This window comes from Mya arenaria, chromosome 8, assembly GCF_026914265.1.
Source record: "Mya arenaria isolate MELC-2E11 chromosome 8, ASM2691426v1".
In the NCBI taxonomy this organism is placed as follows: Eukaryota; Metazoa; Mollusca; class Bivalvia; order Myida; family Myidae; genus Mya; species Mya arenaria.
Genome location: NC_069129.1, coordinates 52,406,308 through 52,478,396, shown reverse-complemented (window position 1 = coordinate 52,478,396; position 72,089 = coordinate 52,406,308). Strand labels below are relative to the sequence as shown.

At 35.3% G+C, this 72,089-nt stretch overlaps 3 protein-coding genes across 3 annotated transcripts; 2 read left to right on the top strand and 1 right to left on the bottom strand.

The window, feature by feature from the left end:
• Positions 1 to 24,535: 24,535 nt before the first annotated feature.
• Positions 24,536 to 31,526, top strand: LOC128244346 (adipocyte enhancer-binding protein 1-like). The gene is made up of 4 exons (XM_052962361.1): positions 24,536 to 24,680; positions 25,585 to 25,754; positions 30,336 to 30,482; positions 31,337 to 31,526. The coding sequence occupies exons 1-4, from the start codon at positions 24,536 to 24,538 to the stop codon at positions 31,502 to 31,504; spliced, it is 630 nt and encodes a 209-aa protein (XP_052818321.1). The 3' UTR covers positions 31,505 to 31,526.
• Positions 31,527 to 38,139: 6,613 nt separating this feature from the next.
• Positions 38,140 to 47,045, bottom strand: LOC128242314 (uncharacterized). Its single transcript, XM_052959417.1, has 2 exons — positions 46,794 to 47,045; positions 38,140 to 38,695 (listed from the first exon to the last, which is right to left on the bottom strand). Exons 1-2 carry the CDS (start codon positions 47,013 to 47,015, stop codon positions 38,357 to 38,359), a joined length of 561 nt encoding a protein of 186 aa, XP_052815377.1. The 5' UTR covers positions 47,016 to 47,045; the 3' UTR covers positions 38,140 to 38,356.
• An 8,541-nt stretch (positions 47,046 to 55,586) lies between these two features.
• LOC128242274 (receptor-type tyrosine-protein phosphatase alpha-like) lies at positions 55,587 to 66,219 on the top strand. The gene is made up of 18 exons (XM_052959365.1): positions 55,587 to 55,674; positions 55,842 to 56,009; positions 56,160 to 56,317; positions 56,575 to 56,662; positions 56,973 to 57,034; positions 57,475 to 57,511; positions 57,908 to 58,011; positions 58,641 to 58,766; positions 59,538 to 59,686; positions 60,021 to 60,156; positions 60,745 to 60,873; positions 61,622 to 61,724; positions 61,961 to 62,037; positions 63,323 to 63,457; positions 63,712 to 63,846; positions 64,172 to 64,326; positions 64,830 to 64,965; positions 66,109 to 66,219. The coding sequence occupies exons 2-18, from the start codon at positions 55,949 to 55,951 to the stop codon at positions 66,190 to 66,192; spliced, it is 1,875 nt and encodes a 624-aa protein (XP_052815325.1). The 5' UTR covers positions 55,587 to 55,674; positions 55,842 to 55,948; the 3' UTR covers positions 66,193 to 66,219.
• The last annotated feature ends 5,870 nt before the right edge of the window (positions 66,220 to 72,089 follow it).

Here is a 72,089-nt window from a genome sequence, read left to right as displayed (position 1 = left end):
TAGTTCGAACATTTGCTTTCTAAGCTTTGTCAAAGCGATGTGAGAAACGCACGACGTATATAAATGGAACACAGCTTAGTCGACACAAAGTACTCGTACATTTGGGGAAAATAATCATATTAGTAAGAACAGATACATAAATTATTGAAGATAATCAATAAAATATTTTCAAGTTTGCTGTTATACTAAATGTACTTATGTTAAGCTAATATTATATTGCTAGTTTGCTCGTATAATTTTGTCTACATCTTAATAAACAAAACATCAACGATGGCCCCTTTTGTTAAATTTCCCATTAATACCATTTCTTGATATTTCCATGTTCCGTATTGATATGAATGTCACCTTTGTCCCGTTTAACACTAATAATAAATATGTTGGGAATACATTGAAACCAGAACCTTTTGTTTTGTAGAACTTAACAATACATATTGGAAAGGCACAATCAATAGTACAAACGTTCGTACTTTCAATGCAACGAAATAGTTGTTCAAAACTTGACAATTACAACGTAATTATTATTGTTTTTTATTGCTTTACTAAACAATTAATAAGAGTAGCATTTGTTTGTAGATATGGTGTTGAGTGTTCTTCCCATGAGCCAAACAATATAGGATTTAAAATGGAACGGGGATTATGGATCTCTAACCCAAGAAGTATTGTACATGTATTCATAAAAAATGTTGCCTTATTGATTTAACGTATTTGTCAATAAAGTTCGGTGAATTTCGCTTCTTAGAGAATCAGAATTCATTCTCTATAAATGGACTCCGGCGTGCGTATCCTTTAGAATCCATGCTCTATTGGTGGACTCCGGCGTAACTATCCTTAGTATCAGGCTCTAAAAGTTGACACCGGCATACCCATTCTCAGTATCATGCTTTTTAAGTGTCCTTCGGCCTAGTAATTCTCTGAATTTATCATCTATGAGTGGATTCCGGCGTACTTTTCTTCAGTATTAGGCTCTATGAGTGGATTCTCCGGCGCACTTTTCTTCAGTATTAGGCTATATGAGTGGATTCTCTGGCGCACTTTTCCTCAGTATTAGGCCCTATGAGTGGATTCTCCGGCGTACTTTTCCTCAGTATTAGGCTCTATGAGTGGATTCTCCGGCGCACTTTTCCTCAGTATTAGGCTCTATGAGTGGATTCTCCGGCGTACTTTTCTTCAGTATTAGGCTATATGAGTGGATTCTCTGGCGCACTTTTCCTCAGTATTAGGCCCTATGAGTGGATTCTCCGGCGTACTTTTCCTCAGTATTAGGCTCTATGAGTGGATTCTCCGGCACACTTTTCCTCAGTATTAGGCCCTATGAGTGGATTCTCCGGCGCACTTTTCTTCAGTATTAGGCTATATGAGTGGATTCTCTGGCACACTTTTCTTCAGTATTAGGCCCTATGAGTGGATTCTCCGGCGTACTTTTCCTCAGTATTAGGCTCTATGAGTGGATTCTCCGGCGCACTTTTCTTCAGTATTAGGCTATATGAGTGGATTCTCTGGCGCACTTTTCCTCAGTATTAGGCCCTATGAGTGGATTCTCCGGCGCACTTTTCCTCAGTATTAGGCTCTATGAGTGGATTCTCCGGCACACTTTTCCTCAGTATTAGGCCCTATGAGTGGATTCTCCGGCGTACTTTTCCTCAGTATTAGGCTCTATGAGTGGATTCTCCGGCGTACTTTTCCTCAGTATTAGGCTCTATGAGTGGATTCTCCGGCGTACTTTTCCTCAGTATTAGGCTCTATGAGTGGATTCTCCGGCGTACTTTTCCTCAGTATTAGGCCCTATGAGTGGATTCTCCGGCGTACTTTTCCTCAGTATTAGGCTCTATGAGTGGATTCTCCGGCGTACTTTTCCTCAGTATTAGGCTCTATGAGTGGATTCTCCGGCGTACTTTTCCTCAGTATTAGGCCCTATGAGTGGATTCTCCGGCGTACTTTTCCTCAGTATTAGGCTCTATGAGTGGATTCTCCGGCGTACTTTTCCTCAGTATTAGGCTCTATGAGTGGATTCTCCGGCGTACTTTTCCTCAGTATTAGGCTCTATGAGTGGATTCTCCGGCGTACTTTTCCTCAGTATTAGGCTCTATGAGTGGATTCTCCGGCGTACTTTTCCTCAGTATTAGGCTCTATGAGTGGATTCTCCGGCGTATGTTTCCTCAGTATTAGGCTCTATGAGTGGATTCTCTGGCGTGCCCATCCTCAGTATTAGGCCTTATAAGTCGATTTCGCAGTACCCATCTTCAGTATCGTACTCTATGAGTGTACTCCGGCGTACCAAACCTCAGGATCATGCTCTATTTGTGGACTCTGGCGATTCCATCCTCGGTAGTATACTCTATTCTGACGAGTCCATCCTCGGTAGTATACTATATTAGTAGACTCCGGCGAATCAATCCTCAGTATCATAATCTATAAGTGGATTCCAGCTTACCCATCTTCAGGATCATGCTCTGTTAGTGGACTCTGGCAATTCCATCCTCAGTAGTATACTCTATTAGTAGACTAGGCGTAACTTACCTCAATATCCATGCACTATGGATTGACACCGGCGTACCTATCCTGAGGGCAATGCTCTTTTAGTGGAATCCAGCGTACCTTACCTTAGGATCATGATCTGTAAGTGAATTCCGGCCTACCAATCCTCAGAAACCACGCTCTTTTAGTGGACTCCGACGTACCTTTCCTGAGGATCATGTTTTATTAGTTGAAATCGGCTTATCAATCCTAAGAATACATGCTATAGAAGTGGAGTCCGGCGTACCTTTTCTCAGAAACCATGCTCTGTTAGTAGATTTCCGCGTACCTAACCTCAGGATCATGTTCTGTTAGTGGATTTCGGCATACCTATCCGTACAAAGCATGCTCTGTAAGTGGACTTCTGCGTACCTAGCCTCAGGACCATGCTCTATTAATGATCTCCTGCGTACTTAATCTCAGAATCCATGCTTTTTAAGTAAATGCAGCGAGCCTTACCTTAGAATTTATGCTCTATGAGTGGATTCCGGCGCATCTAACCGTACGAACACATGCTATGTTATTGGACTCCATCGTACCTTTTCTCATAATTCTTGCTGTATTTGTTGATTCCGACGTACTTATCCTCAGAATCCATGTTCTTTTAGTGTACTCCGGCGTACTTATCCTCAGAATCCGTATTCTATTAGTGTATTCCGGCGTACCAATCCTCAGAGTATATGTTATACTAGTGAATTCTGGCGTACCAATCCTCAGAATCCATGTTCTATTAGTGGATTCCAGCCTACCTATCTTTAGAATCCGCGTTCTAGTAGTGGATTCCGGCGTATCAATCCGCAGAATTCGGAATACAGCCTAAAATAGTTCATTATCTGGCGTACCAAAGGGGTAGATAATAATCCTCCTAAATGAAACAACCGCCTTTGCGCAAAACTTAAAATGGAAATGCATCAATTATTGATCAACATCTAATACAAAGATAGAACAGTGCTGATTCTTAAATCATCATATAAATTTGTGTTTCGCATAGTATTTTTTTTCAATAGCACATGCATCTTAGTGGTCAAGGATATGTTTTAGATATAAGACCAACAAATAAGTAAGTTTTATTTTACTTTCTGATGGTTTTAAAAGTATAATAACGTTAATAATATTGATATTTCACTGTTATAATCTGTGCAAATGTCAATTCAACATGTTTCATTGTTTTGATATGTTGTCCCGGTCTGACGAACTGAAATTACTTTCGCATACCAACAGTGTGCTAACTGTCAAATAGTACTTTTGGTTAAATTTAACATTACGTTTAAAGGAGATAAAGAATGAGCTTAATGGTGGGTCAGATTCCGTAAAGGTGGTATTAGAGAACAAGCCTATTTGAGAGTCAGATTCCTTAATCAGTATGCGTTATCAGTTCCCATTTTTGTGGGTCATACTCCTTAATGGCGATCTCAAAGAACAATCTTGATTGTGGGTCGATTCCATAATCCGTATTAAAGAGCCAGCTTATTTAGGAGTCAGATTCTTTTACCATAATTGCGGTTTCAGAGCTTCCTTTATGTAGGAAGCAAGCAATTGTTAATTTTTGGGTGACATTCCTTAATGGAGGTATATTTGTTTGTCATATTTCTTGATTGATGTATATTCGAGGGTCGGATTCCTAACTTGAATATATTTGAGGGTCAGCTTCCTAAATGGAGGTATATTCGATGGTCACACTCTTAAATGGAGGTATATTTGTTTTTTCGATTCCTTGATGGAGATTTATTTGAGGGTCGGATTCGGAAATAGTGGGTATATTAGAGGGACAAATTCTTTAATGGACGTATATTCGAGGTTCAGTTATCTGAATGGACGTATATTCGAGGGTCTGATTCCTCAATGGACGTATATTCGATGGTCAGATTCCTCAATGGAGGTATATAACAGGGTAAGATTCCTTAAAGGAGGTATATTATAGGTCCTATTTCTTAATGGAGATATATTCGAAGGTCAGATTCCTTTTTTGATATATATTCGAGGGGCAGACTCCCCAATGGAGGTATATTAGAGGGTTAGATCCCTAAATGGAGGTTTGTTCGAGGGTAAGGTTCCTTACTGGAGGTATATTCGAGGATCTGATTCCTTAATGGACGTATATTCGGGGATCAGATTCCTTAATGGATGTGTTTTTGTGGGTAAAATTCCTTAATGGAGTTATTTTTGTTTGTAAAATACTGGTATTGGTCATATTCCTTAATCGAGTTATGTTGTCAGTTTCATTAATGAAGGAATATATGTGGGTCATATTCCTTCATTGATATATATATTTTCGTCGGGTTCCTTAATCATGAAGGTATCTGACAACTAGCATGTGTGTAAGTCAGATGCTTTGGTTAAGGTTTCCGATAACTAGCAAATGTGGGTTTCAGATCCCTTAATGTCAGTATCATTGAACTAGCTTAATTATAGGTCAGATTCCTATATATTGATATCAAAGAACTAGCTTAATTATGGACGAGATACCTTAATGGATGTACGAGGAACTCTGTTATTCGGTAATGAAAAAAAACGAAACATCTGATGTGTGGGTCTGATTCTCAACGAATATATCAGCAAACTAGCTGAGGTATGGTTCAGATTCCTAACTGGAGATATATTTGTGGGTCGAATTCTTAGGAGGTATATTTCAGTTTCGATTCTTCAATTGAAATATATTTGAGTGTCGAATTATAAAATGGAGGCATATTTGAGTGTCGAATAATGTAGGCATATTTATGTTGCGGCAGGAGGAGATGTCCCCTCCAATACCTGGTATGCTATACCTTTCGATGTGACCTAAATAGGGACGGGGGAAGTATCCCCTCCCACACCTGGTATGTGATACGCAGCTTGGTGACCAATGGACGGGAATACTTGTCAGACTCCTCGGTTATCTGACCAATTTTACACCTTATACACACTCATATAAACACTCCGACCGGACTTCTTGTCCGGCTGCTCGGTGCTGTCCACCAACATCAGAACAGAACAGAACAGATTTTATTTCAACTTATGCATAAAGCATCTCGTTACAGTATTCGTACAAAGAAAAGACAAATGTCATAATATGTGATCAACGTGTAAAAGATGGTACTTTTAGATAATAGAGTAAACAATAAACTGTAGATATCATATTGTTATATGGAGAATGTTAACAATGTATCAATAAGCTAAATTATAGTAATATAAAGTAATTGATTCCACAAAATAATAGCTAAATAGTGGAAATGTAAATGGTGATAAAGGTGGTTACTCATTTATATCATTAATGATTGTATTACGTCTATCGTTAGCAAATAATAAGTATTTACAAAGATTAACAATAGTTGTTTTACAAGAACAGTTGAGTAATTCAATAAACTTATACATATTTGGTCTAATTCTAAAATATCGTTTAATGTACTGTATCCATAGATCGTTATAACGACTACAACTTAAAACAAAATGAAATTCGTCTTCAATGTCCTGTGCATCACACAATAAACATATTCTCTCGTTTCTTTGAAGTCTATTTGCCCCATATATTCCGGTTTCAATACGTAAACAATGGGCTGACACACGTAATTTGGTAAGATATTTTCTATATGTCTTATTATATAGCAAATTTAAATAACTGGCGCTTTCAAACTTATCATGGAGGTGTAAAAATACAGTATTAAGTTTTGTACTGTTAGTAATATCCGCGCGCCACTTCTGTAAAAAAGTATCAGTAAGGCGCTGTTTAAATAGCGGAACAAATGTTTTAACATTATAATTCCATGGGTTGCACCAGACATCATAAAATCCATATCCCTCTAGTAATGTTTTAACATTGTATGCCCAGTTTTTGCGTCCAAGTTCACACGGCTGAAGGGATTTAAGATAAAGGGATGTAAGCAATATATTATTGGAATCTTGTGCCTTGAACCAGTACTTAATTATTTTTAAATATCGGGTAATATATAATGGATAGCGTCCTAATTCGCCATAGACTGCTGCTGTGCACGTTGTTTGCTTGACACCAAGTAGAAGTTTACAATATTTAAGGTGTATTCTTTCCAGGTCCTTGGACTTCGTAAACCCCCATATCGGACATGCATAACTAAGAATAGACCCGACAAAGGAATCAAATAGTTGTAACGCTATTTTAGGTGGGACATCGTATTTACTTATATTTCTGGTTAATACGTTCATCGCCTTTAGTGCTTTACCCACTACATACTGGTCACGCAATATAATATAAACTCGAACCGGAATACTTCATACTCCATACTTCATAAATGCTCCGATCTGAATACTTGTCCGGCTGATTGGTTGTCCGCCCAATATCTCGCAATAAAATATATGATCCGACCGAAATACTTGCCCAGGCGGTTTGCTGTACGGCTAACTTCATAAAATACTTGTCCAGCTTCTCGGCTGTCCAACACACTTCACACTAAGCCTATACTACGGCCTTTACACTTTATTTGAACTAATATTTACCGATCGATTCGGCTATTTATTGCCAAGGTACAAAACTAAAATTATGCGCATCAAAAACATACAACATCAGAGGTATAGAAAGGCATTTTCCATTTCGCCAGGGCGAATTAGTCAATTTTGGTTATCCCCAAAATGGCCACTGCTTCCAACTCCAAAATATTAAATGCTAAATTAAATGTTGTTTCACTGAATGTTGGCGATCAGAACGCTTAAACCGAGGTTCTTCAGATACACAGTGACTGAGGTCCATCAGATTTATAGCGATCGAGGTTATTCATATAGAAAGTAACTGAGGTTATTCGGTTAGAAAGTATCCGAAATCCTTCCGATAAATAGTAAACGTTGTCCCTGAGACAATTACCGAGGCTATTCAGATAGATGTATACCGAGTTCTTTTAAACTATGACTGTAGACATCCAGATAGAGAATGACCGAAAGTAAGTGATAGAATTTCTTCACAAAGAGAGTGACCGAGCTCAAAAGGTTAGATAATGACCAAGGTTTTTTTAAATAGATAAATACAGAAGATCTCTGGAAATATTGTGACCGAGGTCACCGAAGACCTTTAGACAGTTAGATCCTTCACATAGAGAGTGATCGGGGTCACTAGGATAGATAGTGACCGAGTTCCATTTGACACATAGTGACCAAGTTCTTTCACATAGAGAGGGTACGAGATCTTTCAAATAGAAAGTGACCAAAATCCTTCAGATAAAGACGAAAGACGTCCTTCAGATAGTGACCGAAGACCTTCAGAAAGATCATGAATGGCGTCCTTTAAATAAATTTTGAACGAGGAATTATATATATATTGACCGAGGTGCTTCAGGTAGATAGTGACAGAGGTCCTTCAGATAGAAAGTGATAAAACTCCTTCAGATTGATATTGACCTATGTCCTTCCATCAGGTAGTGACCGATCTTTTAGACATAATATATATATTGAGCGAGATCCGTTAAATAGACAGTGACATATTATTTTCAGATTGATGTTGACCAGGGTCCTTCAAATAGGTAGTCACCGCTCTCTTTGAAATAGATAGTGACTGAGGTCCTTCAGTTACAGAATGACCGAGGACCATTAGATACTATACGTGCATATAACTGATAAATATTGACGGAGGACCTTTAGGTAGATTGTGACCGTAGTCTTTTCGATGGATAGTGACCGGGTTCATTCAAATAGAAAGTGACCGAGGTCTTTCAGGTAGATAGTGACATAGTTCATTGGACGCATACTATTTGAAGCACATTATTTTAGAACAGGGGACAGTAGCCTAGATAATCACAACCTTTTTCCATACAAATTACATTTCGATGAAACCAACGATTACTAGTTTACTAGTTTTCTGTTATTCTTTTTTTTCTCAGAAATTTCATTGATTTAAGCGTTCACAGGTATCCGCATTTGTAAAGTTTTACTTACATACCATTGCTTGAAATATCGTTCTCTCCTCAATAATGCATTTGTTGTGATCAAAAGCAAATTCGATCCTTTTGTTGTAATACTTTACAATCCATTTTCACAATCAACAGAACAAAGCATCGGTTATGATATATATTTTCAAATAATTTAAAAATCCTTTTGCGACAGAATTATATTTGTGATATAAATAAATAATGTATTCAGACTCCATAGACTTTGACAGCAAACAAAAAATATAGATTACGTCTTTCAATGTTCGTTTAAACCAAATTGACATGTATTGGTTTTCATATTCAAGCAGTCAATATAAATAGTTTTATTGTTTTAGGACCACGTTCATTCATTTGAAAGAACTTGTCATTTCATAAACGCCATAAATTTCTGTGAAATGCAATTACTTAGGAACAACTGAACCATATATTTTAACTTCATTTCATTCAAGTCAAGTCAATATTTGTTTATTGTGGACTTCCATGTAACAGATACTGACTAGATTTGACTTCACTATCTCTCGAGCACATCGTCGTAATACAGTAATTATGCAAATTGAAATTGCATTTTTTATGCATATTGAACCATTCATTTAAAAGGGCCATCTTGATTTGTATAATGATCCTTTTTAGTCCAGTTTAACATTATTCAAACATTAGTCCTGTATACCCCTTTAAGACAAGGGCAAGTTCAACAAGCGAAACATATATTTCCCTTTTCATTGTTTTGATTTCCCTGTTGGAAATAATGAGCTGATAAACACTTTTGTACTGTTACCCGTTTTCAGTTTACGACAGTCGGCATCTGACTTGAACAAACCGATCTGGGCTCATGGAAGTCGCACAAAAATTACCTTGTTTCCATGTGAGTAATATGAATGACCGCTACACACCTGCTTAAACCCTACAGTTGTACCAGATGATCATGTTACTTTTATGCATTCATATTATAAACCTGGCTTAATCCCTACAATTGTACCTGGTCTTCATGTCAGTTATATGTATTTATATGATAAGCCTGGCTAAACCCCTCAATTGTGCCTGGTCTCCATATCAGTTATAAGCATGCATATTATAAGCCTGGCTAAATCCCTACAAGTGTACCTTGTCTCCATATCAGTTATAAACATGCATATAATAAACCTGGTTAAATCCCTACAATTGTACCTTGTCTCCATATCAGTTATAAGCATGCATATTATAAACCTGGTTAAATCCCTACAAGTGTACCTTGTCTCCATATCAGTTATAAACATGCATATTATAAACCTGGTTAAATCCCTACAATTGTACCTTGTCTCCATATCAGTTATAAGCATGCATATTATAAACCTGGTTAAATCCCTACAAGTGTACCTTGTCTCCATATCAGTTATAAACATGCATATTATAAACCTGGTTAAATCCCTACAAGTGTACCTTGTCTCCATATCAGTTATAAGCATGCATATTATAAACCTGGTTAAATCCCTACAAGTGTACCTTGTCTCCATATCAGTAGTAAGCATGCATATTATAAACCTGGTTAAATCCCTACAAGTGTACCTTGTCTCCATATCAGTTATAAGCATGCATATTATAAACCTGGTTAAATCCCTACAAGTGTACCTTGTCTCCATATCAGTTATAAGCATGCATATTATAAACCTGGTTAAATCCCTACAACTCAATGTTTTCAATTGATGGTTCGAAGGTAATACAAACGTTACGTTGATCCGGTCACAGGTCAGTAACAGATGTAAATGGATACTGCAATCGTTGGGTCTAGTCATAGGTCAGTAACAGTTGTAAACGTACACTGAAATCCTTAAGTCTAGTCACAGGTGGGTAACAGTTGTAAATGTGAAATGTGCTCCTTAGGTCTAGTCAAGGGTCAGTAACAGTTGTTAATGTACACTGTTATCCGAAGGTGTGTTTTTCTAAAGTCTGGTCACAGGTCAGTAACAGTTGTAAATGTAAACTGTAATCCTTAAGTCAAGTCACAGGTCGGTAACAGTTGTAAATGTAAACTGTAATCCTTAGGTGTGTTCACAGAATAGAAACAGTTGTTTATGTAAACTGTAATCTTTAAATCTGGTCACATGCCAGTTACAGTTGTAAATGTATAATGTAATCGTTAGGTGTCACAGTTCAGTAACAGTTGTAAATGTATAATGTAATCGTTAGGTGTCACAGTTCAGTAACAGTTGTAAATGTATAATGTAATCGTTAGGTGTCACAGTTCAGTAACATTTGTAAATGTATTATGTAATCGATAGGTGTCACAGTTCAGTAACAGTTGTAAATGTATTATGTAATCGATAGGTGTCACAGGCCAGTAACAGTTGTAAATGTATAATGTAATCGATAGGTGACACTGTTCAGTAACAGTTGTAAATGTATAATGTAATCGATAGGTGTCACAGTTCAGTAACAGTTGTAAATGTATAATGTAATCGTTAGGTGTCACAGTTCAGTAACAGTTGTAAATGTATAATGTAATCGTTAGGTGTCACAGTTCAGAAACAGTTGTAAATGTATAATGTAATCGATAGGTGTCACAGTTCAGTAACAGTTGTAAGTGTATTATGTAATCGATAGGTGTCACAGTTCAGTAACAGTTGTAAATGTATAATGTAATCGATAGGTGTCACATGTCAGTAACAGTTGTAAATGTATTATGTAATCGATAGGTGTCACCGGCCAGTAACAGTTGTAAATGTAAAATGTAATCGTTAGGTGTCACAGTTCAGTAACAGTTGTAAGTGTATAATGTAATCGATAGGTGTCACAGTTCAGTAACAGTTGTAAGTGTATTATGTAATTGATAGGTGTCACAGTTCAGTAACAGTTGTATGTGTATTATGTAATCGATAGGTGTCACAGTTCAGTAACAGTTGTAAACGTATTATGTAATCGATAGGTGTCACAGTTCAGTTATAGTTGTAAATGTATTATGTAATCGTTAGGTGTCACAGTTCAGTAACAGTTGTAAATGTATTATGTAATCGATAGATGTCACAGTTCAGTAACAGTTGTAAGTGTATAATGTAATCGTTAGGTGTCACAGTTCAGTAACAGTTGTAAGTGTATTATGTAATCGATAGGTGTCACAGTTCAGTAACAGTTGTAAGTGTATTATGTAATCGATAGGTGTCACAGTTCAGTAACAGTTGTAAGTGTATTATGTAATCGATAGGTGTCACAGTTCAGTAACAGTTGTAAGTGTATTATGTAATCGTAAGGTGTCACAGTTCAGTAACAGTTGTAAGTGTATTATGTAATCGATAGGTGTCACAGTTCAGTAACAGTTGTAAATGTAAACCGTTACCATAAGGGATGGTCATAGGTCAGTTACAGATTTAAATTTATAATACTGTTATGCGTCTGCTTGAAAAAGACGTAGTGCGTAGTGTACCTTCATGTCTGTCTTAACTGTATTTAACTGTATTTATCCTGTGCACAATGCACGTGTATTGAACAAAACATTCAAACTATACTTTGAGTACAATTTGTAGTTTCAAATTAGATCCAAGCCGCGATTTGCAATCTTAATAAAAATCAAGTTGTCTGTAAGAAGAAGTAAAATACTGTGATAATAAGCATGGTCAATTAAAAGTTATAGCTTTACTGTTATGGCATCCGCATGTTTACCATGTGCATCATGGCCGCCGTCAACAAATGCATTCCGGAAGTGAATTACTTTGGAAGCACAAACTATATCAGCAATTTTGATTTAATTGAATCAGGGGTCATACTACAAAAACACTTTTTCTCCTTTAATTTGCCTATTTCCTTTATAATTAGTTTTCCTTTTGTTAAAATAGTTACGATAAAAGCATACTTTGAAGTAAAAAAGTTTCACAAAAAAATCAAACGATATTTAGATACTTAGTGTTTTTGTTTACTAAAATCAACATTTGAACAAAAAACAGCTTACGATAAAGATATAAAAATAACTATTAAGTTGCATCTGTAATACGGATTTTCAGACGAGATTAACCAGAAAATATACGGATGAACAGGAAAGAGCGACCAATTGATTGTAACGGGTATTGTAACGGGTATTTGTTAGGATTGTATTGGTTAAATCTGATCATATGTTGTATATTCAACTTTGAGACTCATAAAACGGGAGACGAGTTAACAGAGTTAGTCTGGTACCGTTAAAGAACCTGGAGGAGAATTTGAGAATTTGAAAGCTTTCGTACGCTCCCACCAGGATAACTCAAAAAGCAGCCTATATGAGTTAAACTTGGGTTGAAATCGTGCAACATAGTTGATGGGTTTTTTTATTGTTCCTACCGTTGCCCATGCCCGTTTTGGTAAGGTATTGTTTGCTTAATAGCCCTTTTATTTTTTCAATCTTATCTTCTTACATATCTAACTTTATGTGTTTGTGGTATTAACTTCAAACTTCAAATACGTATTGATTGTGGTGAAGAAAAGTAATATAATATTATTTTGTGCTCTTATTGTTTTACTTCTCTCTGTAACTCCACTTGCTTTTGAGTTATGTTTCTTGCCTGTGTTTTTATGTTCTATATCTTTGGCGTTAACCCAGTGCCATTAAACCGGGTTTATATTTAAACTTTTTTCTACTAAGCTTGTTTCTGTATCTTTTTGCATAAATATTAACTTAAACTGAACAGACATATTGACTGTGTTTAGGAGAAATGCTGTGCACAAGAAACATTATTGTGTGTATGGTATTTTAAGAGTTTTTCCTATTTTCTTATTTTTACAATACTTTGATTTACTTCTCTTCTTATCTTTATAAGTTTTTTGAGGAATTGATTAATATAGTAACGGTCAACCTAACAGTCCACTCAATTAAAATCTGTTCTATGCGTTTGAAAAAAGAAAAGGTCATACCTTATTTCAAAAATGTAAATATAGTCTTTATTTCTATATATTAGCAGAACTTACTTCCATAAACTTAATTGATAATTTCTCTCTGACATAGGGCATTAAAGCTTCACACGTCACTCCCATTAACACCTCTCATTACATGAAGATGGTGTGGTGGTGATCCTTATCACATCCAGTGATAGCTACTACTTTGCAGCTTTTTAGTGTATCAGGTTCGTAATAATGATTTAACCACGAGTATACTTACTAAAAAACAATGTACTGAAATCACCTTTTTTATACGAGATGAATATTTGTTCCTTATAACTAACACGTCAATATATATAGCTATCAAGAATAATCTAAATGCATTGGAAAGGGGAACCACCAAGTAAAAAAGTGCCAAATATGACATAAAAATATATTGATTTTGCCCCTTCGTATAAAATGTTTCACTTCTGTTCCGTGTCGCAATGTATCAGTGAATCGATAATATCGTATATCTCTGGGTGAAACAATGTATGACTAATTTATGGCAGTTCTATTATTTATATATACTAGACTGGGAGTAGACAGATCTTGTCTGGTAGGAAGAGCTGACTCGTAATCCTCATTTCCAGAGAAAACTCTTCGTCATTGTAGGAGCAAATTGGGTCGGGCGGCCATACCTCAAGGAACGACTTATTAAATCAGACAATCGACAATATCCTGCAATCGTTTTTAGTATAAACCAAACTGTTTTTAGCCATTGACGAACTCGAGTTCATGCCGTAGATCAAGTGCCGAGGCCCCCATGATCATACACGAGGAGGGACGAAGAAAAGAGGTGTTCAGATATTGTCTTTAAGCTGGTCTAGGCATTTAACTTTGATCATTATATTATTTCAAAATCGACAGTGACGATCACTTGAACTGGCGCATGGCTATCCGCTCGTCTGGATTATAAAATCACGCTTAAGAATCTTAAATTCCTAGTCAAAGTGTTTACATAAACTTGTTTTCACAAATCGAAAACGCGTTATTGGGATTATTTCAAAAATGTATTCCTTTAAGATGTCCTGGGTACCATGCAGTTATTTTTATAAAATGTATGTGCATAAATGGCTATTTAATTTATTTAGATCGTAAGATTTAAAAAAAACAAAACATGCTTAAATATCTTAATATTTCAATTAACCAAATGTTTGACATTGACCTTGATTTAACGAAAACAAAGTTATTGTGATGATCTTTCTTAAAAGTACCAACAATCTCTTTATATAATATGTCATAAGGGAATTAAGCTTATTTGAAAAATACGGGCATGGCCATCATGGAGTTATTTCTCTTTACAAATATAAATGGCAAGTCAAAAAAAAAATCCGAATTGTCTTGATTTGAAACAATAACGCTTAATACATCAGTCAGAGTCGTCGTATAATTATTGCATGGATCAAATAAGCCATACCGTAGAGCGGTTGCAAGGTCGCAAGGTCGCTGTATGGTCTTCCCTACGGATGCCTTGCGATCGCCTTGTGGCTACCTTGCGTAGGCTTTGGTATTTGTCAAAGTTCAACGGCCGCTGCAAGGATGCCCGAAAGCGACTGTTTGGCAGCACTTCAATTGCCGTACGGCAGCCACATGTCTTCTGTCCCCACAAATTAAAAATACGCCGTGCATTTGTGGTTGTTACAGTATGTTACCATAGGAATGCTAGGGCGGCCGTTTAGATTCTTAAGGCCGTTGATATTTCAGACCACCATGACAAATGTGACCGAGGTATAAATATCATTATATTTCAAATAGCCGAAGGTTTTACACAAACTTGAATTTTCCACAAAAAAAGATAAAGATTGTTGTGATTATTTAAGAAAACACTTCCATTAGAGGTATCAAAAACCTCTTAAAGGATTAAACAAAACAAAACACACAAAAATTGTGATGAATAAAAAAATACTCGTTTAAAAAGTATCAACAATCTCTGAATATTAAATAATCCTTTTAATAAATATAAGGGACTTAAGATTACGTCTGAAATTAAGGCATTGCAATCATGTTGTTATTTCTCTTGACAATATAACTGGCAAGTGGTTAGTTTACCCAATCGTCTGGATTTATAATGATTACCCTTTAGTATCATTATATTTAGCTAAGGCGAACTCTTTATATTAGCTTGATTTAACCAAACGAAATATTGCTTAATGTGATTATCTTAAAAATAATTTCCTTTAGTCTTACCTCGACTCTCGAAAAGTAAAATGTAACACAATCCTTTTATAACGGTCTCATGGTTTCTTGAGAAATTAAAAACCTTTATAATGGAGTTTTTTCTCTCTTCATAAATACCTGAAAGTCAAACGTTTATCTATTCGCCTGTATTTAAAGGAAATCATCATTATATTAAAATAAGTTTAATGTGTTGCATAAACTTGAATTAGACTTCAAGCATTGGCGCGTGTGAGTTGTGTTTAATTACATACTCATCAAACAAAACCAGACTGGTGGATGCTCTCCGGGTACTCTGGTTTCCACTCTGACACAATACCGCACTATTGCGTCAACAACAGGCCATTAAGGTTAACTTAGCCTATATAGACAACATAATTGCTTTTATAATTGTAAAGAAAAATGATTCTGGCAACAATATTTTACATTATCGTACCTTGGGTACCTTTACAAATAGATTAGCTTCATTTATACAACATTTAATTTACATGAAGGTCAGAAAAATATGTAGGGGTTTATGCATGCTAACATCCATGCACATTACTGGCACGGGGACCAGGTACAAGTGTATGGTTTAACCACGTGTAAAACGTGCATGGACATTACTGCCATCAATACCAGGTGTTGCCAAGCATCAAGCATCCATGGATATTACTGGCATGGGTTAAAACTACATGTGAAGGGAAAAAGCCCGGTGTATAACTTCATCGCATGTAAAAGATATGGAGATCAGATACAAGTGTATTTGTTAAGCCAGATTTATAGCAGCCATGCATTTTGCCGACATGAAGATCAGATACAGGTGTAGGTGTTAGGCTAGATTTACAGCAGACATGTATATTGCCGACATGGAGACCTGATACAGATGTAGGTGTTAGGCCAGGTTCATAGCAGTCATGCAAGTTACTGACATGGAGATCAGATAAAGATGTAGATGTTAGGCCAGATTTATAGCAGTCATCCATATTGCCGACATGGAGATCAGATACAAGTGTAGGTGTTAGGCCAAATTTATAGCAGTCATGCATATAACTGTCAAAGAGATCAGATACAGGTGTAGGTTTAGGTCATATTTATAGCAGTCATCCATATTGCCGATATGGAGAATAGATACAGGTGTAGGTGTTAAGCCTTGTCATAAGCAGTCATGCATGTTACTGACATAGAGACCAGATACAAATGTCGGTGTTATGCCAAATTTATAGCAGTCATGCAGATTACTGACATGGAGATCAGATACAGGTGTATGTGTTAAGGCAGGTTTATAGCAGTCATGCATATTACTGACATGGAGAACAGATACAAGTGTAGGTGTTAAGGCAGGTTTATAGCAGACATGCATATTACTGATGGAGACCAGATACAGATGTAGGTGTTATGCCAGGTTTTAAGCAGTCGTCTATTTTGCCGACATGGAGATCAGATACAGATGTAGGTACTAGGCCAGATTTATAGCTGTTATCCATTTTATATGTCATTAAATCAGCCTGTAAATTCAGTGTGGGCATTTTTTTCACGTGACACGGAAACGGTAACGTACAGACAGAAAGTAAGGCTAAAGATCACAAATCAGATAAGTTATTTGCATATTTCTACGTGTTTAACTCGTTGTTACCTTCTAAACCAAGCCAACCGACTACACCAGTTCATAGAAATATGGTAATAACTTAGTTGTTGTGCCTCTATGCCCTTTCTTATGTGAACGTTGCCTTTTGTGTGTCGCGTGACTAAATTCTTTCTCCACACTGAAATTAATTTATTTTAAATGTTATGATTTTCATATTAATGACGATGTTCTCGAGAGATAACGAAGGAAATCACGTTTAAATATCCGGTTCAGTTCATCTGATCTAAAGAGACTAATTTCGTGCTGATTTGTACAGACGTAGTCTATATTCGCATTTGCGGTCAAAGTCTATGGAGTGTGAACGCATACATTATATGTTTACATTCAAAATGTTATGCCGTCGCTAAAGAATATTTTTTTATTGTTATCTTCACAATTGGAGTGTAAGGTCCTACAACAAAAGGATCCACTTTGCCTTTAATCACAAAATATGCATTATTGAGAAGGAACATTATTTCAAGCAATGGTATGAAAGTGAAACTTTACAATTGCAGACACCAGTGAGTGTATGTTTCACTGACATTTCGGTACAAATGATAATAGCAAACTTGTAAAAATAATTGGTTTCATTGAAACGAATTTAACTTTTAAAAAGGTTTGTATTGATAATCTGCAATTGACTAAAACTGGTTACTGTTCTCTCTTCTAAAATAATGTGATTCAAATTGTATGCATCCAATGAACTCGGTCGCTATCTTTCTTAACGACCTCATTTTATATTTGTATGACCTTGGTCACTATCTATCGAAAGGACGGCAGGCACAATCGACCAATCTTACCCACAATTGAGCTATTTCTCCAAATATAGATAAAATATAAAAAAAACTTGATTAAGAATTCCAACCAAAAGATACCTCCATGAAGGAATCTGACCCACAAATATACCCCCATGAGGGAATCTAACCCACAAACAGACCCCAATAAGGAATCTGACACACAAATATACATCCTTTACGGAATATAACCCATAAAAATACCGCCATTATGACACAAATATAATCCTCCACAACTGATGTATAAAGAATCTGACCCCTAATCCCCCATAAAAAATAATAAAAATACGCCCATTACGGAATCTGACCCACGAATATTAAGGGATATGACATACATTTTTTTTCCAAAAAGGACCAACGAATAAACCTCCATTTAGGAATCTAACCCACAAAATGACCTTCATTACTGAATCTGACACACATAATTTTTACCTCCATTAAGGGGTTTGACCTACAAACATACCTGCATTGAGGAATCTGATTCACAGTTATACCTTCATTAAGGTATATAACCCACAAAAAATAAATTAAGGAACCTTACCCCCATAATTAATATACCTCCATGACGGGATCTGACCCACAAATATACCTCAATAAGGGAATCAGAGCCACAAATATACTATAAGAAAGGAATCTGACCAATAAACATAAATCTATTAAAGAATCTGACCAACAAATACCTCTCAAGTAATTCGACCCACAAATATTCCACCATTTAAGAATTCGACATTCAAATTTACCTCCATTGCGAATTCGATACTCAAATAAACCTCATTATATGAATTCGACAGTCGAATATATTTTCATTCAAAATGTGAAACTGACGTATACTTCCCTTAAAAAATCGACCCAGAAATATACATCGATTTAAGATTTCGAAATGCAAATATACTTTCAATAATAATTTGACAATCAAACATACCTCAGTTAAGAAATTGATAAAAGTTGCTAGTTTCTGATACCTCCATTGAGAAATCTGACCCACACATCAGCATGTTCTTGATACCTTCATTAAGGAGAACATTACACCCATTTAGGAATCTTACCCACTATTTAGCTAGTTCTTTTATATCTCCATTTAGAAAACTGACCCACATATACGCTGGTTGGTAATACTTCCATTTAGGAATCGGACCCTTAGATAAGCCAGTTCAATATTACCGATATAAAGGAATTTGACCCCCATATAAGCTGGTTATTGGATACCCCTATCTGACCTACACATATGCAAGTAACTACACATTTCCTAGTTGTCTGATACCGCCATTTAGAAATCCGACCCACAAAAATATATATCCATGAAGGAATTTGACCCACATTTTGGAATGTGACAAACAAACATACCATCATAATCTGAATTTGACTCAAAGATAAGCGTGCTCTCTGATACTGCCATTAAGGAATCTGACTCTCAAATAAGATTGCTCTCTGATACCGCCATTAAGGAATCTGACTCTCAAATAAGATTGCTCTCTGATACCGCTATTAAGGCATCTTACCAACTCTTTAGCTCAATATTTGATATCTGCTTTAAACTTAATGTTAAATTTAATCAAGGAAATATTATTGAACGAGTGGCGCTCTATTGGTATGCGAAAAACGTCATTTCATAAATGACGCCGTTTCTGAAATTGATTTTTGAATTTTGACGTCAGAACGGAATAAAAATTCAAATTAATATTTGTTTGAACCAATCAAATATCAATATAAACACTTTATTCAACTGTTTAAACCATAAGAGAGTATATAAAACATACTTATTTGTGAATATTTATGCGAAAAGCTACAGAAACAAGCTATATACCTACACATATGCAAGTTTTCGGAAACCTCTATCAACGAAACTGAACTACACATATGCTACCTCAAAAATAGAGGTATTACGGATCATGGATGCTAAGGTAACGTACGCCGGAGTGTCCTTATATAGCATGATCCTAAGTATAGGTACCCCGGAATCTACTAATAGAGCATGGATGCTACGGTAAGTTACACCCGAAAACACTAATAGAGGATGGACTCTACTATTAGGTACGCCGGGGTCCTCTTATAAAGCATGGATTCTGAGAATAGGTACGCAGGAGTCTGCTCATAGATCAAGATTCGGGTATGGGTACCGAGCAACCGCTACTCACATATATTAACACAATAAAGTAGAAACTGCCTAAAATAAAGTAACCCGTAATATATCGTCCACGTTCTATAGGTAAGAAATACAGCCGATATATAACGGATGGATTCATTTGAAGGCTGATTAAAGATGTTCGTTTTATGTCACGTGTTTATACTAAGTAGTTGTAAATTATAATTCAACCTATTCTAGCACACCGTATAGGCATTTCCGGTGAATTTAACCGTGCTGGAAAGCTTTATATGGCGCCCTAATGCTCGATGAGTCGAGCGATGAGAGCATTACGTTTTATTCATTTTATTATACACTTAAAGTACGCATACATAGATATTTCAACATACGATTTCCATAAACATTAACTTTAAAATATCAGACCTTCAACCTTCAAATCAAACCCTTTAATGACGTTATATTGACACGTGCAATGAATAAACTTTATTTTTGGTCATGACGTCAGTAAACATCATCGCTAACGCTTTTTGTTGAAATGTTCAAAAATGCGTTTTTCTATGACATACTTTTTCACAACAAAAAGTAATATAATGTTTGCATTTGACCTCGTGTCGTATGTTTCTATCCGAACCGAAAACACATGACATATCATTATTCTACCGCGCTAAAGTATAAACACTCTTAACGAAGTAAACATAACGCAAATTATAGAAAAAACAAAAATAGCGAGCTTAGCTTAATCCTGTTATAACTGACTAAAGAAGTTTCGAGAAATATGGGCCTGTGTATTTTTTTATTAACTTAACAAATATTTCGAAGTCCGGTTTTCTGGATAATGGATAAAAAAATCGGTAATTAATCGGTAAGTACAGCAAAAAAAAGCACATAGATTATTTTTAGTGACAAGTTTTGAACAACAGATTCGTTGCATTAAAAGTACGAACGTTGATGCTCGAAATATAGGATTTACGATTCACTACTCTAGCGCAATAACTGCATGTATAAAAAAAGCATAAATTATTAAGTACTTGAATTAAGTGACAATTTGCTTGTTTGCAGCCACACTACAGTTTTTACAATGAATTAAATATTCATATATCAATTAGTACTCGCTAATAGAGGCTTTTAGGATTTGAAAATGTACCAACTTACCGAAGCTTTGTACCTTTGATTTTATCATTTCAACAAAAGGTTCCAGTTTGCATGTAGTCTAAACATATGTATTATTTAGAGGCAACGTGACAGAAGTAACTTTGCGAAACAATAAGGAACATGGAAAAGTAGTGGCATGAATGCGAACTTTTACAAATGGGGCCAACGTTTCTGAATGTTTATAACTGCATATATATATATATACTCCAGTCTGTCTGGTCATATTTCAGAATTATCCTGAGACACTATTTTAAATGATATAAAGAAGGCCGAAATTTTAAGATCAGGCCGAAATGATACATGGTTATACCGCGAACTAGAAAATTAATCGTGACGAGCCCTAATAATACCGCCCACACTAGAACATTCATCGCGCCGAGACCTGATAATACCACCTACACTAGAACATGCACCGCGACGAGAGCTAGTTATACCGCAAAAACTATAACATGCACCGTGACGAGAACTGGTTATACCGCCGGAAATAGAACATGAATCGTGATGAGACCTTGTTACACCGCCTTAACTAAAACACGCACCGTGACGAGACCTGTTTGAAACGCCTAAACTAGAACATGCACTGTGACGAAACCTGTTTATACCCCCACTTTAGAACATACGAACCAGGTGACGAAACCTGGTTATACCGCCCGAACTAGAACACGCATCGTGACGAGAGCTGATTATACCGCCCACACTATAACATGCACCGCGACGAGACCTGGTTTACCGCCAATCCTAAACCATGCACCTTGACGAGACCTGGTAATACCGCCCGAACTAGATCATGAGTCTTGACAAGACCTTACAATACCACCTACACTAGAACATGCATCGCGACGAGACCGGTTATACCGCCTAAACTAGAATATGCACCGTGACGAGACCTGGTTATACCGCACGAGCTAGAACATGCAGTCTGACGAAACCTGGTTATACCGCCCGAACTAGAACATCCGAACACCGTGACGAAACCTGTTTGAAACGCCTAAACTAGAATATGCACCGTGACGAGACCTAATTATACCGCGCGATCTAGAACATGCACTGTGACGAAACCAGGTTATACCACCCAACGTAGAACATACGAACACCGTGACGAAACCTGGTTATACCGCCCAACCTAGAACTTACGAACACCGTGACGAAACCTGGTTATACCGCCCGAACTAGAACATACACCGGGACGAGACCTGGTTTAACGGCTAAAACTCAAACATGCAATGTGACGAGACCTGGTTATACCGCCCGAACTAGAACACGCATCGTGACGAGACCTGATTATACCGCCCACACTAGAACATGCACCGCGACGAGACCTGGTTTACCGCCAATCCTAAACCATTCAACGTGAAGAGTCCTGGTTATACCACCCAAACGAGATCATGAATATTGGCAAGACCTTACAATACCGCCTACAATAGAACATGCATCGCGACGAGACCTGGTTGTACCGCCCACACTAGAACATGCACCGCGACGAGACCTGGTTTAACCGCCAATCCTAAACAATGCACCGTGACGAGACCTTGTAATACCTCCCGAACAAGAACATGAATCGTTACAAGACCTGACTTGACCGCCCAAACTAGAACATGCACCGCGACAAGACCTGGTTATACCGCCTAAACTAAAACATGCACCGTGACGATACCTGTTTATACCACCCGAACTAGAACATTCAATGTAATGAGACCTGGTTATACCGCCTACACTAGAACATGCACTGTGACAAGACCTGGTCATACCACCAACACTAGAAAATGCACCGGGACGAAACCAGGTTTAACCACCATAACTACAACATGCACCGTGACGAGACCTGGTTATACAGTCCGAACTAGAACATGCATCGTGACGAGACCTGATTATATCGCCCGAACTATAACATGCACCGGTACGAGACCTTGTTTAACTGCCAAAACTAAAACATGCACCGTGATGAGACCTGGTTATATCACCATAACTAGAACATGCATCATGACGAGCCCTGATTTTACCACACACACTAGAACATGCACCGCGACGAGTCCTGGTTAAACCGCCTACACTAAAACAAGCACCGTGACGAGACCTTGTTGGAACGCCTAAACTAGAACGCGCACCGTGACGATACCAGTTCATACCGCACAAACTTGAACAAGTGCCATGATGATAAAACATTGTACCGTCCATAATATATCATGAACTGTGACGAGACCTGGTTATACAGCACAAACTAGAACATGCGCCGTGGCGAGATGACATTATATCGTCCATATTATTATATGCACCGAGACGATACCTGGTTATACCGCCCAAACTAGAACATGCACTGTGACGAGACCTAATTATACCGTGACGAGACCTGGTTATACCGCCCAAACTAGAACATGTGCCGTGACGAGATGACATTATACCGGCAATAGTATAACATGCACCGGGACTAGACCTTGTTATACCGCTCAAACTAGAGCATGCACCGGGACAAGATCTTGTTATACCGTGACCAAACCTAGTTTAATTGCCCAAACTAGAAAATGCACTGGGACAAGATCTTGTTATACCGTGACCAAACCTGGTTTAATTGCCCAAACAAGAACATGCACCGTGACAAGACCTGGTTATACTGCTCAAACTAGAACATGCACTGTGACGAGACCTGGTTATATTGCCCAAACTAGAACATGCACCGGCACGAGACTTGGTTATACCGCCCAAACAAGAAAATGCACCGTGACGAGACCTGGTTATACCACCCAAACAAGAACATGAATCGTGACGGGATCTGGTTATACCGCCCATTCTAGAACATGCATCAGGACGAGATCTGGACATTCCGCCCAACCTAGAACATGCACAGTGATGAGACCTGGTTACACCGCCTAAACTTAAACTTGCAACACGAAGAGACCTGGTTTTACCGTCCAAACTTGAACATTCACTGTGACAAGTTGACATTTGCTGTTTTTATTCTGTCAATCATGCACGCTCACTGTAGTTTAGAGCATCCGGCAGTTTGAAGTTATTGGTTTTTCTCCGAAACATTATTGGTTTAGAATCGTTGTTTAGGGCGGAGTTGAAATCGAGTTATATATCTCATCCTGTTTGAATTTTTCAGGGGGCCAATGACAATAAAAGGGTTTTCATTATTTCTATTCATTATTGGACGAATGCAGCGGTCGGGTACGCCTTCTATTCTTTCTTAAGACCGGCAAAGGAGAACTCTTATATAAACGTTATGCTAATTTCATTTGATTTCATTTCACTAACTTAAACACGATGGATATGGATTTATAATCGAAAATTTCCACATTAGTCTACTTCACTCTGACGTTCTTAGATTAATAGTATACATATGTCTTTAAAAGTTGCGGTGTTATTTGTGTTTCTTCTCATAGGAACAACAATTAAGGCAAACACAAACATTCGAGCAATGGTTTATGCAGGGAAGAGTGTCACAACATCGACTTCAAGTAGTTTGGGTGTTTCGCTTATACAATGCCAAACCATGTGCCACTTGGCTACACGGAAATGCAGAAGCAGGATTTGCGGATATGACAAAGTGTCCAAAACATGTTTCTATAGTTTTGACACCTATTCAGACCTCAACCATAATACTGAGACAACAAAGGTCGTGATCATACCAGATGGTGGTAAGTAAATATATGTTGTAGGTTATCACGCAGATATATGGCATTTCGAAAGCTCAATCACATGCACACGGATCGGACACACGCACACATACAAACACACACTTATATATATTTATTTGTAAAGGTCTTAAAGCACTTGATGTGAATCTTCGTGTTTTACTTGTTCCCCGAGTCGGAGATGATCATAGATTGCCCATGAAATGGATATATGACGCATGTTACATAATACAATATTAGATAGGCATGGAAAATATAGCATGTATGTTAGAAAAGTACGATGGTGTACGAAAAAATAACCATAAAGCCGTGAACACAAAAGAATGCAACGGAGCCAACCCTCATCAACTGTTCGTAGTCAAACCATGGGGCATAAATCAACATTCATTAAAGCCTGAATAATGAGACTTGCCAAAAGATGAGCATATTGTGTCTGGCAACATGTTTACCAAGTTTTATTGAATAGTTTCTACTAAATTGTGGAGCATGGTTTTGAAATAAAAATGACCATCGATATCGCAATACCCTGACTTAAACACTTAAGGGGCGAAGATGCTTGTGTGACGATCTCTAGTTTCCGACTGACAATAGCCTGACATTTTTGTGACATTTAAGTGACATTCCCTATATATTTCAAGCGTCTGTTTGTCAACTGAGAAGGAATTTCTTTTGCAATAATTCTGTTTTGTTTGCCTGTGTTTGAGACTGCAGGAATGCATAACATTGATCGGCCACACCAGGTTGAACAGAAAAGTAAAATAAATTTCTATTATGAAATGTAGAAAATGGTTTAGCATTGTCACTTTTATTCATAATTAGTGAATATTAAATTAAATATAAGGCATACTGAATTTGTCAAGGTTTAGACCACGTACAGTTCACTGAATCACCTACTTTGTTTAAACAGGGTACTGTTATAGTACATATTACCTTTTGAACGGAGCACGGCAGATAACCGCTTCGTCTGTATATAGTGATGGATGTGATACAAGAGGTGCCAGACTCTATAGCGTAGCGTCTGATTGGCATGAGGGGGCATGGAGTGCGGGGTACGCTGACACAAATCAGTACATACAGGTAAACCTGTGCATTCGTTGTAATAGATATTCTGTCGATAATTAGAAAGTATGGTAAATGATCGAAATTCATCGAGGTAAGTAATTAGTTTATGTATGTTTCAATAAAAAAATCAAGATTTATCAGTGAAATTAAACTTGTAAGTTCTAACTGTTTTGCAATCAAAGTGGCAAGGTCCTTTCGAACATTTCAACACTGCGGCAGCACGAAACAGCACATATATTATTAGAAAACTGATTGTATTTTCTAACAGTATTTTGTTTTTGAAAAGTAATCGCTGTATGTTCTTTACCAGGAAGGCATTTTCAGAACTGTTTTAGTAAATTCTTGCTTTTGTTTGAGGCGATGGGATTTTAGCTCGACTATTCGAAGACTAACGAGAGCTATCCTACTCACCCTAGCGTTAAACTTTGTTAAGGTTTTGCATGTAAGCACCTTTAAGTCATTATCTCAGCAAATACATGTATTGCATTGAAACTTCAGACAGGAGCTTCCAACTATCCAACAGAATTAATTAATCAAGTAAGATAGCTCCATTTTGCATAAAATGTAAATTATGGCCCTTTATTATTCGACTAAAATATCCTGGTTATGGTTTTGCATATATACCATAACTAATCTAAACTTAAAAGCGACGGAACAGTAAAGCGCCCTGTCTCTTTGACAGCTCTTATTATAAAAGATCATTGCACTGTGATTAGTTTCATTTTTGTGATATTTTTTCAGAATTTTATTAGTAAATTCTTGTTTTATTTTGAGTCGATAGGTTAGCATAAACGATAATTGTAGGTGATTCATTTCACTTTTTGTGATTTGCTCTGTGATTACATTTGTATGTTTAAGTTTTACATGTAAATAGCCTGATCAGTATTACATGCTATATCAATCTTATAAATGCGATTGTTTCACAAACAAATTTGGACATTTTTTGTTTTATATTGATGTGATTTAAACTCTGTTTTTACTGTGATCCGTTTGTATTTTTAAAATAAAGACTATGAACGTTATCAAATATCAGTTTTATTTTATTAATCTTCACTAAATGAATTTTGATTCAAACATACTGTATCACTCTTCTTCCTTTTCGTAGAACGTATATCGAACATACGGTCCCTGAAATTGTGCGGATGAGATAAATTAAATGTATGTTTCTTCATCTTACAATACAATTTTTTTTAACAAGTTTAACGATTGACATACTTAGAGATATGGGTGTCATGGGATTTGGGTGGGTTTTAGCCCTATCAAATGTACGTTAAATCTTGGCATCCGAAAATTGCCCTAGTACTTCTTTTTATCTTAAACACACACCATAAAGTGACTTCTATCAGCATCTTACTTGACAATAATCTCCTTTACAATGGTCGAATGCCTCGAAACGCATGCCGCACAATCTCGGTCACATTCTGGTGTTGACATGTTGGATTTGTCGAGAAGATTATACACGTGTGTGCGTCCTGTGCGAATACAAATGTTCTGCGAATAGAAAAAACATTGAGATCACGAAGGCTTTATTCTCATCCCCTTCAAATTTAATTTAAAAAGTGTGGTCGTTCGCCTAAAATTTTCGAGTGTGGTCGTTCGCATAATTTGATATTTTAATATTGCCTTCAAAAACATCAATACCCCTTGCAAAGGTACTCTTAATGGTATATATTTGCTTTAATAAGTGTTTTTCGTAAAGAACCAGGTGAAACTTGCCGTTTTTATCATTGTTTTTGCAAGATATACAAAATATGTGGTCGTCTGCATCCTCGATTCCAAATTTGTTATTGAATGTTCTCAAAAACTACGACACCAAGAATATCAGACAGTATACCACATGAAATCGAAAATTATGTGCCATACCATGGGCTAGGTCTTGTTTTAATTCAAGATAATAAAGAAAACGTCAAAAACATACGTTTTGTTGTCTCAATCCTCTGTGGTCGTTCGCATTTGTGGTCACGTGATTGTTTTTGCCCCTTCACAGTGAATATAGTTCAAATATAGATTACCAAAAAATGATTTAAATGTTCGTGTTTGTTCGTAAAAATAGATTGCGAACTTTCACTGAAACAACAATTTAATTGTATAAACATCCAGTCAGTAATCTTATCACTGACCCATGCTTCACCATCAACGTACCTCAATAGGTGTACTTGATCAAGGTTAAAAATGTTTGAAGCGCTCCCAGAACCTACGATGACCTTTTTCTAGGGAAAATATATAAAGATTTTATCTCGCTCTACCAATTTTCAAATTCATATTCCCAATCGAGTCTATGAGCCTATGATTGCATATATTACAAAGATTTTGTTATTGGCTTAGCTTGTCATCATAGGATGGTATTCAATATTGGTGTGAAATTGGATCAAAGAAAGATGAAGCCAATCGGATTGCGTGACATAAATAACGGAACTATACAGATTGACATAATACATGATGAGTTTCTACTCCTGGATTATGGCTTAGTTCGACAATGACTACTAAATTTACATAAAATTATAATGAATACCATTCATGGTTTATGGCTTAGTCCGATGTATGACTACTAGATTAACAGAGTTGCATAATGAATAACACTCGTGATTTATGGTTTAGTTCGAAGTATGACCATTAGATTGACATAATTACATAACAAATATCACTCGTGGCTTATAGATAAGTCTGATGTATGACCATTTGATTGACATAGTTGCAAATGAAAACCACTCGTGGTTATGGCTAAGTCCAATGATTGACCATTAGATTGACATAGTTGCATAATGAATACCAGTCGTGGTTTATGGCTAAATCCGATGATTGACCATTAGATTGACAAAGTTGCATTGTGTGAGCCACTCATTGTTCATAGCTTAGTTTGATATACGACCATTAGATTTACACAGTTGCATAATGAAAACCACCCATGGTTTATGTCTTAGTCCAATTTATGACCATAAGATTGACTCTGTTGAATAGGAAATAACACTCGTGGTTTATAGCTAAGTCCGATGATTGATCATAACATTGACATAGTTACATAATGGATACCGCTCATGGCTTATAGCTTAGTTCGATATACGACCATTAGATTGATATAATTACAAAATGGATACCACTCATGGTGTATGGCTAAGTCCGATGTACGACCATTACATTGACAACATTCCATAGTGAATGGCACTCATGGTTCATAGCTCAGTTTGGTATACGACCATTAGATTTACATAGTTGCATAATGAAAACCACCCATGGTGTATTGGTGCAATTTATGACCATTAGATTGACATACTAGTTGCATTATGAATGCCACTCATGGCTAATGTTTAGGTCCGGTGTATGACAATTTGATTGACATAGTTGCATAATAAATATCACGCATGGTTTTAGAAAAAGTTCGATATAAGACCGTTATATTGACATAGTTGCATAAGGAAAACCTCTCGTCGTGTATGGCATCGTCGTTTAGTTGCATAGTGAATGTCACTCATGGTTCATAGCTTAATTTGATATACGACCATTATAATTATATAGTTGCATAATGAAAACCACTCATGGTTTATGACTTAGTCCGATGTATGACCATACAATTGACATAATTGAATAACGAATACCACTCATGGTTTATAGTTAAGTCCAATATACGACCATTACATTTTTATAGTTGTATAATGAATACCACTCATGGTTTATAGCTAAGTCCAATATATGACCATTAGATTGACATAGTTGCATAAGGAAAACCACTCGTCGTTTATGGCTAAGTCCGATATATCACCATTAGATTGACATAATTACATAATGTATACAACTCATTGTTTATCATTAAGTCCGATGTTTGACAATTAAATTGACATAGATGCATTTTGGATACCACTCATGGTGTATGACGAATTCTAGGGTATTAACTAGACCCTGGAACCTGTATTTATATTATCTGAATGTATTGTTGTACGTAAGATATTCTTAACTAGAATAAGCAATTTCAACTAGTGCTTATAACTCTGACGTTCTAAAAAAGCTCTTACTGCATTTACAAAAGAATATAACTTTAGTGTAAACTTTAAAAAAGTACATGTACTAGAATCAAACATTGAATACTGATGCTGCCCATCTATGACTGCCACCCGAGAACTTTACGGTAGATGGTCTGCTTCCGGGACTTGAGATGTTAAAAACCGGGCGATATCATTCGTCATAAGATGACCATTGAAGTGACCGGAATATTCCACGTGTGATGTGTATGGAGATTAAACGAAACTTGTAAGGCGTGGATATCCGACGAAGGCATTAGCAATCGTGTATCCGGCAGTTGAAACACATCTGCCCAATTTCAATTAGGTGAACGCTCCTAGGAACGTACTTATGAACAATTATATACAGTCGAAACCTGTTCGTTCGATATTGCTTGGCTCCATTTCCTCGATGGCTCGAACTTGATGTAAAGGACTGATTTTAGTTTACTCTATGTAAGCCTTCCCGCTTTGCTCTATATTTTCGAGGCTCGAAATATTTTTGCCGGTCACTTGGATATCAAGCCAACGGGTTTTGACTGCATTGCATAATGTTTATTATATCGTATACTGTATAATATATCTTAACTCATTATTTTACCAGGTGCAGTTCAATTGTCTAAACCAGGTTTCAGGGGTGGCCTTACAAGGAAAAGTTCTCAATGATCAATATGTGACTTCGTACAGAGTACTCTACAGCTGTGACTGCGTTAACTTTCATACGGTCACTGACACGTATGGGTATTATAAGGTAAGTGTATAAATAAATGCACACTTTATTTAAGTGTGTTTTCGGTTAAAGAATGCAAATATTTTATGACAGCCTTGGTTTCGTCGTCTTTAGCTGTGTGGCAAGCAGCTTATAACAAAGCATTCACATTACAATAGCTTAAAACCTTATTCGAGCTATCAAAGAGTTCATCGAGTGAAATAAGCTTGACTGTCTGAATAATATTGGATAAATAAATTATAAGTGTTGATGATTAAGTTTTTTTAAGTCTTTCTGACTGATATATATTCATAATTCATTTATTCTAATATGCTAGTAACATACGTTTGTTTCATTGGGGTTTCCAAACATAGCACAATGATAAACATGTTTCCTGTGTATTATATTTTTACTTTACAATTCTTATCGACCTTAAACTCTTGAAATGCATGTCCAAATAAGTATACAGATATTCAAGAACGAGGAAATGTGTTGCCATTGCACACAAACAGTCAATATGAGATTTCGACGCATCTTAAATCTTAAGGTATATTTCAATTTTGTATAATCAATTGCAGGAACTAAGTGAGCCAGTTTATTGAAAGCTTGGTTAAATCCTGTTCCTTTACTGGTGGGAGACTGTGTAAATCTGCCCATTTGTGGACCTGTCGATTAAATTGACCCTCCTTTTTGTGAGCTCTAGATACATGTTCACATGTATCGCTCAATTACAGATTATGCGAACCAAGGCATATCGTAGTGTGATGTTCGAGAGTAGTTATTTACATTAGTTTATCTACCTGCGTTTATTGTAACCGCTTCCTAAATCTGCTCTTTTTTACTTGAATGAAAAATAAACAAACGCATTGTCATACATTATTTAATTATATCCATAGACATTCGCTGGAAACACAGACCCGGATACGGTTGTTACATCGATGTTGCCAAGTCCGGTGACCGCTCTCTGTGTCAGAATCAACCCAGTCACGTACAAAGATTGGATGTCCATGAGGTTCGAAATTCTCGGATGTCCAGTGAATGAGCTGCACTGCATTAATAAATAATTTATGTTGTATGCTTGCAAACTATTCGATTGACTGCATGAAATATTACCGTTACTCTCGAGCCTATTTCATAAATAGAAACCAGTACTAGTCCATGAGTAGTAGTGAATCAAACACATAACTCTTTGGATGGCCGATACCAATATGCCATAAGACTATCTCACCCTCGTTATAGCATTTTGCCATTTCGTATTTCGCAAAATACCTGGCTGCCGATGCTTATGACGTTCTATTCTATTTGTGAGACGGGGGTTAGGTGTATTGTTGCAGGAGAATGCCACGAAACTAAGAAGTTGTGGTTTCGCTCTCCAGCAGGGAGAGAGTAGTCAAGTGGTTTGATTGGCCACCTCACACCCAAATTGGTTTTGGATGGATACATTATTATTATGGCCTCTCAAATAGGAAACTAGTACTTGTTTCTACCTAGAAAATGGACACAGTGATTTCTATTCTTTATATGACTTCACCATTGAGCTAGCTAAAAACAGTACAATCTATTAAATGTACAGCTAGTTTCGATTTTAATTTAAATGCTTGCTAGTATTTTGCTGAGATTTTGTACAAATGTTAACACAATAAGTAAGAAAAGACAGGCCTTTGTTAGCAACTTTACATCTTTTCCTGACCTAACTTACACAGCAAACTTCCCCATTATCTTACTTTGTATACATACCCACCGTGGTGATTAGAAGATCCTTTTACTATCGTTTTAAACTGTCTTTTCGTGTTAGGGTAGTGAGCTCAATAATATATCTTTCATAATCTGACCTTTGTCGAACTCATCCTAAAGTAGTAACAGTTATAAATCATTGTACACGTTCACAAGTGTCAAGTATGATTGCGGCGTGCGATTGCTTTTCGGTGATAGCTCGTCGTTCTTATTGTTATAAATTTTGTTGTCGTTGGTGTATTTTTTTATCTCGTTGGTGTTGTTAATGATGTTATAATTGTGTTTTTTTGCTTGTGAGTCTAAACAGTTATCGTCATAGAATTGATGAGAAGGTCGGGAATAAGGAAATATAAAACATATATAAACATTTATGGCAAAAGCTCAAGAAACGAATGGAGCTGAAAGCAGCACAGCAAATTCTGGAAGAAAAAAACAATATATAACATATATGAAATGGTAAAATAAATGATATGCATATAAGTTAAAACAGATGTGTAGGCAAGCTTGTTTGCTAAATAAAATGTTGTAGCAGTGGTTGTTGTTGATGATCGTGATACTGAACATGCGACATCTGAAAATGCATGCACAGTTTGAAAACAACGGTATGGACTTATATGATTGAAACTGTTCATTACGAGTGATAGTAAGCAATCCACTGTTTACATACCCACAAAAGTACATACTTAGGATATAACTAATGATTCGGGCGGACCAGAAAGAAAATATCCAAGTTCGCACTTGACGACAACACAAAAACGAAAATGACGCGGGTTTATTTGGTATGCGCAAGAATTGGCTAATAAGATTGTCAGTTATTTTCGTATGTTGGCATCATAAGAGAGAAGTAATTGGCGTCTGTAGACTACTAAGAGTATATGTAAACCAAGAATTATCCTGAGTGGACTAAACATCCCTTAAATGGATATATACGACGACACTATAATTTCAAGCAATGTTAAGTCGTTTTTGTTGATGCAACAAAAATAAACAAATTGTGAACAATATATTAAGTAAATACTACTGATGTCACACACCGCGTTCGACAATGTCATTATACACCATCATTCATCAAGAGTTTGCGAAAGTCAATTAAAGTGTTTATATGAATGCATGTTGATTATTTATTTTAAAAAAAACATATTCAATTACAATGATTGATAAAAAGAGAGTTCATATATATTATCATACTTACGATATTAAACAGTAGACGAGATAATTAGTGAATTAAACAAAACTGTAACTGCGACTAACAAGCAACTGAGCAAGAAACAATCGACTGAAAAAGCAAACAAAATACCAAGAATTATACAGTATCTAGAATGTATTAAGCATTAAACGTTTACAACATCATAGTCAACATTAATCATATGATATTGTCATAAAAAGCAAAGACATGAGTAATTTCATACATATTTGTAAACAATGGTTGAAATTATCTCTTTCTTTTATGTTTATGATTAACATATACAGTAAATAACTTTGCTAATATTCGTAATGTATTTCTATAATCTGATAACATAAAATCATATTCATTTTAAATGACATCCATTTTGCCATAAGTACAATTTATATCTGTTCTGGGTATATTATGATGTCTTCCCGTTTCAATCAATACATCGTGAGAGGAAACCCCAACTTTTGTAAGTCTTATTCCCGATGCACAGCTTTAAAGCTGAAAAGCATTAAATACGTCAAACAGTTGAACAGTTTTTATCATTCTGGAGTTATTACTTTATTAAACCATCGACGAAACCTTAGAAACCTACCCCTAATCCAGACTCTAATAAACTTACCACTCGGCCTTCAACAATGATATTTGTTATCCTTATTGCCTGTAAGAACAACAAAACCTTCATGTCTGCGGTGGCAAATGAACACTTCTCAAAACATACAATTTAAAGGACAAGCATAAATTCATTTATAATACAACAAAATTCGAAATTATATTGTCAAAATATGTGACCTTGTTCAGGGTAAGTTTAGTGCCTTCTCAAAAACCTTATTATAATTATGGTACAAAACAATTTGCCTTACATCGGCCATTCATCTTCACAAACACGATTCAATTTAAACAATTGTAAATTAGCAAACTTAATTTCTTCCTCGTTTATAAACGTCTTTAAAATAAATATAATTCAAGAAAACAAATGCTGTGTATGTGTATAAAAGCCATCATATGGGCTTTTCCTCTTGTATTTGCCTACCAATTTCGCTTCATGGCTTTCAGAGAACATAAATTACTAATTATATAATGTAAAGTAGAAAATGAAGCGAAACCAGTTTGACAATATGAATAATAATAAATAAAATAAATCAGTATTTCCCCCAGGACCTTATCGAGTGTCGCTAATGACACGCCTTCACAGTCAAAGCTGTGATCCAGACAGTCCTTAATTGGTCTGAAATACTTAATAGTGCCACACGACTCGTCATAAAAGGTATCCAATAAATCGTGAAACTGATCCTTAATCTTCAAGCGGAAAGGCTGTAAAGTTCGCGCTTCAATTATTGTCGGATAATTTAGATAGTGGTTATCCACTCAGTTATGCTGTTAATCGAACAATTTGCGCAAACTGTACCATTAAATCTCTACAAACAGTGAACACAATATATTCGAAACTGAATGCAAAATTGTGTATTTATTTAAGCAAAAGAAGGTAGATAAATTAGTTTCCTAACTGATCTTTTTATTAAAAATGTACAAAAGTCAGCCACATTTACAGACGTCGGAAGCAAAGTCTCTGGTGACGCCATACAACAAATGGAGAACTATGGCAGACGACAATTGGAATCAGACCTTTTCTTGGTTGATCATAATCCAATGCAATAAGTTCAATTCAAAACATGTTGATTGACGAGACCTTGAGGCGACAGACTGTGATGGACTGGTCGTTGATCCTTCGAAGGCGGGAATGGATGACCTTGCTGTCATCGATACTGTCGGACATCTGATCCCGGCGCCTAGAAGCGAAATAAGACACAGCAGTGCGATTGTCACTCGCCAATATAATAAAAGGTAGATGTTTCATTTAAACCAGCCCTGATTCCCACTGGTGTTGAGCTCAAGGGCTCCATTAAGTACTACCCAGACCTTCCAGTTTCACATTTTACCGGGACAACGCTATAACAAGGTACTAACGCCTTGATATATTAAGTTACCTTATTAACCAGGACCACCCGGTCTAACTCATGTTCATCCCTACGAAGCGTAACCACCCAATTATTTAATTCTAACTCATATGTAACTTCTAGTCACATCTGTAGTAGTATTGACTAAAACGGAAACAACTTGTCGACCAAACTAGACCTACACACAACTGAGATATGTAGAAATAATCCTAAGAACAATTGGTTCGGATTTACCTGATTCCTCATGATGACAGAGCGGCTAGCCTTCAGGGTTGCATGTTAGTAATGGTGACGCCACTGATATGGGATCAGAACCTTTAGGGGAACTAGCCGACGAATGAACTATGTCATTATCCTTAAATTCCATATCCGCCCCATTATTAGTTAGGGATACCCCGGCAAAACCAGGTGCTGTGGCTGTTGGTCACAATACCCCATGGTCACTGTATTCCATCCCTAAATGAAACTTTTTAAAACCTTTTATAGGGACAACTTGATTAAGGACAAGTCAGGGTATGGACCATATTGGGCCAAACTAAAAAATACAACCCTTCGGAAAACACATTGCGATTAACCTTCATCATCTATTGCTGAATATTCTCTTAGAAGACATCAACAAAAAACAGGTCATATCCGATACATGTCTACGTCACTCCGTCGGTCGCTCAAATATGGCCGTATCCTTTATTCAATTATAATCAAACTCGTTAAATTGTTAGTCGCCTTGCTTAAAGGTTATTCTCGACAGGTAAAACAACATAATTATATCATAATTAGAAAAGGTCTCTATTCTAGAGTCTCTATTTCCTCATAAGATAACTCGATTGTTTACATGAATGGAATCAATAATCCTAGTGTAGGATATACTGACGAAGGTTTTTTTTATCTCGTCAAGGCATAACACAATTTCGATAAAAGCACCCATAATACCTGGGATAAAAAACACTCATTTGCATTGAGCTACCGAATATAGCGCGATATTGCAATTATTGCATGTTTGCTTTCATTGTGACAACCATCTGAGTGCGATAAAGACTGGGGAATGGTTTTAATCTCGTCTAGGTATCACAGACTTTCGAAAAAATAAATTCTTGATTGACCTTGGATGAAGTTACCTCATTCATAATAACCTACAAAAAGTGCCCCGACATTTCAACTGTTGCCTTTTCGCATGCATGGTGAAAACCATCTGAGAGCGAGATAGTCTTGGGAATCTTTATCTCGTTTTGTCATCACAGACATATGATGAAAACTCGTTTGACCTCGGATGAAATCACCTCATTTGCATTTGTTCATCAAAGGTTTCCTGATAATCTGAGTGTTGCATGTTCGCATGCATGGTGACACCCACCCGAGTGTTTCATGTTTGCATGCATGGGGGCAACCATCCGAGTGTTGCATGTTCGCATGCATGGGGCAACCATCCGAGTGTTGCATGTTCGCATGCATGGGTACACCCATCCGAGTGTTTCATGTTCGCATGCATGGGGGCACCCATCCGAGTGTTGCATGTTCGCATGCATGGCGCAACCATCCGAGTGTTGCATGTTCGCATGCATGGGGGCAACCATCCGAGTGTTTCATGTTCGCATGCATGGGGGCAACCATCCGAGTGTTGCATGTTCGCATGCAAGGGGGCAACCATCCGAGTGTTTCATGTTCGCATGCATGATATTTTCAATCGAATAAATACGAGTATATCTTTGAATTACATACATTGCACTAGCACATTTTTCTTTAAGTGAACAAATAAATCTAGATGCTTTCCTTTGTTTGAACGCTACGTAACAGAATAATTTAAGATAGACATGTCATCATTCTTAGGGACACGTATGCAATAATTGCTATACATCAAGATTTTGAAGATAATAATGATATATAACAAACTGTACAACATTATATACGTAACAATCAAACATTTAGTTAAAGGCAAAGGAAGGATAATGTTTGTACTGCTACAGAAAACAAGTATTAGAACTAATGTACATATTTAAATGGACAAACCTTTACGAATATGTTTGCAAAATATAATTGCTTTGAATATAACGGCAAAAGTGGTGTTTACTTTTGCATGGTATCGGATACATTGTTGAAAGATGTTGAATACTTTTATATAAGTCAAACGATCCTTTACTGAACGGTCATGCTTTTATATCAGTACGAAATGTGGCAATTGTTGATGAAATTGTTGTTTTGTCACATGTATTGAGGCCTTCACCTGATATCATTGGAATATACTAATTTCATTTGCTGATAACGTAGCATTTATGTCCGATACTGTTCATGGTCACCAATATCAATTTATGCCTACTGTTTGAACATTATGAAAATTGGAAACTAACTATTAATGTTATCAAAACAAAGATTGTTTGGAGATAATGAATAACCAACTTAAGAAAACATATAGTAAGCTTAGTGTATAACTAATATAAATGCTTTCAGTCAACATACTTGTAACGACTTAAATATCAATTTGTTCTGTCATGGCGTAACAATAGTACAAGTGATACCACATTCCAGCCGTGTGTAGGCTTTAAATTCAATTTATGGATTATTATGTATGTTAATTTTCTTTGTGTTAAGAAAGTTTTGAACGTGTAACAGCGTTTCCGAGCGTAAGAATTTTGAATTAATTGAACGTGGCCGCTATACAAAAGTTGAATGATGTTTTAAGTCTCGTCTTCTCATAAATATGTCGTAAAGTCAGAATATATTTTTCTTTTGGTGTGTCCTTTGTACGACAAAAAGATATAATTACACAGATGTTTATAATTAAGAGAACGCAAATATAATTAAGTTTAATACATCACTGTCTTGTAATATTGAAAATGTACACAATTCATACTCAGCTGTAAAAAACAGAAATACATTTTTACAAGAATAAACATTTTTCTCTTGTAACAAATTTTGATTGTTTGTATATTGTATTTGTATTATATAGTATATCAACGTGCTTGTGCGTGTGCGTGCGCGCGCGTGCGCGTGTGTGCGCGTGTATGTTCGTACGCGAGCGTGTGTGTGTGTGTGTGCGTGTGCGTGTGCGTGTGTGAGAGTTAAGTCTGTGTTCGCGGACATGCCATCCACGAAAATTTGGCTTCATACATAATGGTATTGGCCCACGCCCTGATTTGAAATTTGAAATATGCGTTGGTCATCTCCATTACAAATCCTCCAACACGGACATTCACATTGTGGGCAGAGTCCAAGACCTTCAGGCCATAAACGATAGCCGGCCTCCTCTTAAAAGCTGGCCGGAAGTTAATGGTCAAGTTTACGGGGTAAGACGGACGACTGTGAGGTCCAAATTCTCCAGACTGACAGTTTTCCTCCAGTGGAATACTTAGTCCTAAGACGGTTTCTTTCAAACTGGACAGCTGTTGCTCTAGTGCAGTCTGTAATGCAAGTAAGGCATTTGATGAATCATGAAGGAACGCTTAATAATCACAGTGTCCGTAATATTGATTTTCATGCCCCGTTCCCCCGATATTGGGGTCATTTGAATGGGAGGCTGGCGACATTTATATAAAAAAAAACATGACCGAAACGACGTTCTAAATATCTGATACAGCTGTCCTGTCAGAATCGATAAGCCAATCTTCTAGGAAATTTCAAGTTTGTAATATTTATGAGGTTAAAGTATCTTTGTTTCTCTATGACATGCATAAAATTAATTAAATGAAACCAAATGTAGAGCGTGTGACGATGCATTTTGTTAATTGATTTTTATAAAGATGTAAAACTGTGCTTGAATTTATTTTTCCCAAACATATTGTCAAAATTTTATGTTGATCACAGATCAATGTAAATTTGTGTATTTTTGTGGGTACAAATCTTGGACTTTATAAGTACATGTATAAGTATTTACAAAAGGTGTTCCATATTATATTCGTGCATACAATAACAAAAAGCATGATGGATTTGAGCATTGAACACAGTGATAACATCAGCTAGTTTTCCCGGCTGTACATGAAATCCACAAGGTTCCGCTATACATTTTATTAGAACAATTGTAAGTAGCATTATATACATGGAAATTAAAACATGGTGTACGTTGATGTGTAGTTGGTCAAAAATGTTATACTTGATCTAGCTTAATAGGAAAAATCTTTGAAAGGTGTTACTAAGAGGAGGAATTGTATTTATCATGTACTTTAAATACCATGAGATTTTGCTGATATTTCCAGAAACAGTAGCGTATAAACGCTTGGTTTCTCCCATACAAAGGTCACTCCCTACCCACAGGTAACCACCCAAAGCTCTGGCCGGCTACTGTTCTGACAATATCATCACCTACCACTGAATAAGAATTGCAATATGTTGGTATAAGTTATACACCCCTCCAACACAATATAGTATAAACACCAGCTTCACAACCCCGCTTCGTATACTCTATTATATAATATACAATGTATGAACATTCGACGCGTTTTCCGGTTTCTTTTTTCCGGTCCATCGACCCCTTTCATCACAAGTGTTCTAATGAGTAAACTCAAACCGGAAGTGTCTTTACTGAAATTCCTGCAATTTGATTGACTGACGGGTTATCGTGTGAGCCTATGTAATTGTTGGGTTACGTACATTTCCTACATGATATCATTGATTGTATTCCATGTAATATTTACACCTCAACTTCCTTAAATGAACTGCCTTTCGGCAATTTCGTTAATCAATCGATGAACGCAACATCTTCGGATATGTTCGGATCGCAATTCATCGCATAACAATATACATGAAAACTATTGATCTTGTTATTGTTTGTATTGTGTCAGCAGGTCCCGTAAAATATAAATCGACATTTTAGAAATTGTTAAGTTATTGCATTTAAAACATATTGTTGCCAAAAGTGTTTCAATTTTACGTTTTAAAGTGATTTCAAGTGGTTGATCTTTTCCCGCGTTATTGTGACGTCATTTGAAAAAAAGGTTTCGTTTTACAGTCGTTCTATTTACAGAATGGGTAAGAAAGGATTACTGAAAGGTTATCCTAAATGAAATAAAGTATTTTTTAACGTTTCTTGAATGAAATAATGAACTATTGGTGTAAATATAAGGAATTAATTGCGGGGTTGATGTCATTATCGGGGATATGAACGCAATTGGGCTGGTTGAAGTGTGTGGAGTCCGAAAGACCCCACACGTACTTTGACCAGCCAAATTGCGTTCATATCCCCGATAATGACATCAACCCCGCAAGTCATTCCTTAAATGAATGGTAATTGACATTTCAAGGTTACCTATTTCTTAAAATCAGATTATTCTAAATAAGATAAACATCCTCCGAAACGCTTTGATGAATCGGGTCCTAAGGTTTGTAAACCAAGATATAGAAAGCGTAACTAGAGGGTAATTTATTAAATGTCTATTAAATGTGCCCAAAAGTTTGTAATAACGGTATAAGACAAAAGATATTGTATCTGGATGTTTGTCTGTTCTTTAATCAGTTTATACAATTGTTTGTTCATAAGGGTTGTTTTTATCAACCATATTTTATAGATTTACTTTCCAACAATTGTGTTGGCTGGTCCATTTTGATCACATGATCCTCCGTGGTACAACCTTTATAACAAATGCTCAAGATTAAGGTAGTCCATACATCATAAATTAAAACAAACTGCAGCTGATAGAAGTAAGTTATGTCAATAAACCATATCGGATTGTCAAAACATGGTTACGATTATCAAATATTTATTTAGCTTGAAATTTGTTTATTTCACAAACTTGATGCTTTTCCAGTGCGCCGGGTGTAATAAATCACATATACATGTACCATCAAATCGAGTTATTTGTTTTGTCACTTCACTTTCGTTTGTTAATATTAAATTGTTGATGTTTCAAAACATGTCCAGATAAGGGCATATTTGATTTAAATATTTCTGCTCGCTAACTAACCTATTATCTATAAATAAGACACGAAGCATTTTACTACAAAAACTACTAAAAGTTTGGTTGTTCAACACAGAATTACTTTGAGTCGGTTACACGATTTAAACCAACGTTTAAAATGTCGAAAATGACGTCATTTCTCGTTCGGAACAATCTATTACCGTCAATATGACGAAGAAACAGATTTTTTTTTTCTAAAGAAGGGCATAAACTGTTAGGAGAAACTATGAAATAGGGGAATGTACTTGTATAAGCTGATGTGACAACCACGTGATTTTGAGGCTTTGTACATTCGCTTTTGCGATGAATTTGGGTATTAAATCTGACTTGAAGGGCTCATAAACTTTAAGTATCGCGATAAAAATGAGCCATAAATCTGCCTTAAACATTCACAAACAGTGCTCTCAGTCAAGATGTCTATTCAGAATAAAACATGGATATATATTAAAATATCGAATGGCGTACATATATACTCTCGCTAATTGCAAAACACCTTCAAAAGTAAAAAACATAAAGACACTCACAAAACAATAATTATATAACCATGTTCTTTGACCACGCTTTTGACCAGCTTTAGTTCGTACAATATACTACTTCAATATATTCAACAAGTTTCACAAGCTATGTTCACTTATGTTTTTATTAGCGTAAGCTTTACTGCCAGTCCTCATTCTTGTTCGCTGCTTCACGCTATCCAACACAGTTGTGAGAAGCATATTGACCATCGCTTACCACTGCATCCTTGTGAGTATCGTGCCTCCAAGAAAGGGAACGCCAGAAAGACAGGGCGTGTTAAAGCAGCCACTACCCTAGCAAAACCTTTTTAAACCAACAATCATAATGTTTAGTTTATCCATATTTCTGGGAATATATTTTATAGTCATGAATATAATGTTTTGAATTTAAAGATATTGTGCCTAACTGACGAACCAGTGAGAGAACGGCCCCTATTTATAACATACATGGTCTGATTGTACTTCAGACGGAGTGAACGTTTTAAGAACGGCGTAAGAACACAATTATCGTACTCAAAACGATAATAGCATACTGAGAACCAACAGCAAACCTTAAAAAGCTGTTTGAAACTTGTTTATTTTTTTTGACGAAATGACGATGTACTAAAGACGCAATGAGGTCGCGTCTGTCTGTGAACGAGATATGGATGTGCTACAAATGGACCCGGTCTGTGTGCATACGTACTGCCCAAAAGACGCTTGATTGTACACGTCAGACCAGGCCCCTCATATCATCCAAGTACGTTCACACCCCGTCTAATTGAAAGCAATGCTTAAGATGTCCTATATTGTAGTATGGTTTGAGCAACAACATGTAACATTTAAGCTACACTCTCACAGCTCTTGGAAAGAGCAAATTTGTGCGTAAATATCTGCAAACTAATGATAAAAGATTGCTGACAAAAGATCAGATCGCAGAATTTCATATTTCCGTTCGAAAATTAATGTTTTATAGCTTAAACTAACGGTTTAAGAAAAATGCATAAAACATCAATTTTTGATCTAATTTTTGTTAGCAGTATTATATAACTGGTTTCCATGGATTTTCGCAAATATTTGCTCGTTCCAAGACAAAATCTAAAAAAGTTGTCAAAACGTTCAGTCTGTGATAGTGCAGCTTTAATGAAATCATCGCTTATTAGTCGGTGGAAGAAGACGGTTGTCCGGTTTACACAGTGATTAGTACACTCGGTTCACATCAAGAGGTTCCGGATTCGATGGCGGATGAGGGATTGGTTTGTGGTCATTGATAAGGTATTGTTTTAAAGAAGCTGCGTAACACATTAACTTATGCATTGATTTCCTGGTAGTTTGACAATTGTTCAAACAATAAAACTGCTGAAACGCCGCATACGTTTACGGCTAAAAAGTTATTTAAGGAAATGCTTTATAGTTCAAACATGTGCAGACGCATGACTCTAACAAATTTTGTGACTGAATGAACTCATGTATAATTTATAAACTTTACCAAGAATAAACAACTCTAAACAAAACTTTATGATAATCAAGCTGTTATAACCAATGTAAGTGATGACGTCGAAATGTTGTTACAATATTTTTGTCTGTTTCATGATTTTTTTGTAAAGTTTTCTGTTCAAAAGAGCTATAATATTGCATACAATTATAGCGATACCACCTGTTGTTATTTTTTATTATTATTCGCTTTTTTAAGTTATAATAGAACGTTACTGTCTGTTTTAATCGGCAGCACCACATCCCAACGCGCACATTGAAAAACATGAAACGATGATAGCGACCGTTATTCCAGCGGGCTGTGATTAATATACAACCGTGCTAAAATCAATAAAATACCCATGTATAACAATTCCAAGTTGTCTATGGAGGCTATTCGTTGCCAAAAGTCCAGACGTGTAATTCCCACAATGTGCTTCTTAATTGTACTAAATATCTCTTACATTTGTCAATGTAGACGTGCTATTTGTTGTTTCTATTCGTCAGTATTGATTTGTCATTTGTCATAATAGTAGTCAAAATGTATATTTGTCAGATCGACCCTGTATAAACTCACTAAAACATAGATCGTATAACTTGGCTTTAACAATATGATGATGTAATTTAGAAAGCCGAATCATGCATATGTAAAACTGCAATCCTACAGTCGACACTCGCATTCGTAAAACGAACATTTGCAGTCCAACAAGTCCAGGTTTACAAAAGTCAATTGACAAGTTCAGAATTACAAGGATAGACGATTTCACCTATATGGTAAATCATAATGTCACCGAAAGAACCGAAGGTGAATGGGCGTAGCTAACGAATCATATTTTCTTTCGTTTATTTCCGTCGAATCAAGCAAGGGAGATAAAATCTTCGCCTACCTCCTGTAAATTCCCGGTTGTAAGTCCGAGTACTCTCTCTTTATTTCACAATAAAAACTAAAATTAACTTCATCTTTTATTTTATTTTGACGATCAATGTTCCTAAATGGGTTATAAATCACCATATTATTTAGTCAATTGCAGTTGGGTGTATCTGAGCTGGGCTCACGGACCCAGATTTATACTGCCACTGTCAGTTGTTGTTTTTTTTTACTTTATACCCAAGCAAGCAAATATTGTTCATTTATTTTATTTACAAGTGGACCTTAGGCGGGTCGTTCAGTGGGGGGGGGGGGCTGTAGGGCCTGTATCCCCCCGGTTGGCCCGCAAGTAAACTTAAAGGTTAATGTTTTTGTCAATATTTCTAAGAAAAAAAAAACTTAATTACGCCATAATGCACCAATTCAGACTAAAAATATTAAAAATATTATAGGGGGAGTACCCCTAAACCCCACTTCCCACATTTTAAACATATTAATGTCATGCCCACTCGAGGGATCATGTCCAAAAAGTTATGCCCCTAAGTAACGCCCCTCTAACGCAAGTCCCTGTTCAAAACCTGCTCCAGCAAACCCACGAAACTTTTGATGGACATCATAATGATATCCACCTAGTTTTATCGGATGTTATACATTTACTATCTTAATAAGCATGTATGGTGTAAAGGTGTAATTTCAATACATCATTGAAACAAAATATCCATGTGGATGGAAGAACAGCCCTCCAACCCACTTGTGTCCCCCAGTTATGAATTACGGGATCTGCCACTGTGAACCATAACAATCAAGTGGGGGATTTCGAGAACATGGAAAAATAGATATCGTGAGTCTTAGATTAGAAAAACAAACGCGCGATTTTTCCCCTCCAAAAGGGCTAGGTCCGCTTCACCTAAATGTGAAAAAAGCCCTGACTGTTGAGTGTGGGTGGGGTATAAAAGGTAGCAGCAAGTAATAATAGTTTATTAGCAATAAATTGACTTCATCATTAAAATACTTTATTAATTACCTATAAAATAATATTCGTTACAGTATAATGTACGAGTTATATGAAGTTGTAATCTAAGTGTATTTTATCCATACAGTTCTAGCTACCAGGTAAGAAACCTCTGGGGCATCTTAGTGAGTAATTTCAACTTAATGAAAATTTAGATTTTTTTCTTCGTAAATTTTAAATTATCTATTATTACTTGCAATCTTAAACATTGCAAAAAGGCAAGAAAGTGTCCTCTAATGGTAGAATTTAAAGCTGCACTCTCACAGAATGACAGTTTTGACAACCTTTTTTTGTCCCAGACTCGGCTGATTTTGGCAGCAATGCTTTCTATACAAATAATAAGATCACACTAAAACAGATCTAAATTGTTTGGAAAACTGCCGACATTTTTCATTTTTCTTAAAACGTTACTGTAGTATCACTTTTAGCCATAAAACATCAATTTCCGAACGAAAAACTGAAAAACTGTATCTGATCTTTTGTCAGCAGTCTTATACCACTGGTATCCAGACATTTACGCAAAAATTGGCTAATTCCAAAACAAAAAATAAAAATAGTTGTCAACACGGTCAATCTGTGAGAGTGCAGCTTTAAAAGAAAAATAAGACAATGGGACTTTTCATTCTTGAAGTTTAATTTAATGCTTATGACTTACATTTTGTTGTGTTTGAGTCAAGTATCATTTTTCATACATCTCATTTCATGTCATATGTGCGTATTAATTACTATTATATAGACAAAAACATGTTGTAATATCATATATTATTTTATTCGACATGAAAATTTTTATAATCCATCCTGTTTCCAAACCATAGTCCATAATGTCATAGTATAGATGATTCGTAATGTTCATAATAACGTTCGCTATGTCCATGGTCCAAAGTATCCATAACTGGTTTAAATAGAGCCGAGTGATAGCGGAAATTTCCGAAAGACGTAAGGCGGAGTTAAGACATGGTTAAGGCGGAGCTATCTATAAATAAAATTAAATTCATCTCGTAAACATGTTGAACTGCGAATTAAAAGTCACCACCATACAATGTACTTTGTAGAACTACGAACTGAAATCTGTCTTCTACACACCGCAATGTAAAACTGGGCATGTGACTTTCACAGAATGACGTGTGTTTAACATACACAACTTTATAAACACGACTGAATCGTCTGTTGAATAGATGCAACGAGAATAAAACTCCAATTGGTACAATGAAAAATGAAAATGTGCAGTGTAAAATGTAAACATACAACCGATGAGTTGGCGGTTGTAAAATGTAAATTGGTAAATCATCAATGTTACAAACCTAAAATACACATATACACGTCTGGACATTTGGCAACGAATAGCCTCCATAGTTGTCAGGTATCGTTAGATCTACTTTTTCAATTGGAAATTCTCGAACAATTTGGAACTGAACATACGTCAGTTTAAAAAAACTAGAAATCGCATTCATAATTTATTAAGGAAAATCTGCATTTTGATAAAATATCAGATTGTTCATACAAACGTATAAATATTTATTCATAAACTATTAAAAAATGGTTGTTCTAAATAGTAGTAAAATGATCATGATGATTGTTTAATTGCATGTTACTTAAACATCGTGTTCGTATAATAAAGTTTATTCAATTTAAGTGCAGGTCGCCAACCCTGTCTAATAATTGCTAGGTTTCGTACCCTGTTTGATGTTGTTGTTACTAAATAAAGATGGCGACATCGAGTTTAAATATGTAAAATCGGCATTACACACAAGAAATACGTACCTGGTTTCCTTGCATTCTTTGAATCTCTGTTTTCGCCTCAAGAAGATCTTGCTTAGTTTGAACTTGTTCGTTTCTTTTTAGAGCCAGCTCTAAATTGATGGTGTCAATCTTTGATGACAACACATGATACATGTCTTCAGTAATGTTCGACGGCTGTTTAGGCTCACATATAACAATGTGCACACATATCGCGCATGCAATCAATTTTAAGTAAGGCATCATCCCAATTCAACTGTTCTAAACTTTAAATGATTCCTTAGCTTGAAGAAGAGAAGTTTCTGATGTACTAGCACAATTGCTGTAAACCATCAAATATATACCTTTCGTTCGCTGCCAAATATGTTCCTCCTTCCCGTTCAGGCTAAATAAATTACGACGTTAGTATTGAAGTTGGTAAATATTTGCGTTTAAGGGAGTCTCAAGTTTCAGTTTGCATTTAATGTCAAGGTTTCAATGTTAAGCTTTACGTGACATGAAATCCACATAACAAACAACAATACGCAAACACATGATGTTGAAATGTACAAAACTGATGTTTTGGTGGTGCTCAGATTGTAAAAATTGTGACATGACACAATTTTCCTTATTTGAAATATTTCCTCAATTTAAATTTGTTTTCCGATATGTAGCCTATGTTTTTATTTTCAGGTCACTAGTTTATTGTTGTGTTTTGTTATGTTGTTATTTATGTCGGAAAAAGTTCGTTTAGTTAGTTTTTATTGTTATCATATACCCGACTTATCACCAGCACTTTCACAGATTGACCGATTAAGATAAATACAGGTTTTGGCAGTTTTCCTCACAACTGAGATCTGTTCGATGGCGAGTTATCTTATATGACTGTATTGAAGGCATTGATACCAAAATCATGTGATTCTAAGACAAAAACAAAGAAAAGGTCAAAAATGTCAATCTGTGAGACTGCTGCTTTGCATAAATATTCTTGTATCTTTACTAATTGTAGAGAAAATAGTGTAAGTCATTAAACCCTTCAGTGTATTCTGAAAAACAGTAAGTGCATTGTGAAACTACCAGAATATCATAATCAAACATGCCGTTCATTTCTTTACGTCCAGCATATAACACAAATATCCAGAGTACGACTTTTGAAGAATATAATCCGTGCTCCTGGAAATCTGCAATATAAAAATAAACAATTAAGCAAAAATGAACCCGATAATGACAATAGTTCTAGTAAATGATATTACGTCAACATAAAAAATAAATGTTTTATTCTGTGTCCTGCACAAAACTTATAAAGTATACATTTTTGTATTACTATTTTATCCTTTTACTATTAAAATAAAAAAATATCCTGCCCTTTCCGCTTTGTTCTTTTAAATCAACAAGCGATTTGTTACTTTTATACCAGTGAACCCTTGGTAAATTTGCATGTGTTTTACACTTTTAGCGTCCTTTAGAATTCCAAATACCTCTAGAGTGTGATTTGTTACGTCTTATCAAGTGTCCCAAGTGTTTAAATCCGACGTTGTTATCTCCAGCGCTTGTTTGATACAATACTTGTTCTGTGTGTGTCTTTACATTTTGGAAAGAGAGCTTATGATTTCACCATGTGCATCTTTTGTTCACTTGTCATAAAACATGTAACTTTATCAGGATATTTTCCTCATTCTTAAAATATGCTTCATTTTCTTTTTCAAAAAATTAAATACAAATCTATGCCTCCTGATTCCACCTGATACCATTAAATTAAGATTCGAAACGGTTAGATAAACAATTAGTTAGTTAAAACTTATTTATTTTACGACAATTGTGAAACAAGTTATAACAAAATTATTAAAATCACTCTCGTTGGCACGGTGTTACGCGAGAGTGTGGTCTTGTTTTGTTTGTGAAATCGGCGTACCAAGAGGAAACCCACTTGTCCAGCTTGGTGACCACAAAAGATTGAATACTGTTTACAGACAATAAGCCAAAACTCCAAACAACAGCTCAGCAAAAACTGCATACAAAAATATATATAAAAAATAATACGATTCGTCACGAGTCGCATATTTATATTCAACGAGTTCAGAAGCGTGCCTTTTGCGTGCTTAATAACATATTTCTCTAACGAGTTTAATATCACAGTTTGTATCACATGCTTTGCGATAGCGAAGTGACACCGAAAGACACAATTTTATGGCGAACGGGAGCTAAAACATGTGAACGTACAAACAGACAATGCAACATTATCGGTTCCGCCAGGTGAAAATATTTGGATACGTCTTCAACATCGTTGACGAAGCAACGAAGTGTTCTGCCAACTTAGGAACATTGTGTTTAGTATCCAAGTCCACATATTCATAATGTCGAATCGCCACATATTTCTTGGTCTATATTCCTATAATATATGATATATAAAGATGCACTATTACTCCCTAATAAGATTTCACTCATTTAATACAATTGTTTAATATACCAAAAGTATGAACAAATGTCGAAAACAATTATGCTTATGAAGGATACCGAGTTTAATTGAAAATAAATGTGAAAACATGAAACACAGTATTGCTACCTTATGAGACTATAGTAGATCGCAGTAAATCTTTTAGCATTCACCAATCAATTAATATTTTTGCGTTTTCAGCTATAAAATACACGGTTATAATATTGTTGATAGTAAGTAATATTTTACATAAATGCATTATTTAGTATGTAGTTGAGGATGTATCACTCAAAATTCATGTTTGTTTTACATGTGTATGTATTGATTTTGTATAAGAGTGTCACTTTAAAGGCAATGCTTGCGATGTAATTTCGCCAATAAATTATAGGTTGTTGTTGGTGTTGTTGGTCGTGGTGATGTTGTTTTTTGGTGTTGTTGTTGTTGTTGTTGTTGTTGTTGATGTTGTTGTTGTTTCTAACGTTTATATAATACAGTAGATTAGATAAACGTACGGAAAATATCAAACTAACATATCAATTTACTAACGAATAAGAAATTGTCACTTTGCTACCTCGAAGACAACTTAAACCTTTCTGTTCCTTACTTTTGGTGTTCAAAATGCAGCAATTTATTGCTCTTCGATCTGTGGCGGATCGTGTGAAACCAAACCAGACTTCATTGTCTGATTGTCACCAGGAAAGTATAAGCCAATCTTATGTATGAACAATATAAGTAGAAGGAAAACAGTTTTTCGAATATGAATAAAGTAGGGAGGATATTACATTAAGTGGTACTTCAATACGGAACTTATTTGTTTTCTACAATTGATATGATAATTTTTATGGTGTTTAAGGCTTAATACATAATGCATCGCTATATCAACTTTATGAAGAGTTGTTTCATAATGTTTGAGTCATTTGTGATATGAACATATAATTAAGATGCTAAGGAGACACCACAGTATGCACTGGACGACTGTCAATAAGCAACTCATTTAAAACAATCATGTCATACATTATATATACGTACGTTGGTGCGTTTCATATGGGTGTTATCAGACTGACCTTGTTACGAAAACAGATAGAGTCGTGGTAGTTGGAATCACTTAAATATTCACAAAAGCAAAGAATATATATCACGTAAACATAAAGAAAGCTGCAACAAACTGAAGGAGGTGACTTAAAAAGGAAGTAAATTGTAATAGTGTATCATTAAAATGTCCAAAAATATAGAATTTGATGTGTAGCAGTCGGCACTGTGTGTTCAAGTTCGATGCTCCTTTTAAAAGCTAGTTTCAGTGCAGGCATGGATTTGTGACTGCTCAAACTATCTATCAATTGAACCGCAATTTAAAACCACATGGCGTTTCTAACAAGTGAAGAGGCCTCCATCCAGCTGTTTATGGAGTAAGCTATGTCAGTTCCATGTGAATAACACATTAAACTAAATAATTCTAAGGCAGCTGAAACGATCGCTGGAAAAATAATGTTCGTTAAACTAATGATACCCATAACTAGATAAAATGGCTTATTCTGATATACAATCAAATGTGTTAGCCTCGACGCTTATAGGCTGAGTAGTATTAATGACAACCAACTACATGAGTAATTGAGATAATGCACAGGCACTTGAGGTCAATGTTAAATGCCAATCAATTGTTGTATGGTGTCAATGGCAACATTCAATACAGTATATGAAGCGTGTGGTTTAATTGAATGATATTGTTATTTATCCGCAAGGAAGTTAAAAAACAATTAAAGCCCATTCTGCTTGTTACTGTTTCGATATGGAGTTAAGTGGTGACAAAAAACATTGATGTTCAACAAGGTGGAAGTGGCGAAAGACAATTATGCACATGTGTAGGTCATAGCTCTGGCTTCAATTATTGCAGAGCAATATCCTTTTTAAACCTTGAAGTAAAAGACGAGTGGTGGCGTTGACTTCAAAAATTATTTGTTGAAGCGAAAAATCATAATATTTTTATGAATGTGTTTAAATAGTTCCTTTAATAGGGATTCAAATTTTTAGATACTGATGGAGTTTAAATATTATTAGATTGAAATGTTTATTATGTCGAAAGATTGATTAACTTACATTTTTTCTTATCTCGTGTTAAATTCAGTAAGCATGAATTTTATATGAATAGAAGTCAACGGATCTAGTTGCTGTCCTTTGGATCTAAGCAAATATCCTGAATGTTCGCTTGAGGTCATTTATCAAGGTAAGATAGACAAAACATTTTAAGAAGTAAGCATTGCTCTTTGTACAGCTTATGTAACGCTGTTTTTGACAAAAACTCTTACAGCATTTTGTTATTAATATAACGTGGTGTTATCATAGCAAAAACAACTTATTCTGATATTTGGTAAAATATGTAATATAAATATTTTGTTTATTTATTTTACGGTTGCGAAGAAAGTTGATGCTAACTTACGCTCGATGTTGCACCAGAGTGTGGTCTTGCGTAGTAAGGGAAACAGCAGTACTCGGAAATAATTCACTTGTCCTGATTGGTGACCACAAAGCAAACTGACATACGCCAAGACCGGTAATCTAACATGGTACAACTTGGTGAGAAGTGAAAGTGCGTTACCCGGACAACCTGAAAAAATGTAAATATTTTTACTCAATAATACTATAAAAGCAGATATTTTCTTACAAACTCCATTACGAGCAGTCTTGATGTTATATATGTTCATTGGTGAAATGTATCTAAATATTTCGAGAAGCAAAACCATGTGATGAATTTTAAGATGGAAATGTTCATAAATATATTTCAAAATAGATAATACAATGTTTGGCCGGCAGCAGGCATCCGACCTATTGATTTACAGACAGTGGCCGTATTCCATAATCCACATTGACAGATATTTGCCTAAGGTTTTTATGAAACTTGAAAGCTCAATTTATAATTTTGGCAGATTTTTCAACATTGATTTAATATTTCATATTTTATTTTAAATATTCAAATGTTTATGTTTTGTAGATATTTGCCTTTAGACCTAATGCAACTAGTAATTTATTTCTTTGTTTGAAAATTTGAAAAAAAAAACTCTGGTAAAAACAGAGTGTGTGCGTATAAGCTTTAAAAATTGTGTAAAACTAGATATAAATTGGATATTTGTCTGGTAATTAAAAAGGTCTGTATCGAAATTTATAAGATGCTAAATCGGATAAGAACACCTTTCATAATTTCAAATTTAACTTAATAATTTTAAAGCTTTTTTAATTAAATCGAATTCGACTTCTATTTATTTGTCCAGTGTTATCTTCTGACTTATGTAAATCTTTTTTAACACATGTTGGTTAGAAATGTTTATGCCATATGCCAATTGTCAAGGAAATATTTTGTATTAGATTCTTATAAAGAATATTATCATATAATCAAAACTATGGGCTTATGCTGTTGCATTTAACATCGGACCTCTGTTCAGTGTTGCTAAAAACTATACTATTTGAGAAACGCGTTCTATTAACATAAAGTGCCATATTTTTAAGTGGATATTCTTAATATCATTTGTAAGTTGTTTTATTTATTTCCCAATCGAAAGGCGTAGGGTAAATATAAAATCTATTCGTGAATATATTTGTGCGTCCAAGGCATTTTTGTCCGAAGCATAACTCCAAACTGTGTTTACGTATTGACTTCAAACTTTATATAAACATAAATTGTATTGAGTGAAAGTGCACTGCACACAAACCATAACTCTGGCAGCGATGCTTTTTGAATTGGTGCTCTTTGTTCACTTTTGTCCGGAGCCTAACGTGTTGTATATTGACTTAAAATTTCATACATATATAAATCATATTGAGAAATGTGTAATGGAGATGATCCGTATCTCTTTCTGTGATTTTTTAGTTACTGCCCTTCGTTCTGTGTTAAACCCTTTCTTGTCCGGTTTCGAACAAAAGTCACGGTATTGTCACAGCATTGGTGGTCTCGTCGTTTTGCAAAACGCTAACATGGCTCCAACTCAAAAAAGTTTTTATATATTCAAATGAGCATGTATAAAGGTTAACAATTATACACAGTCGCGTGTTGCTATCCTCATAGTTCTGGATTTAATTGTTGTGGATATGTTACCTGTGTCAATAGCCATATTTCTGGAAGACCCATAAATTGCCGTATATATGGAACAACTCGCGCATGCTTACTTGACTGCTGGCCTGCATATATGTTTTAACAAGTCACCAGTATGCAACACACAGCTGAAACTGATATTAAATCAAATGGCGATGTATTATTTATTTTGACTGAAATTCATTATTGTTGTTTTTGAACTTAAAGGGACTTGACACCAGATGATACAATGGCAAGAAAAAAAGAAAATTGTCAAGACTTACATAAAGTTGATATCGTTATGTACAACGCATTGAATCTTACTTACTGATGTATCACACCACACGTGTATCTTTTGCATTTTTTTTCTTTTTTTCCAATTCATAATTTACTACCATATAAATCCCAGTAAATTTAAAATTAACGTGGGTATATGTATATATACTAATCACGTGACTTTATTATGTTAAATTTACACCATACTAACTGGGAAACCATTTTATGCGCTATTTTAAACGGGTAAACTCAGTTGAGACAATGAATAAAGATTCTTTTAATCCTCTAAAATGATGTTTTATCGGCCTTATACTAGCGTTTATTGACATTTTCAGGCTTGTTTCGTGAAGATAATGTATTTGCCGATTTTAAAACCAGCCCCTTTAAGTAAGTGTTTGTAACAAAAACCAGGTCATACAAAAATAATGATGTAAAATTATAAACCTAAGTCTTAATCTAAATGGTATTTTAATAAATAAATAATCTATACAATCAATCGATCATTGTACTTATACTTAAACGTTTTTTTTTTGTTTTTTTTCATTAACCATGTTAATTTGAAGGCAATCAATGTTCATGTATATGCATCAATATTTATATGAAAAACTACAGAAACAAGCGCAGTAGTCAAACATTTAAACATAAACCCCGTTTTTGGGTAAACGCCAAAGACATAGAACACAAAAACAAACAATCACAAACCAGAAACATGGAACAACAGCTTAAAACTTCACAAACAACACAGTAGAAATATACTATATAAAACAACTAGGGTGTTTATCAAAGATTGTTAGGTACTGCCTAGAAACAGTCAGTAAAATGTAAATTTTCTGAGGGTTTCGTCCAGTTTGTTTGCACAACCTCACTTTTATCCGAACAATCCCGAATAACGTAAAAGCGAAATGGTAAATCTTATCACCGTATCAAACCAGTAGTCTAACTGTTACTGAAGGTAAATGAATGTTAACCTGTATGCACATGTTGTCTTTTGTAGACAAGTATTTGAGACATCTCTTGGATAGAATGTTGTTTTGGATATTTGGTTTAACCTGCTTGGCACGATTATGTACAGGAGGTATGTGCAAACTTATAAATACATTATTTGTTTATGTACTTAATTGAGTTGATTTAATTGAAAAACATTTAATACGGAATATATCTATATCTATTACTTTTAAGCACATTCTGTTTCGTTACAGATTTTATAGACGGGATGAACTGCAGTCAGAAATGTGTGTGCTGTAATGGAGGAGTGGCAAAATGTAAAGATTGGCCTCGTGTCGCAGATAGTCATTGTGTTGATGGCTGCGTTGATGGGATATATGGCTATAGATGTCATAATTCCTGTCCCGAAAACTGTAACACGTGCGACCAAGTTTGGGGCAGACCATGTACGAAATGCAAGGCTACATTTTATGACAAAGACAGTGAGTGTAGCAAGAAATGTTCAATTGGTTGTGTTGGGGGTGCCTGTAATGATGATGGAACATGTAGTACCTGTGCCGTAGATTTCGAAGGAACAAAATGCGAGCCGTGTATACAAGGGAAATATGGTTCAAATTGTACACTATATTGCACTTATCGGAACTGCCGATGTTCGACTGGAACTGATTGTACTTATTGTAAAAAAGGGTTCTATGGCAGAAGTACCTTCTGTCAAACGCCTTGTTCCCAGGAATGTCAAGATGGCGTTTGTAATGACGACGGCAGTTGCAATTTTCGTAATGGGTTTTCGGGAAAATCATGCACTGAATGTCAGTCTCTTGTTAGGGCTATTGCTGGAGGTGTATGTGGTGGCATTGTATTCATCATTGGCATTGTTGTTGCATTACTTCACTTTCGACGAAGGTATCACATATAAGTTATAATATTAACCTTAAATACTTAATCACCGGAGCAATTAATGCGTATTTGAATTATACAAGTTGTTTATCTTGCTACGCAAAACATGCATACACGAACATAATAAAACGCATTGCATGCTATCAAATGTTGAAAGTTGTCCAGGTGTTTAACGCTATTGAATGCTCTAACTCACTACATCGTATCCATACACTTTTTTCGTAGATCCATTTGTACGTCTGCCTCTAACCAAACTAAACTAAATGGTAAAGCAACGTTCCAAGTATATACTACTGATGAGAGGGAAACAAAAAGTAAGTCCGCCTTACCATTACCTTTATTCGTGAGGTTTTGTACTTTGCAATATGAATAAGCCTACAATCTCAACAACAAGAAATAACTCTTTACTTTCTTAAAATATAGCTTTACATAAATCGACGTTAATGAAAATCAACCATATTAATTGACTTCTAACTATCAGGAGAGAAGCCGTCATTCGATAACGAGAGACATTTCAAAAGATGCAAATCATTACCCATACTAAACACAACTGGAAGCTGGACGCCAGCAAACAAACCCACTTCCGTCATGCAACAAGTATCTGCATATGCGGAAACTGTACATGAAAACAAGATTGACCTTGAAATTGGTACGATTAATAAATCTTTCTCAGACTGTTTTATTTAATGTTTAAATGAATTCAATCAAAACAATTATAGTCAGATTTGGTTACAATTCAGTCTGTTGATTACTGCTAGGTGGCCCATACAGGATCTAATTAGTGCATTGTGTTATGTAGATGAGGAGGGCAATGAGACGCTTGATGAGTCTTCTAAAGATGGTCCGGCTGATTATAATGAACCTGAATCAACAACTTATCAGCCAAAAATACCCAGCGATCAACTCGTCGAGTATCTAGATGAAAAGAGTCATGATGGGCTTAGTTCGGAATTTGGGGTAAATGCCAGTAACGGTTTAACCATGTTTATCAGTATTATGTAGTAGTATGATATTGACACACTTGTTATTCAAATGGTACATTTCTGAATATAGTTCAAAAATAAATCATTACTTATAACGAATTAGTTAAAGAAAGTGCCATGCAATAAAAGGAGAGTAATACATATCCTGGAAAATATGTTTTTTGTAGTCATACTACGCACCTAGTTTGCTGTATTGATACATCTTTTAAGTTTATGCTGTTATGTTTACAGACCTTTACTTGCGGTCTTGTGAAACCGTATGTGGAATCGCAGAAGACGGAGAACATATATAAGAATCGATATAAAGGCATTTATCCATGTAAGTGATGGTCATTGTTTTTTTTTCATAATGTATGTGTGTTATTTGATAATCGTACACATAAGAGCGGGTCAAGACTATGTGCCAGTTTATAATGAATCAATAAAACCGAGATGGTAGATATTTATCTAGGAGTCCAATTTTACTGACAGTGTATGATCTTATGATTGAAAATCTCAATGATTTATCTAATAGCTTATTGTTTACATTTGTAAATTACTTATATTTTTACAACAATGCAAGAAATGAAAATACATTGATAAAGTAACTTTAAATGACTCATTTGGTTATTTCATTTGGAACCGTTTAGACGATGATTCAAGGGTCAAGGTCAGTGGTAGATCAGACTACATCAATGCCAGCTTTATTGACGTATGTAACTACAACAAATTGTAACACTACCGTGCTAAATAAATGTATTTAAATGATAGTTGGTACATATTTTGCCATGATAGACAATTCGCACTTAGAAGGCCCATAACTCTGACAAAATTGTCGAGTTATGCCCCTTATTCGACTGAAACATTGAAAACACACAGCAGAGGAGCAATGTCGTTATTTTCTCGGCGCTTTTGTTTTGATTAATTTGAACGCATAATATAAGGCCAACTTATCGAATATACGCTTTTGTGTGCGATATAACAGTGTCTTCAGCCAGATTTACAATTAACACCATTTTTAATGATTTCATAAATGTTTTCTCACTGGTGCCTTTGGGGTTTGAATGTGGTTTTGTTTAGCACTTAGTTTCTAAACTTTGAAAAAAGGAAAAGAACGTAGACTATAATCTCCTTATAATAATACCTTTTCAGGGGTATAACAAACCGCAACAGTACATCGCCACATTAGGTAAGAATGAAAATGACATATGCTACCGATATCACGGAACATGATGCCATTAGAATAATTGCTCTTATATCAAAATTGGAGTTTTATTATTTGACAAAAATTCAATGCAACGCTATTGTAAATACAGCTTGTATATATCATTATACATCGTAAAGGAAGAAAATATCAATTTTTATCTTTCACCAAGAGCTTTGTGATTTTTTTTTTATTCTAGACAAAAACTTAGATACTTAAATAAATGCCTAAAGCTTAATAAATTGAGTAGAGTAACGTATTATATTTAAACAAGATGACCATAATCAGTATTCAGTTGTTTAAACATGTATGTGACGTCATCCCTTGTTTTTGTAAGAATTGACTGTCTGTGTTTCAATAATGGATATTCAATTATTTCAGGTCCAACTTCTAAACAATTGGGAGATTTCAGCTTATTCTGGAAAATGATTTGGCAACAAAGAGTTGAGAAGGTTGTAATGGTTACCAATCTCACTGAACAGGGAGTAAGTTTTAAATAAGTATTTCTGTATTATGTACAGGAATGGTAAGATTCAGTCTCTGTTATGAGTTCATACAAAGGAAATAAGCTATTTCCGTAGAACTGCAGTGAACACTTTACAGGATATATTTAGATTCAATCTCTGTTGTGAGTTCATACAAAGGAAATAAGCTAGTTTCACGAAACTGCAATGAACACTTTACAGGATGGATTTAGCTCAATTGCTGAATGACGTCGTGTTGATCATTAAGATAAAATCAACAATAGTACCTATAAAGAAAATGAATTCATTCAGTCAAATAAGTGTCATTGTTTTGCTTTTTATTCTGTTTTTAATTATTTTCCATTGCACGAGACTATCTAATTTATATTAAAAGCAACTTTAGCGATCAGGTTAGCATTTGTTTTTGGACGTAGTTCGTTATAGAGTCAGATATATGTTACTTTTTCTCTCGAATCCAATGTTCTCATACTTAAAATATCAGTGTGAAGAGGAATTTTGAAGGTAATTATTTTATAGCTACTTTTTTCATGAAGGATTAAACTGTTAAAAAAGGATGTTTGTTAAAGATGTTTCCTGTTATCGCATAACGTTAGTAGTTTTTGTAACGAGTAATATTCCTGCTCTTTCAGTATCCCAAATGCGAGCAATACTGGCCAAATCCTGGAACAACTAAGACATTTGGTGCTATAGAAGTAAAAAGCAGCTCGGAGGATGAGTATGCCGAGTTTACTAGGAGGGCTTTCACTGTGACCATGGTGAGATGACACAAAATGTTATTATTGGATGTCATTAAATATTATTCTTGAACATAGAGAGTACCGTTTAGCTGGTGATAAGATGCATTGACAGTGTTGTGCTTATGATTACTGTCAAAATATAATCTCAATCAGTCCGATGCTGCTACGTTTTTGTATTGTTTTGATGTGATGTGTGTTTTTTTTTGGAAAACAACTCGATTTATAAATAATTCAAAGAAATAAAACAATAATTGACGAATAATTTAATAAAATATGTCTCGTCAAAGTTATTTGTATATGAGCAACTTTTTCTAATGGGAAATTCAACATAGTCTATATATATCTTTTACACATTTAAGACCCGTTTTTCAATTTTGCATAATGAAGTTTTTTCATTTATAATATATAATCTTAAATGGATTTATTTCCATGAATTGGCACTTTTCGTAGCGTATATTCCACAATATTGATCTAAAGCCTCAGCATGCACAATATAAACCTGCATATCTTAGACTAAAGCAACTTGACCGTAAAATGGAAATGCCATTGAAAACAGATAACTGGGAAAATAAATGGCAAAGCTTGCTTACTGGTAAAATCAACTAGAAAGACACAAGACAACATCACGGATATCATCATTACTTGTATATTTGCTGCAAACCATCGTGGAACGGTAAGTAAAAACACTTTGGAGTTGAACCGGGATTCAATCAAGCTGTATCCCTACATGTATACGTCTAATGCATACAATAAAACATAGTCGATACTCAAATATCGTTATATCTATAGGGGATCGATGAAAGGACGGTGCACCATTTGCACTTCACGTGTTGGCCTGTAAGAGCGATACCCGACGATGTAACAGCGATGATAGAGTTCAGACAGCGGGTACTGATTACGCCGAGTACATTGAATGGACCTACAGTTGTGCATTGCAGGTATGTCGATATATCCGTTTTAATTACCTACGTAATGGAATGATAAGCTTATGTTGTTGCTGTTTATAAAGGACGTGACAGATGTGTTTGAAGAAAAAAGTAATGCAATAAGTCGGGCAAAAGGCTATACCCTTGGTTACAGAATGTTTCCTTAAATTGAATTATTGCAGAGACGGCTTTCTTTTTTTTTAATCCAATAAAAGAAACATGCAAAACAAGTGTTTTTATTTTAGAATTACATTTTTACTTGCATGTATTTATTCTTCAGTGACTGGTTTGCATGTTTCGAGTTTCTGTAATGTTTGTGTGTCTGTAATAATCTCTTAAATAATAGTGCGGGTGTTGGAAGAACAGGAATATACATTGCCCTGGACATCCTTACAGAAGAAGGTGAGGTGGAACGAGCCATTGATATAGCGGGATGCGTCCACAAAATGCGCCAGAACAGGCCGAATATGGTTCAGACATTGGTATGAGGATTAATTTTAAGCATTCATTTGAGAGAATATGTTGGGTCATGATTTTATAGGCATGCTTCATCACCGCCATAGCAGATCTAATATGAATTTAAACGTATAACGCTTAAACATGTTTTAACTATAAAACCGGAAACGATCCGGTATTTTTTATCAATGTTTGTTCTTCGGAGGGCGAGTGAATTCCATCATTATAAACATGTAAATAAACTTCATTGTTTCCCATTTGTAATAAATCACACATGGGCTAAAAAAACATATTTTTTAACATAATTTTCCTTTCTTTGATGAGGACTGTTCCAATTTCATTATAAAGTGTAAGTATACTATACGTTAGACCGACATGATGACCTTATATACATGTATACGCTTTTCATCATATACTATGATTTCAAACGACGGATTATTCAGTTGTAATTTGGCCAAATTGTGTTTTATTGAATTATCTTTAATGTATCAAGATGTTTCCCTTTGTTTACTTCAATTAAAATCATAATTACGCATTTTGTATCCTTGCTTCTATGAACGAACGCGTTGTATACGTGGTCATGACCTTTTATCATTACCATGATCTCGTTACAGAAGCAATACCAGTTTTTGCACAAAGCTGCGGTGTATTCATTGACATTCGACTGCAAACAAATCAAGGGAGAGAACTTCAAACAGTACATGAACAACCACTCTACAAAAGAACTGAATAATCAATTCATTGTATGTTACTTAAACAATACATTTTCTCTGTTGATCACTGATATCGTCTTCACCCTTCACCAAAAGATGTCTACGCGTAGCAGTTTTCCTTTTCTACTGGCCTCCCTAATTATTAACAAGTGTACTTTTACGTAGGAGTATTTAATTTCTAAAGTAGTGTATGCTAGTTCTAAATGTAGTATGTACAAAATTACAAAGAAGAGTATTAACATTCGAAGATCACTGTATTAATAGTATCATGTCGAGTACGTACAAAATAACTACTTAATATGCGTTTGAAATATTGAATAGATACAACCGCACATTTTGCAAAATAAAGTAAATACATTCTTATAAGATGTACAAATACGTTGTCACAGTGGTGTACACTACATACAATAACTTATTACAACAGTTCTTTTCGCTTCATTTCAAACAAGGTACTTAAAAATTCGTTGTTGTTTCTTCCGAAAGCTGAGATATTGGCATAGCTGTGGCGTTGTTAACGGCGCCGTAGTCCAAAGCTTTAACCGTAACTATAACCTAAAAACAAACGTTGAGTAACATTTTACTGATGACAAATACATATATTAGATCAAAACATGAAACTGTACATACATATTAACAACAAATTTAAACTGACATGTTGCAAGACCCATAGTTCGTGAATAAATAGTTGACGGGAAATGCCCCTTATTCGCCTATAAAACACATGTTCACCTCACTTCGCTCTTTGTTATGTTTTTGATTAGATCTACCGTTATTTCAGAGATTGCAGCATTCGGTCGAAATACGATCTAACAAAGAAACTAGGGCAGTAGAGCGAAATAAACGGCTTTTGAACAAAAACAGACAAAACGCCGATATTCCAGGTTTACATTGCAAAAATACTTTACTTTAATTTGTTCGAATGTATTGTGTGTGGAAACGGTTTATATTGTCTTTTGATATACGAATTTAAATGAATTTTTAATCTCTCTTTAAGATATTATTATTTAATAACCATACTGTTATTTTATTGAAACTTTAACGAAACTGATAGTCATTGTCCTGCACATGGGTCGTTTTAATTGTATTTGTGCTTGCTGATATTGATGCATTTGTTTAGGAAATGAAAATAGACCGCGACTTTATCTGAATCTCAAACCAGGAGCGACGGACTACATCAACGCTGTGTACATTCATGTAAGCTTTCTCCCATTTTCTGATAATAAAATTATAATAAGAAATACACATCAGTTTGGTGTTGAGTTGTATTATGCATTCACTCATGCAGAATAAAATCTCGTGCGAAATCTTGCAAATAATGAAACGTCAAGATCGCGACCGAGCATTTGTTTGTCAAAAACGGATGAAAAAAGTACTCAATTTACATAATGAATTCACATAATTCTGTCTTGTGTTTAAATTATTGTTAATATGTTTTTACTTACACATTTTTAGAATATCGATATAACCATGGGTAAAAAAGTTAAAGAAACAATAAAATGTGGTTTAATACTTAAACACTTTACTGAACATAATTATATAAATTTTTGGACACGATGCTTCATTTGTCCTAAACATTAGTATTAGTTAAATGGATGTCAAAACTGACGCCAATGTACGTCATAAAAGATGTGAAGATAAAAGATATATGAAACGATATATCGAAAAAATCATATGATTAAATCGTGAAATCGTCGTAAGGACTTAAATAATACTGACAAAAAGGTAAACCATAACTTATCTATTCGTTAATCCTTTGTGAGTTCTAGTCCTCTTTTTTCAAAACAATAAAGACTTATGGAATAAATTATGTGTTTTATTTGTGTTTTGAATCATGTTTCTTGACAAATAATCACATAAGTCATGTATGAGTATCAACTTTCCATACCTCTTAAAACAATGCATTGTGAGGATATGTTAGTAGTAAATTTAGGGGAACCTTAATATGTTTATTGAACGGATGGCAATGGTTTGAGTGTATAACAATGTTACAATGAGCAGCAGATTTGGGAACGCCGTTTATTAGTTTGCAATTAACGTCATGTTTGTCAAATCAAAGGCGCATTTACGACAGAAACATGACGTCATAAAGACGCATTTACGACATATACATGACGTCATAAAGACGCATTTACGACACATACATGACGTCATAAAGACGTGTGGTCTTTATGATTACATTTACATTACATTTACATTATTAAATTTACATTTTACTGACCGTTCCAAGGCGGTACCTGACAATTCTTGATACACATACCAATTATTTATATATATATATATATATATATATATATATATATATATATATATATATATATATATATATATATATATAGTATTTATGCACTGTGCTGTTTGTAGAGTATTGTGCTGTTCTATGTTTCTTGTTTGTGATTTTGTGTTCTATGTCTTTGGCGTTTGCCCATTGCCACTAAACCGGGTTTATGTTTAAACTTTGGTTTTTATACACGTTATACAGAGCTTCATAATGAAGAAACGCTACCTGGTAGCACAGACTCCCCTACCAGAGACGGTTATTGACTTTTTAACGCTTGTTGTCCAAGAGGGGTGTTCATGTATCGTCAGTTTCGACGCTTATATTGACAAACAAAAGGTAATTCTATATCTTTTTATGGCAGGCTTAGGACATAAAATGGACGTCGTCGGATACATCGTATAAACACACTTTTTAAATACTTATTATTTTTTTTATCAAAACGCAGTTAACGCCACGAAACGAGGTTATGCCTGAATGTTTAAAAACATAATCATAAATCAATTGTTATGACTTGATATGTTCAAGCTACGTAGAACGTTTAATACTTCCATTTCCTTGTGGCCCTCCATACTTAATAGCTCTAGTTTCAGACTATCGGCACATACTACCCTGCTGCAAAACAAGATGTTCTAAAGAAAGGAACATTTCAAGTCAGCTGTTCGAGAGTAGAGGAGAAAACATTCTACACAGAACGCACATTGACAATTCAACACAAAGGGTCAGGGGTAAGATTTCACGACAGTGTCATTGACAATTGTGGTAAGTTTTTGACTCATAGAAATGCATTTGGATATTTCGATTATAAACTTTCAAATGTCTTATACATTTATGGAGTAGTTTTGATGATTTTCGGTTGTATTATAACAATTTGTATAACGACTTATCATTGCACCAAGGCAGTTAAACATATTCAATTTGCATATAAGTTTGCGACAAAGTTATTCACTATTTTAACAGTCGAAATATATCGATCCATTGGACATATATTCGTGCTAGAATGCATACGTTCAAGTAGATACACGTATAAATTAGTTGCGATTATTGTTCCAGACGAGAACTGATAGAACCATTCAACATCTACAATTTACGGACTGGGACGAGATGAAAAATATTCCAAGATCAACTGGAAACTTTCTGTTTTTTCTGAACGTGGTAGAGAGTTTCACGAAAAAGCAAGACTACGGACCGATATTGATCCATTGCTTGTGAGTATACAACTTTCAATTTTGATTGACCTATTTTAACTAATAGCTAAATTGGCATTTGAATATCGGGTGGTTACTTAGCTTTAAATACTCGTGGATATAACACTTTCATTCGCGCGGTTAGCTCAATCGGTAGAGCAATGGACTGTGAATCGGACAACCCGGGTTCGATTCCCAGGCGGAGCAGTTCACTTCTGTTGTGATTGGTTATGAAATCCTTTCTACGACCATTCGCACTGTACCACTGCCCCTGGCATGTACAGAAGTTGTCAGTTCCTTGCAGAGGTGAATGCACCTGGTACTGGTTAACCTCCCAGGATAGGTGTGCGGTGGTTGAACTGTCACTCTGGGGACCCAATGTGCTAACGCCGGGACCCGGAGTATAAACTACTTACATCACCACTTTCATTCGCGTAACACATTCGTTTACTTCTTCTTATGGTCGATACAAGTGCTTAGAATCATAGTAAGATTGAAATTGTATTTACCATTCCTTGACATAGTGATGGTGCAAGCAAGAGTGGTTTGTTCTGTGTGGTTTCGCTGCTTCTCCAAAAGATGGCAGTTGAACATGAAATCAGTGTACTTAACGCTGTAAGGAAAGTCAAATCAATGCGAAGGCTAGCAATCCCTAATCAGGTAAATAGCTCCCCTTATAAAACGAATAATAACGAAAACTAATAGTGGTTTAAGCTCATTTATCGCATCACTTTGTTTTTCGTTTGAAGAACGCTACGTAATTCAAAGCATTGATGGCTATGCCTCCATGTCCGCTTAGATTAGCGGTCGACACTGTTTTATTAGGAAGGGGCCTGGTGCGCTCATTTATTTAATACTGAAAGCATTCATGCACGAGAAATTATAGCTATATATTTAGAGTTTTAACCAGGATTTTACATAGTGATACCTGGTTATTAGAATCACGTGCGTAATTGTTCTGCGGGTGGGCTTCGTCCAAATCATCTTTAAAATATAACTTAGTTAAAGTTGCCATATTGTGACATAGAAGACATTTATAAAGACAATTTATGGGATTGCGTTTGGGGTCCCTAGGGTCAATGTCACTGTTAGTGAAAAAAGGAAAAAAAACAGGTTGAAACTGAAAAGTATTAGTTAGGGTTGACATATTGTGGGAAAACTTGGTATTAATGAAGATTTTTCATGGAAAGCGTTTGGAATCCCTACGTCAAGGTCAAGATATTTGTTACTACAATAGAAATATGGTTGAACTGATTCTTAAGTTAGGGTTGACATATTATGACCAAACATGGTATAAAGCAACAATTCATTAACAAAATTCATGGGATTGTGTTCGGGGGCCCTAGGATCAAGGTCAATGTTACTGTAACTAAGAATATATGGTTGAAACGGAATATCTTAAGTTAGGGTTGACAAATTATGACCGTACTTGTTATTGTAAGAATTCATGCAGACCTTTCTTGGAATTGCGATTTTGGCTACAGGATCAAGGTCAATGTCTCAATAAAATAATAAAAAAAACGGTTGAAATTGAATATTTTCAGTTCGGTTGACAAATTATGACCGAATTTGGTATACAGAAATAGTTTTTGAGCTATTTTATGTTATTGCGTAAAGGGCCACCTAGAGTCACATGCAATGTTACTTAAAATTAAAGACCAATTGAAACTACATATAATTAGTTAATTTATTATAATTAAATCCTGTAAATATATATAAATGTTCGTTACAAAGAAACATGTTATAATTCACTGTCAATCATTGAACACATGGTTTTGCCGCATTTCTTGTTTTGTGTTTTAGGAACAATTTGTGTACTGCCATAAGTGCGTTTCGGACTATCTTTGCTCATTCGATGGGTACGCCAACTTCAAGTTTAAAGAATAACCTCAAAATGAACACATTCATCTTTTGTCCAATCGTACGACAAAACTGAAAAACTGTAAGTTAAAGACAGTGCAGTTATGTGTGTTTGACGCCAAACATGTGTACATCATACTGCAAGACGAAGGCTTTAAAATAGATATATTCCACCCATTATTGTACTTGTGTTTATTGCATAGCATTGTTTTATCAACTTTTTAAAAAAAAAAAAAAATCCTATTACATTCAGCTTTATTGTATGCGTATTATCAAAATGTGTGCAAAACTTATCTTTGCAAGTGTGTCTCATGTAGCATCATATGCAAACAATCCTTAAAGGGGCTGTACTCCGTATGATAAAATAGCGGAAAAAAAGAAAATTGTTGAAAACTGACATAAACTTGGCATCGATTTGTGCACTACATTGAAACTTACTAACTGAAGTACCACATAGTGTACAATTTAAGTTTAGCAGTTATTTCGTATTTTTCCATTAATTTTTTTACTGGGTATGTCTACCACGTAGAATCCATTCCTTATGCGTGATTGGCTAGTCGGTGTTATCACGTGATATTGCCGAAGTAGATGTATAGCTTAATTATGTCATCCATTTAGAGGTAGCCGTCGTAGCTCAGTAGATACGACGCTGGACTGCAATTTTGGCGACAGGGGTTCGAACCCGGTCTCCGACACATTTTTTTTTTTACATTTTGGTACTTTTTTACAATCATGATATCAAAGCGTAACACATTATATTAGATAATTGTCATGTGATTCGTTACAGAAAAAAAACTTTTTTGGGGCCAATCTGGTGTACAGTCCCTTTAATGCGGCATTTTGTAAGAACAATATTTCTATTTTATATGTCTCTTATTTTCATTATGTCGTTGTTTATATTGTGTATTATAAAATACAGAGAAGTGTAGCAAAAACATGTATGTTCGTTAATATTTCTAAAACTAAAATAACTAATGTATTTGTAAAATGGAACAACACAGTAGCCAAATCTTAAGACATATTCTAGGTGTCATTTTTGACTTGATTCAAATATGTCATTACAGTTTGTTAGTATTCAAATATATCCATTGACAATGAAAGAACGTTTTCAATTTTTCACCATTCTCGTTCTCGTTCATTTTGGTTTTGATTCATGTATTTATATGCGTTGTATGTTTCTCGTTTATATAGAATGTTGTTTGATAAAATGCCATAACTTCATTTCTTAAAGCTGCACTCCCACCGGTTGACCGTTTTGACCAAAAAAAAATTGTCTTGAGCTTTGCAATTTTTTGCGTAAATTCTGTCAAACCAGTGATATAAGACCGTTGACAAAAATCAGACAGAACGATTTCATATTTTTGTCCCAAATGTTTTAAGCATTTTTCTGAAAGCGTTGGTAACGCTCTTACCCATAAAAACATTTCGTTTTCGAACAGAAATGTAACAAAAACGGCGATCTGATCTTTTGTGTGCAGTCTTATATCACAGGTCATCAGACTTTAACCCAAATATTTGCTTATTACAAGAAAAAACATAAAAAAGTTCCCAAAACGGTCAATCTGTAAGATTGCAGCTTTAATAGGCATTATTTGTTTTATATATTTGTATATTGTTCCTTGTAATATTGCTTTTATGACAAATCGATCTTGTGTTCAAATGTTAATACAGTCAAAACCCGTTGGCTCGATATTCTCGGGCCCGAAAAAAATCGAGCCAAGCGAGACTGTTAACATAGAGTAAATTAAAATCGGTCCTTTAAATTAAGTTCGAGCCAACGATGTAAACGACCCAAGCAATATCGAGCGAACGGGTTTCGTGTGTATGTTATACTTGTGTATACAAGCGTACGACAATAAACATGTAGACATGTCGATACATTGAATTTCATAGTCCAGAGATGTATGCTTTTCGCATAAATATTGTTGAAAACACCAATAAACAATTAAGTGAATAACACATGCATCAATTTATATTCATGTTCGTCGGGAAATTATCAATGTGCATTTCCAACGACACCACCTTATAATAATGCCTGTCCCTTAGTATCAAAAATAAATCTGTTCACAAACTAATCGTTTTGTGTCATTACGTTAGAATTGCTTATGGGGATAGTCTTTCATTATTTTTCTTGACAATCATTTATTGATTATGGATTTGTCGAAATCTAACAATGGTTTTTAACTCATGTGAATATTGTTTTTACCTGTACACTATATAGATATACATTATTTAGATCATAAGAGTCAAATTAAAGTTGTTGAATATAATAGTGTAATACATTTAAAAAAAAAACGCCATCGACCTATACTGTTCCCCTTAAATCCTAATGAGCTACTAGTATTATACAAGTCAGTTATCTTGATATACTACCATTTTTTCAGTTGTTTATTGATAGTATAGCCTCTAACAATGATTGGCTCAACCGGGAAATTACTCTCAACCCCTATAAAATGTGGTAGTTACACTTAAATTTCTAAGTAAGGTCGTTTTTGTGATTTAATACGTTTAGGTTGACGCTTTCTTTCAAAACAACTATTTCGCCTTTCATAAGTACTCAGTAGAATGTATATTAGTTTTAATATAATGATTTTTTTTTATATTTTGTTTCAAAATATCTATTTTCTTATTTATTTCGTAAGTTAAATAAAATTATTGGTCGAATGGATCTCATATTCCAAACTTGTTTTGTTTTAAATGTTCGACACCAAGAATGACAGACAATATACCAAAGGAAAACCGAACAAATAGCTGGGTCCTTTTCCTTAACTCGATAAATGTAAAGAAAGAAAATAACACACGCATGCGTTTTATTGTTGTAATCTCATCGTGGTCGTTCTTATTTGTGGTCAGATGTCGCTTTTGCTCTTTCGTGGTGACATTTTTACATGAGTATTGTCAAGTTCAATAAAGTGCATGGTCACATTCTACAGTCATTGATAAGCTTTCACTAGCGCAATAGACCGCGAGTATTAGTGGTTATGTCAAGTAAACGAAGCGAATTTGTATACTTACGTATGAAAAATCAATGTCAGATTTTGAATTATGTTTTGAAATTAAGGAAGCCAATTACAAGAATATCGATTCGTAAAATTCACAATTATATGTGGTAAATATGGCACGGTACTCAATGAATTAAAAACAGAAATAGTGTTTGATTCCATTTAAATCATTATACTTAAAGCGGAAGACTCCGAAAGTGTAGACAAATGTACACATATAATTGAAAATCGAATAGACAGACAATAAGCACACACTCTAAACATGATCGAAACAAAAACTGCATACACAACTATAACATTGAGGTTCAAACTCCATAGATGTATGCTTAAACCTTCATTAAAAGTCGCAAAAACAACACAGTCAAATAAAAATGCCTTTAACATTTCTAGTATTGTTGGTTGCTTAACTATTCATATGTTGTTGTTTCATTAAAATGTTGAAATTGCTTATGGTTATAGGGCCATTTGGCTTGCAATATACATTATGAGTGTAATCAAGCAATACAGATCTGAGATTTAAAAGATTTCGTTATTTATGTCATTGTACTTCGAGTTCATGTTAACGATAATAGTTCCTTGGAAATAAAAAACGACATTATTGCGTCTTGCACATTCAAACCCAGACGGCTCTTTTCATATTCTCATTTTATTTTGTGGTTTTGAAAGAATTTTTTCAATACAGCTGCCAACTTTCTATGCGGCGTCTGTTGCTTGAAAGGCACCCAGTACTTCAAGTGCTTGATGTCAATCGGACTAATTAACATGTAAGCTAATAGGGAAACGGGTAGAGTAATAAACGAATCCAATCAATATATTATTCAAATACATGTCCAAAACATATTTTTTTTAAAACTGGACTTAAACTGCATATTCAGCTACATGCTGATGGAAGTGCACAATTAGTATTGATATTAGCTCACAAACATTGTCAAACATTCACAATTAGATAAGTCAGCATGTCTCAATTCAAAGCATCACACTCGGATCAGTATATGTTTTCATACTAACGTGTGAGAAATGCACAGCAGGTAGCCTGAACTGTCAACGAAAATAATACCTTTAATATGTTTGCCCAAATGTATCAGAACATTTTTTTTTATATTAGATTTTAGAGCAACAGCTGCAAATTTAATGGGTTATTTCGGACATGCCATCCAAGAAAACACGGTGCCGTACAAAAAAGTATCTTCCCATTCAGAGATCTTAAACTTGAAATATGTGTTGGTCAACTCCGTTATCTCCCCTTTAACACGCACATTTGCATGGTTGGAAACGTCCAAAACCTCCAGTCCATAAACGATTGCTGGCGTCTTGCTGAAGGCAGGCTGGAAGTGGGTGGTCATGATCCAAGGGTAAGAGGGACGCGGGTTAAACATTCGTGGTCCCAACTCCCCAGACTGACATTTTTCTTCAAGTGAAGTGTTGATTCCTGAGACAGAAAGCTTCAGAGATTGCACGTCCTTTTCTAATAGTGACATGGTATCGTTTGTCCGTCGCTGGGTGTCACTTAGAGAAGTGCAGCTCGTATGAATCGATTCAGCCCTTAAGTGTAGTGAAAGGCAAAACATGCATTGTGAAACTATATATGTTAAATGTTATAAAAAAAGGTAGTAACTATTTTCTTTTCAAACATATACGCAACTATTTAGTGTTTTTATTAAGTTTAAATAAAATTCGTTCTACTTAAAATCTGCAATATAATCCATCGTTATACACTGACAAGATAGTAATGAAGAATACGAGCTCTCAGAAAAGCTCAATAATAATTATTATGGAATTGAGTGCGTTTTATTTACATACTATCAAGTTAGTGAAAAAAAACCTTACTATGCCGATCTACTTTGACAAAAGCAACGAGTTGTTTCTCCTAGTTTTCTGCATACATTAATGCCCCTTAGCCATGATAATCTTACCAACTTACCTTGCCAATGTGTCATTTACTTTCTTTATATCGTTTTTAGCGTCCCTCCCGACTTCAAATATCTCACGAGTGAGATTTATTTGTGTACCATTAAGTGTTGCAACTGCTGCCATCAGGGTGTTGAAATCCGATCTTATTATCGCTATATCAGTTTTTATTTGGTCTAGGACTTGTTTGGTTTGCGCTTTCTCGTTCTGGAATGCCTTCTGAGCGGAGTTTATGACACTACTTGTGCTTGCGTTCCCCTGTGCGTCAGTCAGATCATCAGCTGTGGTGTCTGGCTCGTCCAAGCCCTGTAAACATATGTTGTTTATAGTATTCTGCTCACCATTTATATATATTTGACATAAACTAATTGATTGTAAATAAAATATCGATGTCTGGTACCCTCAAAGTAGGGAGACCGTCTGCTGTTTGGGGAAATATCATTTACATTTCCGAAAATCATTACATATGCTAGTTGTTTGGTGTAAAGATGTGATCCTCAACCTCCATTCCTTATATGAACTGCCTTTCGGCAATTGCGTTTATCAATTGATGAACGCAACTTCTTCGAATATGTTCGGATCGCAATTCATCGCATGACAATATACATGAAAACTATTGATCTTGTTATTGTTTGTATTGTATCAGAAGGTCCCGTAAAATATAAATCAACATTTTAGAAAGTGATAATTTATTTTATTTCAAATAAATTGCTGTCATAAGTGTTTCAATTTAACGTTTAAAAGTGATTTCAAGTGGTTGATCTTTTTTCGCGTTATTGTGACGTCATTTGAAAAAAAAATGTTTACTTAAGGATTAATGAAAGGTTCCTTAAATGAAATGAAGTATTTTTTAACACTTATTAAATGAAATAATGAGCTAATGGTGTAAATATAAGGATTGAATTGCGGGGTTAATGTCACTATCGGGGATATGAACGCAATTGGCCTGGTCAAAGTTTCGGACTCCATACACTTTAACCAGCCCAATTGCGTTCATACCCCGATAATGACATC

Bases quoted from the DNA above. Each gene is read 5' to 3' on its own strand.
- LOC128244346 (XM_052962361.1), top strand. From the start codon at position 24,536: ATGTGCCACTTGGCTACACGGAAATGCAGAAGCAGGATTTGCGGATAT. The intron at 25,755-30,335 runs GTAAACCTGTGC...TTATTTTACCAG, and splicing joins ACACAAATCAGTACATACAG to GTGCAGTTCAATTGTCTAAA. The intron at 30,483-31,336 runs GTAAGTGTATAA...TTATATCCATAG, and splicing joins ACACGTATGGGTATTATAAG to ACATTCGCTGGAAACACAGA.
- LOC128242274 (XM_052959365.1), top strand. From the start codon at position 55,949: ATGCAACAAGTATCTGCATATGCGGAAACTGTACATGAAAACAAGATT. The intron at 56,010-56,159 runs GTACGATTAATA...TGTGTTATGTAG, and splicing joins CAAGATTGACCTTGAAATTG to ATGAGGAGGGCAATGAGACG. The intron at 57,512-57,907 runs GTAAGAATGAAA...CAATTATTTCAG, and splicing joins ACAGTACATCGCCACATTAG to GTCCAACTTCTAAACAATTG.
- LOC128242314 (XM_052959417.1), bottom strand. From the start codon at position 47,015: ATGATGCCTTACTTAAAATTGATTGCATGCGCGATATGTGTGCACATT. The intron at 38,696-46,793 runs GTACGTATTTCT...CTTGCATTACAG, and splicing joins AAAGAATGCAAGGAAACCAG to ACTGCACTAGAGCAACAGCT.